General features: G+C 44.8%; 3 protein-coding genes across 5 annotated transcripts; 2 read left to right on the top strand and 1 right to left on the bottom strand.

Annotated features, from left to right (window-relative positions):
• Positions 1–12,448: 12,448 nt before the first annotated feature.
• LOC132388044 (zinc finger protein 271-like) lies at positions 12,449–26,155 on the top strand. Of its 3 annotated transcripts, none has more exons than XM_059960393.1 (2): positions 12,449–12,513; positions 23,566–26,155. In XM_059960393.1, the coding sequence occupies exon 2, from the start codon at positions 23,971–23,973 to the stop codon at positions 25,276–25,278; it is 1,308 nt and encodes a 435-aa protein (XP_059816376.1). In that variant the 5' UTR covers positions 12,449–12,513; positions 23,566–23,970; the 3' UTR covers positions 25,279–26,155. The 3 variants fall into 3 exon arrangements, 2 of the variants coding, with proteins under 2 accessions (XP_059816376.1, XP_059816377.1); XR_009510123.1 differs by lacking the exon at positions 23,566–26,155 and adding an exon at positions 14,187–16,471 and having other exon boundaries at positions 12,451–12,513; XM_059960394.1 differs by lacking the exon at positions 12,449–12,513 and adding an exon at positions 14,043–14,149.
• A 10,797-nt stretch (positions 26,156–36,952) lies between these two features.
• Positions 36,953–42,828, top strand: LOC132388045 (zinc finger protein 229-like). Its single transcript, XM_059960395.1, has 2 exons — positions 36,953–36,977; positions 39,313–42,828. Exon 2 carries the CDS (start codon positions 39,694–39,696, stop codon positions 40,951–40,953), a length of 1,260 nt encoding a protein of 419 aa, XP_059816378.1. The 5' UTR covers positions 36,953–36,977; positions 39,313–39,693; the 3' UTR covers positions 40,954–42,828.
• A 10,192-nt stretch (positions 42,829–53,020) lies between these two features.
• LOC132388042 (zinc finger protein 721-like) lies at positions 53,021–71,508 on the bottom strand. Its single transcript, XM_059960390.1, has 3 exons — positions 70,077–71,508; positions 68,796–68,946; positions 53,021–58,156 (listed from the first exon to the last, which is right to left on the bottom strand). The coding sequence occupies exon 3, from the start codon at positions 57,748–57,750 to the stop codon at positions 53,758–53,760; it is 3,993 nt and encodes a 1,330-aa protein (XP_059816373.1). The 5' UTR covers positions 57,751–58,156; positions 68,796–68,946; positions 70,077–71,508; the 3' UTR covers positions 53,021–53,757.
• Positions 71,509–72,089: the final 581 nt, after the last annotated feature.

The raw sequence follows: 72,089 nt of genomic DNA, 5'->3' as shown, positions 1-72,089 counted from the left end.
CTGGGGAGAAGCTGTTCACCTGCTCAGACTGTGGAAAGGGATTCACACTGTCATCCCGCCTACTGGTACATCAGCAAATTCACACTGGGGAGAAGCCGTTCACCTGCTCAGTCTGTGAGAAGAGATTTACTCAGTTATCCAACCTACAGAGTCACCAGCGAGTTCACACTGGGGAGAAGCCTTTCACCTGCTCAGTCTGTGGGAAAGGATTCACTCTGTCATCCACCCTACTGGTACATCAGCGAATTCACACTGGGGAGAAGCTGTTCACCTGCTCAGACTGTGGAAAGGGATTCACACTGTCATCCCGCCTACTGGTACATCAGCAAATTCACACTGGGGAGAAGCCGTTCACCTGCTCAGTCTGTGGGAAAGGATTCACTCTGTCATCCACCCTACAGAGACACCAGCGAGTTCACACTGAGGTGAAGCCATTCACCTGCTCAGTCTGTGGGAAAGGATTCACTCTGTCATCCATCCTACTGGTACATCAGCGAATTCACACTGGGGAGAAGCCATTCACCTGCTCAGTCTGTGGGAAGAGATTCACTGACTCTTCCACCCTACGGAGACACCAGCGAGTTCACACTGGGGAGAAGCCATTCACCTGCTCAGAATGTGGGAAGCGATTCACTCTGTCATCCACCCTACGGCGTCACCAGCGAGTTCACAGTGGGGAGATGCCGTTCACCTGCTCAGTGTGTGGGAAAGGATTCACTGACTCTTCCACCCTGCAGAGACACCAACGACTTCACACTGGGGAGAAGCCGTTCACCTGCTTATTCTGTCGGAAGAGATTCACTCAGTCATCCACCCTACAGAGTCATCAGCGAGTTCACACTAGAGAGAGGCTCAGAATGTGGGAAAGGATTCACTCAGTCATCCCACCTCTTGGCACACCAGTCAGTTCACAGTAAGGAGAGGCCATTGTTATGAATCCTTTGGTTTTGATTGCTGTAGACTGTCATTTTAAGAGAGAGAGAGAGAGAAATTAAGAAGGTGAATCAGTCTGACTTGCAGCTTGTTTACATTGCTCGCAGCTTGTTTAGTTTTAACTGAGGACACAGACACTCAGAGTCAGACGGAGACAAAGGAGGAAAAATGGAAGGATCAAAACCAGGGAACTAGTAGCCAAGGATCACTGTTTGGAACTTTCCTTCGCTCACAAGGGTGGGCTAATTATCGATTCACCGTACATCGAATGAGTGGTTGTCACCTCATTTGTTCCACAGGAGTGGATCTGATTTGGGATATCCTGTGGAGACAACTTATGTGTTAACCCTTGCCTGGCTGTGGCGTGGTCATTCATTTGATGATACCCCTTATGACAATTCACTTTAGGTGATAATTCGTATGTACATTTGTAAAGATGATGGATAAAATCTAGAGCGACTGTTCTCTCTTTTTACCACCATGGAACCTGTGGAATACAACATAATTGCCTTCTCTCAACATTTACCCTGGATTACAAAAATATCTCTCTCACATCACCTATTCTGTGAATGAATTGAACTTTAATACTTTAACATCTCCAGACTCCAAGCCTTGTTTCCCCTGAGCTCAGAAGTTTGGGAGTTATATTTACACACATACATACACATAACACTCACGAGGAAATCTGCAGATTCTGGAAATACAAACACAAGAGATTTGAAAGTAATGGGGGGAGGGTGAAATGCAAATGATAGGAGAAGACCTGAGGGGGTGGGGGTGAAGCTGAGAGCCGGAAAGGTGATTGGCGAAAGTGATGCAGAGCTGGTGAAGGGAAAGGATCATGGGACGGGAGGCCTTGGGAGAAAGAAAAGCGTGGGGGTGGAAGTACCAGAGGGAGGGGGAGAACAGGTAAACAACTAAATATGTCAGGGATGTGGTAAGAAGGGGAGGAGGGGCATTAACAGAAGTTAGAGAAGTCAGTGTTCATGCCATCATGTTGGAGGCTACTCGGCCGGTATATAAGGTGTTGTTCCTCCAACCTGAGTTTGGATTCATTTTGACAGTAGAGGAGGCCATGGATAGACATATCAGCATGGGAATGGGATGTGGAATTAAAATGTGTGGCCACTGGGAGTAGTCTTTTGCTGTTGGTTCATTTCTAAACCATTATGGTTTGTAACAAAATGGGGCTGTGTCTGGGATATGACAAATTTAAGGATTGATTAATTATCAATTTCATTGGGGAAATCCCTTTTGATTTACTTGTGTGTGGAAAACCAGCAGCAATGGATGTTGATAGATATCTGGAAGTGTGAACCTCTCAGGCATTAGAGGACACCAGAAGGATTGAGTTGTTGAGTATTGCTAGAACGTTAATACTTGCTAAGGTGAAATTGACAATGAGGAGGGCACAGATGCAGAAGATAATAGCTGAGCATTATGTATCTGAGGATGTGTTTAAAGTGAAGTTGGAGGTGTTTCCTGAAAGTAAACCTCGTGAGCTTGAGCTCCAGTAGAAGTTAGAAATATTAAAGATGGAGGCTCCAGAAAGGCAGAGGCAGTTTCAGGCTAAAGAGGCAGAAAAGCAGACAGAAAATTCTCTTACAAAGTGTAATTAAGGGGAAGGCTTAGCAAGCCTATTCTGCTTTGACAGTTGCTGAAGCAGCTTATTATTTACTTATTTATGCTGCCCCAATCATCGCCACTGGGCTATAAATGTGCAGGAGCTGTGTGTGGTTCAGTGTTTTGCTCAAGGACACACAAGCTGCCTCGGCTGAGGCTCGAACTCATGACCTTCAGATCGCTAGTTCAACACCTTAACCACATGGCCACGCATTATGACCACACATTATGACCTAGTGAAACAGGCTGTGCTCAAAGCTTACGGGTTGGTCCCAGAAGCAGACAGGCAAAAGTTTAGAAATTTGAAGAAATCTGTGAACCAGACATACGGAATTTGCTTATGAGAAATTTGTGTCTATTGACTACTGATGCACATCTGAACATGTAAATGATGATTTTAACAGCTTGAGAGAGTTGGTTTCAATTGAAGAATTCTGAAGGTGCGTCCCTGATGACATAAAGACGTATTTAGATGGAAATGATGCTGCCACTCGGCAGGAATCTGCTGGATTAGCAGATCAGTTTGCTTTAACTCATAAAGTTATGTTTACCCTGAATAAGAGTTTCCAAAAGGCACTTGTCAAGTTGTGGGTAAACCTAATGAGCTCACCCCAGTGGCCTGAACCTGCATTCGGTGAACCCTTTTCCAAAGTTATAGTGGATTGTGTTGGCCCATTGCCAAAGACTAAAGCTGGCCATCAGTATCTGCTAACTATTATGTGTACTACATCCAGATTCCCAGAGGCAATGCCTCTCAGAAATATTAAAGCTAAAACTGTGGTGAAGGCTCTTACCAAGATTTTCACTTTATTCGATTTGTCTAAAGAAATACAGTCTGATCAAGGATGTATTTGTTTATCTGCATTATTCAAGCAGGTAGTTTATGAATTGGGAGCAAAACAGATTGCATCATTTGCATACCATCCGGAACCAGAAGGGGCTTTAGAAAGATTTCATTCTACCCTCAAAACAATGATTAAGACATTGTGTTGAAAATGGAAAAGACTGGGATGAAGGAACATATTTGCTTTCATCCACAGAAATAGAGTCAGTGCAGGAATCACTGGGCTTTGGTCCATTTGAGCTTGTATTTGGTTGCAGAGCGAGGTGCCCTTTGACCTTGTTAAAGGTACAGTGGATTGATGGGGATGTACATGTTAACTTGTTAGACTGTGTTTTGAAGTCCAAAAATAAACTACACCAAGCCTGTAGTCTAGCGAGACAAATCTTAAAGATTTCTCAAAACAAAATGTTGGTTTGATAACAGCGCTCGCGAAAGAAAATACCTGGTGGGGGATAAGGTGCTTGCCTTATGTTGACGAATCCACTCCAGGCGAAATTCAATAGACCGTATGAGATAGTCTCTCAAATTAATAATGTGAATTCTGTTATTAAAACACCCGACTGACGTAAACTAACACAGGTGGTGCACATAAATATGATAAAGCCTTTTTTGACAAGCAGGCACCATCTGTGAGTATTGTTGTCAAAACAAATGAATCTGGTAACCCTGAGAATGAAACAATAGACTCGTCTGAGACTTTTCACAAGCCAAACATGGTCCCAGTTAGGCTAATGAACTCGGTTGTTCTAGAAAACATTGATAACAAGTTGGCTCATCTGCAGCCAAAGCAACAACAACAGCTGAAGGAATTAATTCTGAAGTACAAAGATTTATTTCCCGATGTTCCCAAGCAAACCACGGGCGCAGTACATGATGTAGATGTTGGTCAAGCCAAACCGATTAAACAACACCCACTTCGCATGAACGTAGACAAGTGTAAATTGGCTGACCAGGGAATTGTGTATATGCTGGAGAATGGTATTATTAGGCCTTCAAAATGAGATTGGAGTCACTCTGCATTATTATGCCCAAACATGATGGTAGTGTTAGATTTTGCACTGATTGTAGAAAGGTAAATGCAGTAACAAAAACTGATGCCTATCCTATCCCTAGGGTGGATGATTGCATCGATAAGGTTGGAATAGCTAATATCTTACAAAGATTGATCTGTTGAAAGGGTATTGGTGTGTTCCATTGACGGACAGAGGTAGAGACATTTCTGTGTTTGTGACACCATCTGGGTTGTATGAATACAATGTTTTGCCTTTTGGAAGGAAAAATGCTCCAGGAACATCCCAGAGAATGATTGATTTTGTAATTCGAGGGTTAGAACACACAGATACCTATATTGATGACTTAGTTACAGGGAGTGGCACTTGGGAAGAGCATATCTCTGCAGTAGAAAAGCTATTTGACAGGCTTTCTTAGGACAACCTTACAGTTAACTAGGCTAAGAGTGAATTTGGCAATGCCAGTGTGACCTGTCTTGGCTATGTTGTACGTCAAAGCAAGTTGGCTCCTGTTCAGGCAAAAGTCCAGGCAATTTCTCAAGTTCCTATTCGGAGTGCTAAGAAGGCTCTTAGAAGGTTTCTGGGAATGGATGGATATTATCGTAAGAACTTTGCTGCTATCACTCTTCCTCTGACCAATCTCCTGAAGAAGGGTGAAAAGTTTGTTTGGACCGAGCCTTGTCAGAAGGCATTTGATTGATTGTTATCAGTATTTCAGATTAGGCCAATCAATGTAGTGCTGACAGCAAATTTAAATAGCAGATTGGAGCTGTGGGTGGCAACACAAGTCATGGGTGCACAGAGAGTAAAGGAGGGCGCCAAAGAGACAACCCTGTGGGGTATGTGTGCTGAGGGTCAGAGAGACAGAGGAGATGGAGCCCACTCTTACCACCTGCCAGCGATCTGACAGGAAGTCCAGGATCCAGCTACACAAGGCAGGGTGACGGCCAAGGTCTCTGAGCTCCTTGTCGATACTTCATGCCTTTGTATGGCTACTGCTCTGCCCATGACTGCAAGGAACTGCAGAGAACTTTGGAGAGCAGTGAACATCAGAGAAACAAGCCTCCCCTCCATGGACTCTTCCTACACTTCCCCTGCCTCGGAAAAGCAGGCCATGTACTCAAATAACCTCATAATCTGGACATTTTTGCTGCAAACCCGCTCCCACATTGGCAGAGAGATACAAAAGCCTTAAAGTGCGTAGCACCAGGCTGAAGGACGGCTTCCTGTCTGTGGTTATAAGCCAAATGAATGATAAAATGGACTCAACCTCACAATGTAACTGGACGTGACCCTGCACCTTATGTCTATCGGCACCGCACTTTCTCTGCAGCCATAATGCTTTGTTACAGTGATTATTTTGTTGTATATCAGCTCAATGTACTGTTGGAATGTATCAATCTGTGTGGATGGTACATCAGGCAAGATTTTCACTGTAGCTCAGTACATGATGATAATAAACAAATTTCCCCATTTTAATTGTGTGGAAATATTAGACAGACTGAGCTTCTGCTCTGGAACCACAGAAGGAAACTGAACTGTTGTCATTTCTGTGGAAAGCAAATATATGGAAAATACCTCAATCTCACATTACGATCTGCAGTAACTGGGATCAGGTGACCGGTGGTGGGTCTCCCATATCAATATCAGAATCAGGTTTAATAGCACCGGCATGTGTCATGTTGTCCATGCGGTAGCAGCAGAACCTAATTCATAATAGTTTTGAAAAATTGTGATTTAAAATAAGAATATACATATATATAGTACAAAAATAGAGAAAAAAGTAATAAGCTATTTTACTTGTGTGGAGCAATTTGACTGACTGGGTGTTGCTTTGGAAATTCTGAAGTGAAGCTGAACTAAACTTTACACATTTATGAGAAGCTCAGATAAATACAAATGGCTAAATTCTCACATAAACGGGTCAGACACCCAGAAACATTGGCAGCACTTCAGCACCTCAAAACAGTGGAATGAAACATGCAGAAACTATTACAGAGATAAAAGCACTGTCCACCCACAACGAGAGGACGTGACAGAGCCGGATCTCACTGACTTGTCTGAACGGGTGAAAGGTGAAGCTACACGTACACATAGAACAGTGACCCGCAGATGCTGCAGATCTGCAGAAAAACGTGAACAGGAACCGGGATCAGGTGACGGGTGGAGGGACTCCCTCCTGAACTGGTGACTCTGCTCCTCGCCCCTCACATGCTGCCCGACCCATCCACCGCATTCCCCACATTATTCCATATTTACCCCAGAGACATGATTATTTTTCCACACCATATCTTCCCCGATCCTTTTCCCTCCACGTCCAGGTCACAGAGTCACCGGCTCAATTCCCATCCAGGTCCAAAACATAATTCAGACGCAAAAAGGAAATGTTCACGTTTCATTTAAATCAGTTTTGTGTTTCTAAACACTAACTTCTATTCACATTCCTCCAGAGCCTTGCTGGACAGGAACACTGAAACATCAAGTGAGAAACAGCAGGAGGCAATTCAGCCCCTCTAACCATCAGCAAGATGGCGGCTGCTCACCCATCTCAGCCACGTGTTTCTGCCCGATCCTCATTTCCTCGATCCCTCCGTTCTCCACACCTGCCGGCCTCTGTTTTACGTGCGGACGATCACTGAGTCTTCACCGCACTCTGTGGTGGGGATTTATAAACATTCACCACCCTCGGAATGGAGACATTTCCCCTCATTTCAGTCCCGCACAGTCTATCCCTGTTTCAGAGACTGAGATCCCTGGTTCAACCGGTAATGATGTTGTGCATTTCAGTGTTCACCTCTCAGTCCTCGATTCTCTAAATGAAAGGGTTATCACATTTGATCTTTCTTCATATGATGACCCCACCACTCCAGGGATCAGTCTGGTGAATCTTCATTGCACTCTCTATAATAAATACTCTCTAACCACTTTGTTAATCCTCTATAGAATTAATTTCCATCTTCTGCAGCCCCGTGTTGCCCCGATCACTCACCTCCCACCCCTGTCACTATTTCCACCTTCCCACCTCCCCCTCACCTGGATCCACCTCTCACTCCCCAGCTCTTACCCCATCCCCACCCCTCACCTATTCTCTCTGACTATTTCCCGTCCACTCTTAGTCCAGAGGGAGGGTCTCGGCCCGAAATGTTGACGGTCCATTTCCCTCCACAGATGCTGCCCGACCCACTGAGTTCCTCCGGCAGTTTGTTCTTTGGCCTGTATAACCCGTGTTAGTATGGGGAGCGGGATTTTACACCATATTCCAGGTACAATCTCAACAAAGCACAAATAATTGTCACTCTGCCCGGACCATTGGTCCCGCTTGCAGGGCAACAGTCTGCCGGTGTTTGCCCCCAATGTGGTGAATCCCTCTGCTCGACACCACCATGGGCTCAGACATTTCCACAGATGAGCCCCTCCTGTCCCCAACGGGACAAACATCCTGTCCGCCCGCTCTCTCACCATCTTCATCCTTTCAATAAAATCCCTCCCTCCCCGGGGAACCGGCATCGAACCGACGGGCCGAGCGGTCTCCTCCTGCCTCTCAGCGATACATCAGACTCCGGCCGCAGGAGACGCTTCACAAACGCCCCGACTTCCCTCGGAGGGAAATGGAAATAAATCAGAAAGCGGACATTTACTTTGAGGTTTTCTCCGCTCTGAGGAGGCGGTCGGCGCTCGAGCGGGAGACGAACTCGGCGGGGTAACGCCCACTCGGCTTGTCCGCCTTCGCGACTGGTTGTAAACAGTGATTGACATCGCTTAGCACCAATAGAAATAGCGTAGCTCCTGAATCCTCTGTTGACAGCTGTGGGGGGAGGGGCTGGTCACGTGATTATTAGCCCAGCCGTTAAACCGATAAAGCTCGAGCACAGCAGCGCGTGGGTGACGTAAGACACCGCGCACGTGAGGGCAGATCCCGGTATGGGGAGTCCATGTGTGACGTCAGGCGAGTGGGGGTGTCTGACGTCACCGTATTTAAACGAACCAAAATGGGCGTTTCTTATTATTTCGGTGGGACAACAACATTAATCACGGGTTTCATCACTGAATCCAGTGTTGTGGGATGTAAAGTCCCCTGTTATGTGTCCGGCTGTGCCGTGTTGTTGGTGGAGTGGGCAGCGTGGTGTTTGTCTCGATTCGGGTCACAACACCAGAATTGCCAGCGGGGTCCACACACAGTGTATTAGTCAACAGAATACACTGTGTGTATTCTCAAGTGAGGAGTCTGTGTGGAGATGCAGCTTCCCTGGAGGTGGACGAAAGAGGACACACCAACAGGTGGAACCAGCTGCGGGAAGACATGATTTTTCAGGTCTGATGACGAGCTGAATGTACCATAACCTTCAGACTGAATCAGAAAACCATTATGAGGGTATTTGAAATGTCAGAAGCAGAGGAGATGTGATCCCATGTCTCCATCAGACCCTCAGTGAGATGGTTCCAGTTATAACGTGCAGGGATGAAAGCACAGTGTTTGGGGTCTGATTTAATCACTGATTCTGACACAGTGAGAGGGTTAGTTTTGCTGCAAGGAAGCAACATTAATGCAAGAAGACACAGGAACTTCATCAGTTGCCAGTTGTTTAGCAGAAGTGACCAATCTCTATGCTACTTTGACAGAAACAGATATTCCCAGACGTAAGAAAGGGGTGCAGTCTGGTTTATTTCAGGTTGGAGAGGGGTGTTGAGTTTTGAAATCAATGCCTCGCGGTACCACCATCGTTAATTTAGCATGTGCGGAGTGGCGGATCACACAGCACGGAAACAGGCGTTTGGCCGGCCATACCTGTTCTGACCATCCACTCACTGTCTACACTGGTCCCATTTATCAGCACTTGGTTCACAGCCGACTGTATCTCGGCAGTTTCAATGCTCATCCTGTTCGTAAATGTTGTGAAGGGACCTGCCTCCACCGCCACCTCGGGCAGTGAGTTCCAGATTTCAGCTACCCTGGTGACACCGGCTCCTCCGCTGTTGTGCGGGGTAGGGTTGTTTCCTTTGGCGGGGGGGGGGTGGGGGGTGCTCAAAGGCCTGTTTCCGTGCTGTGTGATCCACCAATCCGGACATGCTAAATTAACGATGGTGGCACCACAAGGAATTGATTTCAAAACTCCACACCCCTCTCCAACCTGAAATAACCCTTTTGTCCAGAGGGGTGGGGTTTGTAGATTGATGATCGGGATGCCGTTCTTTTTTTAAGCTGGGGTTGGGGTGGGAGTTTGATTTTTCTCTCTGAACGACTTTCATGCTGGGACTCACAAACACAACAGCTCGTTAGTTCCGCTGTATCTGTCAGTTCACCAGCGCTTGAATGTCGCCGATCGTTGAATGTGGAGGCGGAGATGTTGGAGAAGACAGCGCCCCACTCGCGACTAGGAGAGCCCGATCACGTGTCCATGTCCGTGATCTGATTGGATACATCGCCATGACGTTATAGCACTGTGACGTCATTCACTGGCTCTCATTTTGGAAGGGATTCAGTCGGCCATCGCAGATTCACCAACAGCTTCGCTCTGGGAAGCGGCCGTTCACCTGCTCCGTGTGTGTGAAGAGACTCATTCAGTTAACCCACCTTGTGACGCTCCGGTGAGTTCACAATAAATAGAGGCCACTTTTCTGTCCGGAGTGAGCAAAGAGTTTTACTCAATCATCCCAGCTGCTGCAACACCAGCAACTTCACATCAGGGAGGAAGTTCAAATCAGCTCCGTGTTAAATGTTTAACCATCACGGTGACTGAAGGCAGCTGCAGGTTCATGAGGGACTGTTACTGTCAGATTCTGCAGTTCTTGCGGCTGCTCATCGCACCCAGGACTGAACCCTGGTCACTGAGCATTGGAGGAGTCTGTTCTGCTGATGTTAGCCTTAAACTAGACTGGTGTTTAATATTGTGGAGCTGTGAAAGATAAATCAGCTCTGTATCAAATCCCGTGTCTTAGGTTCTTATCGTCTCTAACACACTCACAATGTACACTAGAGTGGCCACTCTGTCCATCTGGTCCCTGCCCATGTTTCTGTTCCATATCAGTATATTAAAATCTACCCCTGCCATTCCCCTCTCACTCTCCCTGTGATGACAGGTTACAACTAGTCACCGCTCCGTGGGATAAGAGATTTCTCTTGAATTTCAGAGAATCATAGAAATCTACAACACATTACAGACGCTTTGGCCCACAATGTTGCGCCGACCATGTAACTTACACTAGAAACTGCTTTAAAATTACCCTACCGCATAGCCACCTATTTTCCTAAGCTCCGTGTACCTATCTAAGAGACTCTTAAAATACTCTATTGTATTCGCTTCTGCCACCATCGCTGGCAATGCATTCCACACAAACACCACTCTTTGTTTTAAAACCTTAGCTCTGACATCTCCTCTGTACCTACTTCCAAGCAGCTTAAACCTATTCCCCCTCGTGTTAGCCGTTTCTGCCCTGGGAAAAAGCCTCTGGCTATCCACACGACCAATGCCTCTCATCATCTTATACACCTGCATGAATTTCCTGCATGATTTTCTCCGGGCTGAACAAGACGATGAGCTCACTGTGGTTGTGACGTTGTTCAGGGCTCTGGACGAAGTTGGTTAAACTCCTTCTCCGCTCTTTTCAATGTTTTGTGTCATTTTCACCTATTTTAAAGGACTGTGCCTCAGACAGCTGGGTTGTTGCAATTTTTACGTACCAGCAGCAATAGATCACTAACGGAGTCAGGTTTCGATGTTAAAACCACCCTCTTCATTAGTATCTACTCCAAATCTAAAAGATTGAACGAAATAAACAGCAATTAACGGTGTTGTACGTATTCCAAACTATCAAACTTGGGAAACAATGCTTAAAGTCTTAAGATGGTAAAGTGGAAAAGTTCAGTAATCTACGGAACAAGTGAGTGAGAGGAGAGATTTGTAAATCCACACGAAGATGTAGAGAGAAGGCAACTACGAAGAATTCCACACACATTCCACGCTGGGTGAACGGAATAACAGTCGCCGAAGATCTTATCCGTCGATTAGTTCCGAAATACACTTAGAAATATCACCAGGTGACAGTCACAAGAATATCGTCTTCGGGTGGTTACCACAAAACACCCCGATTCCGGGTAAGGGAAATCCACACATATGGATTATACGAAGTGACAGTCACACATCCGTTGTGCACTGCGTGCCGATGATCAACCCAATCTTTTGGGCATAGCAGTGACAAGCTGAAGTCTCTCTCACTCTTCCTCTCTTCCTCTCCCTCTATCTCTCTCTCTCCCCTCCCTCTCCTCCCCCCTCTGTCTCTCTGTCTCTGCTGCAGCGCCTGTGTGACGTCACAGACCCGCCTCACTCAGGCACTTAAAGCGACACTCACAGTAAACGAATCTGCGGTCTCGTAACACAATGCACCTCTAAAGTCTGACAGCAGACTAGCGAGTGAATCTTCGATGGAGCAGAGTCAGAAACCAAAGAGTTGCCAGCCTGAGCCAGGGCTTTGCGGCTCCAGACAGAGATGGGGTCTGGAGTTTACGAGGAGGAGGAGGAATCAGACCAGCAGGATATGGCTACAAAGGGAAGATCAGAAAAATTTGGAAACTGGTTGACCGAAAAAAAAGATGGTTAGTTTCTGCAAAATACTAGTGGGAATCAAAAGATCAGGCAGCAATTGTGGAAAGGGATAAATAAACAACTTTTAGACCGAGCCTCTTCAGCATGCCTAGACTGTGGACTCCGCTGCTTAGTTGCTACCTGAACTGCAGAGCTCCTCCAGCATTTTGTGTGTGTGCGCGTCTCTGTATGTCCAGCCACTGCAGAATCTCTTGTGTTTTATATCCACATTTTACTTTGGCATTAAATACACGTTGATATTGAGTATATTGTTCATGTGAGCCGCTTCCTGAGTTAAAAAAGCTGCAGACTTTTTCTATATACCCGAAAAAAAATGAGATATGGACATTGAACCGGTACTTCAAGAACTGTTTAATGGCACCGGTATTACCCAAAAGGCCCTGCGCGAATAAATCTTAGCAGGCGCTGAAGCACTGATGAACTGCGCAGGCGTCAGGCTGACGACGTCCCCGAGTATCACGCATGCGCGCAGCACACGAGGCCTTGAAAATGTCGGTTGCAGGTAAGAGTGATTTTCCGTGTTTTTATCTTAAACACCGACTTCGGGATAATTCCTCTGAATTTCGGAGACCGTGGGCAGCAATCCCGGGACAGTCCTGCCCTCTTCCCTCTCTCTCAGCCCCACGATCCGTACACGGACCCCGGGGAGCTCCCGGCTGATGAGGGAATGGGAACCGATGGATCTCTCAGACAGAGCTGAGCTCCAGCTATCTAAATGCAAGGATTAGGAACTCGGAGAAAGGGAACAAAATCTTTTACATCACCCATCTGTGGACACTCTCTGGAGGTCCAAGATCCGTAAGCTCCACGACCGCTGGACTAAGTGTGTAAATGTAGGAGTGGACTATGTTGAAAAATAGATGTGCTAGATTTTCTAAAATTGACCTTCTACCTTAGGCCACAAACTTATCTGTCATTCCTTATTTATTTATTTATTTATCTATCTATCTATTTATTTATATATATATATATATATATATATGGAAAAGCAGTATAACATTAGATGATCATCACCATAAGATGAAAGTTGAAACCTTAGCCTTTGTTTTAAATTAGTACTTAGTCTTTCCTGTGATTAGAAAATCGGAATCTTGGTTAAATTACTGGACATAAAGTATGGTGAGGTACATTGCTAGCATTGTAGATTAGCAAAGATTCTACTTTGGATTGGACTTCCAGAGCACAGTTACTGGATATCCACAGGACAGTACTGTCAAAGACTAAGATGGTACTTTCAAATAGCATTGGAAAGGAAATGAGCGGGAATTTTTGCAGTGATACAGGGCAAGAGAAGGATTGGAATTGAGAGGATAGTTCTGATTGATGATCTCCATTCATGCCAACAATAATTTTATAATAATTATTCTGTGATTCTGTGTGAAGCTTTCCCTGGTCATTTGCCACCTCTTCTTGTGATTCTGCTCCTAAATGTGAAAACTTGGAGAAGTGAGTTTAAAATTATGCCATTGAACTGGTTGTAAGAATGGATCACACCTATTGGTCCTCATTTGCTTTATTCAGAGCCTTGTCAATAGCATAAATAACTGAATAAACATTTCATTAGAACGGGGTGGATTAAACTGAATATATAGGATCTTTAAATTATACCCCTTCCCACTTATTATTTTCACTGGAAAAGAGATGTTGAAATTCTAAGTAATCATGACTAAAGTGTAATATGGTTTTAGAAAAAAAGCTCAAGGTCAAATAAGCGTGAAACATCTGTCGAGCATTTTATAGGAAGGGACATTAAAGACATTCATCATTCATGCTGATTTTTCCTCCCAGCACTGCCGCAAATACACAAACCACCCCACTTCCCTTCAGATCTACTCCATGCTGTGCCTCATGAAACAGCCAAGATTAGCAGTTCACCATCTGTGGGAAAAATTGAGTACAAATACCTAATAAGATTGGGATGTGTACATTTTTCTATACACACGAAAAGAATGAGGTATGGACATTGAACCGGTGCTTGCACAAATGTTTAATGGCACCGTGATTACCCATAGGGCCATTCATTAAGAATTTCGCCGGCGCTGAAGCGCCGATGAAATGCGCAGGCGTCAGGCTGAGGAAGTCCCTGAGTTTCAGGCATGCGCGCAGTACACAGAAGGATTTGAAAATGTCGGATGCAGGTAAGAGTGATTCTCCGTGTTTTTATCTGAAACACAGACTTCGGGATAATTCCTTTGAATTTCGGACACCGTGGCCAGCAATCCCGGCACAGTCCTGCTCTCTTCCCTCTCTCTCAGCCCCACGATCCGTACACGGGCCCCGGGGAGCTCCCGGCTGATGAGGGAATGGGAACCGATGGATCTCTCAGACAGAGCTGAGCTCCAGCTATCTAAATGCAAGGATTAGGAACTCGGAGAAAGGGAACAAAATCTTTTACATCACCCATCTGTGGACACTTTCTGGAGGTCCAAGATCCGTATGTTACACGACCGCTGGACTAAGTGTGTAAATGTAGGAGTGGACTATGTTGAAAAATAGATGTGCTGGGTTTTCTAAAATTGTCTCCTTCTACCTTAGGCCACAAACTTATCTATCACCCCTTTTATTTATATATAGCAGTATAACATTAGATGATCATCACCATAAGATGAAAGTTTAAATCTTAGCCTTTGTTTTAAATTAGTACTTAGTCTTTCCTGTGATTAGAAAATAGGGATAAAGTATGGTGAGGTACATTGCTAGCATTGTAGATTAGCAAAGATTCTACTTTGGATTGGACTTCCAGAGCACAGTTACTGGATATCCACAGGACAGTACTGTCGAAGACTAAGACAGTACTTTCAAATAGAATTGGAAAGGAAATGAGAGTGAATTTTTGCAGTGATGCAGGGCAAGAGAAAAGGATTGTTGTTGAAAGGATAGTTCTGGTTGATGATCTCCTTTCATGCCAACAATAATTTTATAATAATTATTCTGTGATTCTGTGTGAAGCTTTCCCTGGTCATTTGCCAGCTCTTCTTGTGATTCTGCTCCTAAATGTGAAAACTTGGGGAAGTGAGTTTAAAATTATGCCATTGAACTGGTTGTAAGAATGGACCACACCTATTGGTCCTCATTTGCTTTATTCAGAGCCTTGTCAATAGCATAAATAACTGAATAAACATTTCATTAGAACGGGGTGGATTAAACTGAATATATAGGATCTTTAAATTATACCCCTTCCCACTTATTATTTTCACTGGAAGAGAGATGTTGAAATTCTAAGTAATCCTGACTAAAGTGTAATATGGTTTTAAAAAAAAGCTCAAGGTCAAATAAGTGTGAACCATCTGTCGAGCATTTTATAGGAAGGGACATTAAAGACATTCATCATTCATGCTGATTTTTCCTCCCAGCACTGCTGCAAATACACAAACCACTCCAGCTCCCTTCAGATCTACTCCATGCTGTGCCTCATGAACCAGCCAAGATTAGCAGTTCACCATCTGTGGGAAAAATTGAGTACAAATACCTAATAAGGTTGGGATGTGTACATTTGTCTCCCAATTTATGATGTAGGAGCATTGATATTATGCTGCTTTGTGCGTAAAATATACAATCCTCTTTGTTCAATTCTTTATTAGCTAGTGAACTTACAAGTTTGCTTCATGGAGTTAAGCAATTTAATTTTAAACAACAGCATGAATTGATAAATGTTACCAATTTTAAATAGCAAAAAGTTTATAGTATTTTTTTCCTGGGAAAAAATAGAAGGGGGAAAAAGAAGACTTTTGGTCTGAAGTTTGAATAGTGTTATGATGTGACTGCATTTTTCGAAAGAAAAGAACAAAAATTGTAGTTATCCAAATGCAGAAAGGTTAATCCTACATTAAATGTGAATTACGATTAAGAGATCCAAGATAATGTTAATTTAATAAAATAATTTAAATCCAATTATTGCTTTAAATCTACACTATACGTTCAAGAATGCATTTTAGGTGGCTCAACACCTCAAGCAGGTCAGTCAGGTATCTCTGCTCCCTTTAAACTTGCACGTTTCTGTTTCCGAGATGCCTTTGAAACTTACTTTGACCTTATTTTCTGAGCTTCTTTTAAACTTGCAGGTTATGTGGAACATATCATTCTATAATGTGATGTCTAAAAACAGTGATTTGGAAGTGAGGTATGATGTTTAATATGAGAACATCTAATAATACAGAAAATCTGCTGGTCCGACACCCAAGACCCAACCATGGCAGGTTCACTAAGTTTTACTGTGGTTCGTCACATGTTTGGAGGGCTGTCGCCTGAAAGTAATGATCATTAATCACCACCAATGTTACATAGTTCACACTAAAAATAAAAGCACAAGGGAGAAATCGGCCTCTGCCGCACCTTTTTTTCAGAGTGCTCAGTGGTTCATTTGAAATCAGGTCCAGAATTTTCCTGCACTTCTGATGGGAAATCTGTTGGATGTGTTTCTGACAAACATAAACCCAAAAAATGTAATGAGTCAATGCACCAAGTGGATTGATCGCCAGCACTTTTGAACAGTGTGTTTCAGCCTATTCTGTTTCAATCTTTATGAAATGTGAAATAATATGAAAGGTCTAGAACAAAGGTGGGCAAACTTTTTGACTTGTGGGCCACAAAGGGTTCTAAAATTTGACAGGGGGGCCAGACCAGGAGCAGATGGACGGAGTGTTTTGGTAATACACCTCATAAGAGAAAATAAAATATCATGGGATATGTAGAAAACATGTGCTTTAATTTCAATTGAAAATGAACAAATGCATTACAACAAAATATCTGTCTTTGAAGTCCCATGGTATTTGGTTATTTATTGAAATGACTTTTAAAACACTGAAAATTAAATGAATAAAATACAGCTTTTTAAAATAGTAACAGTTATTATTTTAAAGCTCTGAAAATTCTGTATCCTTCAAGGTATTATCATCATCACTCTCCTCCTGACTGTCTTTATTTCAAAACCGGTAGGAGATGCAGGTCTACTTGTCCTACTCCTTCTTATTCAATTGTCCACTGTGCCAAAACTCAACAACGACCAGCACAAAGACAGAACAATGCCAGCATGCCAGTATGCGGAGCGCGTTATTGATCTGGAGTGCATTTTTTATTTTGAGAACGTACGTGCACCTGCGTACTACTCGTGTCCATCACTTAACAGGAATGACATGTAACATGTAAGGCTTATTGAAAAAAATATTTTCAAATGCATTTTTTACATAACACAACGAAGAAACTTATTTTTAATTTCAGTGGGAACAGTGTTGTTGGTCTCCCTTTTTAGTTAGCGCATCAAAGTCTGGATTTAGTTTTGTTGTGGCGATTCTCAGGATGGATCTGAGGTGTTGGTCAGTTAACTTGGATCTGTGGCTGGCTTTGTTGATGTTCATGACGCTGAACGCCTGTTCACACAAATAGGTCGAGCCGAACAAAGAGTAAAGCGCAAATGTGGAGTAATACGCTGCACCTCAACAAAGGTCAATGTATATAGAGTGCGTCATCTATTGGGAAAACACCAGAATTGCGGGGAAAAGACATTAACAAGGTTTATTAATATAATTTCGTCAAGTTCTGCGGGCCGGATTAAAAAGCTTAACGGGCCGCATATGGCCCGCGGGCCGTAGTTTGCCCATGCCTGGTCTAGAACTTGATAGAGGGCTAAAAGATTACGAGAGGCATAGACAGGGTGGATAGTCAGTACCCGTTTCCCAGGGCACCAACAGCAAACACCAGAGGGCATATGTATAAAATTAAGGGAGGGAAGTTTAGGGGAGACATCAGGGGTAAGTTTTTTTTTCACAGAGGGTTGTGAGTGACTGGAATGACTTGCCAGGGATGGTGGTGGAGGCTAAAACATTAGGGGTATTTAACATCCTCTTGGACAGGCACATGGATGAAAGAAAAATGGAGGGTTACGGGGTAGTGTGGGTTTAGTTCTTTTTTTTAAGGTTTATATGGGTTGGCACAACATGGAGGGCTGAAGGGCTTGTACTGTGCTGTAGTGTTCTATTCTATGGCTCTAAAATCTTTTACTTCACCAGTTGAGAAAATCATCTTTGTTCTACCTCCAATCACAAAGAGGAAATCTGCAGATGCTGCAAATCCAAGCTACACACACAAATTGCTGGAGGAATTCAGCATTAGTACTCTTTTCCATAGATACTGCCTGGCCTGCTGAGTTCCTCCAGCATTTTGTGTGTGTTGCTTGTTCTACCTCCTCTCGGTCTGCAATTTTCTACCAGTGAGAACATGCTTCCACCAATTCTGTCTGGCTACATAATGATATCAAACACCTTTGCCCTGGCCAACGAGTAGCTTTCACATCACAAATGTGCCAGACTCCAGGGAGACAGACTACTGCCTTCCTTTGCATTACCATCACTGAGTTCACCTCTGTCAATCACCTGGGTGAGACTTCAGGGGAAATATTTATGTACAATACTGTGTGTATTGTGGTGATGCAAGAGTTGCTGGAGAATTTTCAAGTGGGAAGAAGTGGAGTGATATTTGGAAATCTGAAACTGAAAGCATCATTTAGCAAGAAAATCACAAATAGGTGGTTTGCAAAAGCAGCGGCGAGTAAATCCTTCATTAACCTGTTACTTAGGTTGTGTGAGAGTGCAGATGAACTCAATCAAGACTCAACCAGAGGAGATTAAAGTTCTTACTGACAGTGACTTGCTCGCTGTTGAAATGAATACCTCTCTATATAAAATTCAGTTTGCACATGTTGTTGTCACTGGGTAAAAATTGTACAGTACAAGGTTTTGCACACACTGGTCATTACAAATTAGAGGGGATATTGGTGGGAAGGCGGGGAGACCTCCAGTGTCCCTGACGCCCTCACGTATATCCAGCTGCACTTTAAGGAGTTAGAGCTGGAACTGGATGAATTCCGCATCATCCAAGCGTCAGAGGGTGTGATAGGTATGACGTGCAGAGAGGTGAGTTGTACCCAGGGTGCAGGACACAGGAAACTGGGTGAGAGTCAGGAAGGGGAATGAGGTTAAATAGCCATCGCCGAGAACTCTTGTTGCTATCCCACACAACAACAGGTGGACACTTTAGAAACTGTTGGGGGGAATTACCTGGCAGAGGAAAGTCAAAGGGGTGATAGGGGATTTGTTAGTTAGTGGAACAGAACTAGAAAGGGATGAGTATCCTAGTGGCAAGGCTTGCTGGTGCTCCCCTGTGGGGTGGGTGGTTAAACTAAAGTTGCAGGGAGGATTGGAGTCAGAATGACAGAACAGATAGTGGAGAGGTTGAATTGAATCGAATTGACTTTATTACTTACATTCTTCATACATGAGTTGTAGAAATCTTTATGTTATGTCTCTGTCTAAATGTGCAATGTTAAATTTTTTAATAGTTTATAATAAATAGTATGTACAACAGGACAGTCAGGATAAATAAAAGTACAAATGTATCAGCATGAATTAATCAATCAGAGGGCCTGGTGGAAGAAGCTGTCCCTAGGCCTGTTGGTCCGGGCTTTCTGGCTGTGGTACCGTTGCCCAGATGGTAGCAGCTGGAACAGTTTGTGGTTGGGGTGACTCTGGTCCCCAATGATCCTTTTTACACAGTGGCCCTTTTTACACACCTGTTTTTGTCAATGTCCTAAATAGTGAGAAGTTCACATCTACATATGCGCTGGGCTGTCTGCACCACTCTCTGCAGAGTCCTGCAACTGAGTGAAGTACAGCACCCATACCAGGCAGTGATGCAGCCAGTCAGGATGCTCTCAATTGTGTCCCTGTGGAAAGTTGTTAGTATTTGGGGCCCCGTCCCACACTTCCTGAACCGCCTGCGGTGAAAGTGGTGCTGTTGTGCCTTTTTCACCACACAGCCAGTATGTACAGACCAGGTGAGATCCTCGGTGTTGTGTGTGCCAGGGAACTTAAAGCTGTTCACCCTCTCAACCCCAGATCCTGGGTCAGCCTGTCTCCATTTCTCCTGTAGTCTACAGCCAGCTCCTTTGTTTCAGTGACATTGAGGGCCAGGTTCTTTTTTTGACACCAAACAGATGTCATTCAGACCTCAGGACATGAAATTATGATATTGTAGCCATTACTTGGACTTGCTTGCGCCCAACAGTCTGAGGGATTTCAAGGAACAAATCTGTAGAGAGATTGCGGACTATGCCAAGAAACAAAGGTTGATAAAGTGAGTGATTTTAACTTTCCATTTATTGACTGGAATCCTAGGCTGTAAAAAGACTAGATCGGGTCGAGCTTATCAAATCTACCTTAATCAGTATGTAAAATTCCCGATGTAGAAGTGTGCAATAAGCTATTGGGAAGTGATCTAGGGCGAGTGACAGAAATTAGTGTATGGGAACACTTTGTATCTACTGATTATGAGATTCCAAGTAAATACAGAAAAGCAGAGGCCTGGACCTCTCTTGAGATTCTAAATTGGAGAAAGGCCAATTTTTATGATATTTGCAAGGATTTAACAAGTGTGGATTGGGACAGGATGTTTTTTAGCAAAGGAGAACTTGGTAAGTGGGAGTTCTTCAGAAGTGAAATTTTAAGGGTGTAGAGTTTGTATGTGTCTGACAAAATAAAAGTTGAATGGTAACTAGTGCAGGGAATCTTGGTTTTCAAGAGATATTGAGGCCCTGGATATCTCATTCCTCTAAATGCCGCGGACTGTTGGGTGCAACCAAAACTCATTAATGACAACCATTTCATAATTCCACTCCTGAACTCATCTGACTTTCCTTTAGTTGTCTTCTGTTGGATTCTAAAAGCTTCCTAATGGTCTTTTGCTCTTTTGTTTGCTCTCTCCTCTGCTTTTATGTTGGTTTTGGATTCTCATTTAACCCACGTTGTGCCCTGCTGCCATTCCAATGCTTCCACGTCTTTGGGATGTATCGATTACTCAGCTCTCGAATTGCTCCCAGAAACTCCAGCCATTGCTGCTCCATTGTCACTCCAACCTTTTCTCTTCCAAACAAGTTTGGCCAGCTTCTCTGTCGCAGAAACATGGAGAAGTTCAGTGGAGAAACAGGCTATTTGGCCCATTTAGTCAATGCCACAAAAACATTTAAGCTACCTGCAACTACCTGCACTGGGATCATCACCCTCCATACCCCTACCATCCAGGTACCTGTCAAACTTCTCTTAATGGTGAAATCGAGCTCATATTCACCACTAGTGCTGACATCTCATTCTGCACTCTCACGACCATTTCAGCAAAGAACTTTTCCAAATGTTCCCATTAAATTTTCACCTTCCCCACTTACCCATGACCTCTGGTTGTCGTCCCACCCAACCTCAGTGGAAAAAGCTGCTTGCATTTACCCTATCTATACCCTCATAATTTTGCTTACTTCTAACAAATCCTCAGAGCAATGTATAATTTCCTTGCTAATGTCTAGAGCCTTTTTTAGGTGTATAAGATGATGAGGGGCATTGAGTGTGTGGATAGCCAGAGGATTTTTCCCCAGCATTAAGATGGCTAACAGGAGGGGGCATAGTTTTAAGGTGCTTGGAAATATATGCGGAGGGGATGTCAGGGGTAGGTTTTTTACACAGAGAGTGTTGGATGTGTCAAATGCACTGCCAGCAGTGGTTGTCGAGGCGGATACAACAGGGACTTTTAACACTCTCTTAGATAGTTACATGGAGCTCAGAAAAATAGAGTACTATGTGCTAGGGAAACTCCCGGCAGCTTCTAGAGTAAGTTACATAGTCGGCACAGCACTGTGGGCCAAAGGATCTGTAATGTGCTATAGATTTCTATGATTCTATGAAATTCAAGGGAAATCTCCAAACCCACGGTGTGGTGACTAGTAGTGAATAGTGGGAAAGTTACTGGAACGTATGTGCAAGAACCGGAAATATAAGTATTTGGATAGATGTGGACTGATTAAGGATAGACAGCATGGCTTTGTGCATGGTAGGTCATGTCTAACCAGTCTTACAGAGTCTCTTGAGGAAGTTATCAGGAAAGTGGTTGAAAACAAGGCAGTGGATGTTGTCTACATGGACGTTAGCAAGGCACTTGACACAGTCTCATATGGGAGGTTGGTCAAGAAGGTTCAGTCACTCAGCATTCTAGATGAGACAGTAAATTGGATGAGACACTGTCTTTGGCAGAAGCCAGAGTGTGATAGCAGATGGTTGCCTCTCTGACTGGAGGCCTGTGACTAGTGGTTGCCACAGGGATCAGTGCTAGATCTGTTGTGGTTTGTCATCTATATCAGTAATCTGGATGATAGTGTGGTTAACTGGATTAGCAGATTTATGACCACCAAGACTGGTGGTGTAGTGGACAGCGAGGAAGACTATCATGGCTTGCAGTGCAATCTGGACCCCCTGGGAAAATGGTTTGAGAAATGGAAAATGGAATTTAATTCAGACCAGTGTGAGCTGTTGCACTTTGGTTTGACCTACCAAGGGAGGTCTTTCACAGTGACTGGTCGGGCACGGAGGAGTGTTGTAGAAGAAAGGGACCTGGGAATACAAGTCCTTAATTCACTGAAAGTGGTATCACAGTTAGATAGTGACGGAAAGAAAGATTTTAGCCCATTGGCTTTCGTGAACCAAATCCTGACAATAGATGGATATTATGTTGACTTGTAAAAGAGGCCTAATTTGGAGTATTGTGTGATGTTTTGGTCACCTACTGACAGGAAAGATTTAAAAGAGATTCAAAGATTTCAGAGAAAATTCACAAGGCTGTTGTCAAGTTTGGAGGACTTGGGTTATAAGGAAAGATTGAACAGGTCAGGACTTTATTCTTTGGAATGTAGAAGATTGAGGTGAAATTTGATTGTGGTAGAGGGGCATAGATAGTGTAAATGCAAGCTGGCTTTCTCCACTGAGATTGGGTAGGACTTCAACCAGTGGCCAGGGGTTAAGGGTGAAAGGTGAAATGTTAAGGGGAACATGAGGGGAAACTTCTGCAGACAGATGGTCATCTAGGTTTGGAATGAGCAGCCAGCACAAGTGGTGCACGCGAGCTCGATTTCAACATTTAGGAAGTTCGTGTAGGTACCTGGATTGTAGGAGTGTGGGAGGGGCAATTTAAATAGTTCAGCACAAGACTAGATGGCCCAAAGGACCTGTTTCTGTGTTGTACTTTTCTACAAGAACTTGAAATATTACAAAAATTCACTCTAACCCCTTTTACCAGCTGTGCGGACCAACCAGTCATCTCAGCAGGAATTTTTTTATATGGTGTTAAAGCTGTAGCACTTTAAGTTAATAATACATAAAAGAATTCCCAGATGCACATCCACAAAGACAATTTACGTGAGACTGTTTCAGTTACTGTGGGGCCAGGCACCCATGCAGCTCAGCAGGAACAGGGAATAATACCAATGGAGAGAGTCAAACTGAGCCAGGTCACAGATTGGAGACGGCAGAAATGTCCCATTCTTATAGAGACAGGAAGAGCTTCAGGGAATTGATGGTCATTCCAGATACCAGCACTCTGCCCAGTCAGAAGATGATTTCTCTGTCCAACTTGGGTTGAACCTCACTGTAACCGTGTGATACCAAGTCAAACCATGGCATCTCAAGTAATCTCATCTGAAATGTTGTCCTAAACCCATTGATGGATTTTGTAAATCTTTTCATAGGTTAAAAACGAGAAGGAATTTGTCGCCGGGGATCTCAAACAGAAAACGCCAGTTTTGCTGTCTCTGTCTGGATATTTAAGAAGTGGAGCGAGGGATTCAATCGACTATCCTTCCTGCTCAGACTGTGGAGAGGGATTCAATTGATCATTTGACCAAATAGCAAGCCAGTCATCTTACACAGGAGAAAGGCTGTTCACCCGCTCAGACAGTGGGAATAGATTCACTCAGTTATCACAATTGAAGGTACATCAGCAAGTTCACACTGGGCAAGGCCATTCATCTGTTCTGTGTGTGAGAAAGGATTCAGTTGGACCTGTGGACACACCAGTCAGTTCACACCACACCTGGTAGAGGCTGGTGATCTGCTGAATTTCTGGGAAAGGATTCACTCAGTCATTTGACCTTATGGCTCACCAGCGAGTTCACACTGGGGAGAAGCCATTCACCTGTTCAGTCTGTGGGAAGGGATTCACTCAGTCATCCAACCTACGGAGTCCCCAGCGAGTTCACACTGGGGAGAGGCCGTTCACCTGTTCAGAATGTGAGAAGAGATTCACTCAGTCATCCAACCTACGGAGTCCCCAGCGAGTTCACACTGGAGAGAGGCACTTCACCTGCTCAGTCTGTGGGAAGAGATTCACTCGGTCATCCAACCTACTGGTACATCAGCGAGTTCACACTGGGGAGAAGCCATTCACCTGCTCAGAATGTGGGAAAGGATTCAGTGATTTATCCAACCTACTGGTACATCAGCGAGTTCACACTGGGGAGAAGCCATTCACCTGCTCAGAATGTGGGAAAGGATTCAGTGCTTTATCCAGCCAACTGAGACATCAGCGAGTTCACACTGGGGAGAAGCCATTCACATGCTCAGAATGTGGGAAAGGATTCAGTGAGTTATCCACCCTACAGAGACATCAGCGAATTCACACTGGGGTGAAGCCGTTCACCTGTTCAGAATGTGGGAAGGGATTCACTCAGTCATCCAACCTACGGAGTCATCAGCGAGTTCACACTGGAGAGAGGCCATTCACCTGCTCAGAATGTGGGAAGAGATTCACTGAGTTATCCACCCTACAGAGTCACCAGCGAGCTCACACTGGGGAGAAGCCGTTCATCTGCTCAGAATGCGGGAAGGGATTCACTCAATCATCCCAACTACAGAGACACCAGCGAGCTCACACTGGGGAGAAGCCATTCACCTGCTCAGAATGTGGGAAGGGATTCACTCAGTCATCCTACCTACTGAGACATGAGAGAGCTCACACCGGTGAAAAGCCGTTCAATTGCACAGAATGTGGGAAACGGTTCACTCTGTCATCCAACCTTCTGAAACACCAGCGAGTTCACACTGGGGAGAAGCCGTTCCTCTGCTCAAAATGTGGGAAGAGATTCACTCGCTCATCCGACCTGCAGAATCATCAGCGAGTTCACACTGGAGAGAAGCCATTCCCCTGCTCAGAATGTGGGAAGAGATTCAGTCACTCATCCACCCTACTGGTACATCAGCGAGTTCACACTGGGGAGAAGCCGTTCATCTGCTTAGTCTGTGGGAAGAGATTCACTGAGTCATCCAGATTGCTGGAACATCAGCGAGCTCACACTGGAGAGAGGCCATTCACCTGCTCAAAATGTGGGAAGAGATTCACTCGCTCTTCCACACTACAGAGACATCAGCGAGTTCACACTGGAGAGGAGCCATTTACCTGCTGAGAATGTGGGATAGGATTCACTCAGTCATCCCAACTACTGGCACACCAGTCAGTTGTTATGAATCCCTAGGTTTTGTTTGCTGTGGACTGTCATTTTAAGAGAGAGAGATTAGGAAGGTGAATCAGTTTGACTTGCAGCTTGTTTACATCACTCACAGCTTGTTTAGTTTTAACTGAGGACACAGACACTCAGAGTCAGACGGAGATGAAGGAGGAAAAATGGAAAGATCGATACAAGGGAAATAGGTGCCAAGGGTCACTGTTTGGAATTTTCCTATGCCCACAAGTGTGGGTTAATTATCGATTCATCATACATCGAATGTGTGGTTGTCACCTCGTTTGATCCATAGGAGTGGATCTGATTTGGGGTATCCTGTGAAGACCACTGATGTGTTACCCCTTGCCTGGGTGTGGTGTGGTAATTCACTTGAAGACAATATGCCTTGTGACAAGTCACTTTGGGTGATAATTAGTATGTGGATTTGGAAGGATGACAGATAAAATCTACAGTGACTGTTCTCTTGTTTTACCACCATGGAACCTGCGGAATTCGACATAATTGCCTTCTATCGACATTTACCCTGGATTACAAATATCTCTCTCATCAGTTATTCCGTGGTTGAACTGAACTTTCATAATTTACCATCTGAAGACTCCAAGCCTTGTTTCCCCCTAGCTCAATAGTTTTGGATTTATATTTACACACATATATACACATAACACTGTTAACTTTTGTTTATCTTGCTTAAGTTACTATATTATAAGTAGATTCTAATAAAGATAGTTTTAAGATCAAAAACAGACTCCTGGTGTAGTCTCCACGAGGAAATCTGCAGATGCTGGAAATTCAAACACATACAAAATGCTGGTGGAACACAGCAGGCCAGGCAGCATCTATAAGGAGAAGCACAGTCGACGTTTCAGGCCGCGAACCTTCGTCAGGCAGTCTCAGGCAGTCCTGATGAATGGTCTCGGCCTGAAACGTCGACTGTGCTTCTCCTTATAGATGCTGCCTGGCCTGCTGTGTTCCACCAGTATTTTATGTGTGTTGTTCCAGGTGTAGTCTATTGGTGCTGATTCGTTTCTAAAGCTTTACGATTCATAACAAAATTGGGGCCTGCATCTGGGATATGAACAGCTATGAGGGCGTAGTCATTAATTATCGATTTCATTGGGGAAGTCCCTTCTGATTTATTTGTGTGTGGAAAATCAGCAGCGGATGCTGATTATTGTTTGGAAGCGGGAACCTCTGAGGCATTAGAGGATGCCAGACGGATTGAGTTGTTGAGTCTTGCTAGAAGGTTAAAACTTGCTATGTTGAAATTGACAATGAGGAGGGCACAGATGCAGAGGGTGACAGCTGAACATTATGTATCTGAGGGTGTGTTTAAAGTGGAGGACTTGGAGGTGTTTCCTGAAAGTAAACCTCGTGAACTTGAGCTCCAGTACGAGTCAGAAAAATTAAAGATGGAGGCTGCAGAAAGGCAGAGGCAGTTTGAGGCTATAGAGGCAGAAAAACAGAGAGGAGGCAGAAAAACAGGGAGGAAGCAGAAAGACAGAGGCTATTCGAGCTGGAAAAGATACAGTGGTTTCAGCAAAGGGGTCTAGCGTTAGACTCTGGTGATAAGTTTGAGGCTAGTCAGGAAATTAAATTGGTACCTCCATTTGATGAGAAAGAGGTTGATAAATACTTACAGCATTTTGAGAAGGTTGCTTAGAATTTAAAGTGGCCAAAAGAGGGTTGGTTCTCTTACAAAGGGGGAGGCTTAGCAAGCCTATTCTGCTTTGACAGTTGATGAAGCAGCTGATTGTGACATAGTGAAACAGGCTGTGCTCAAAGCTTACGAGTTGGTCCCAGAATCATACAGGCAAAAGTTTTGAAATTTGTGGAAATCTGTGAACCGGACATATGTAATTTGCTTATGAGAAGTCTGTGTGTTTTGATCGCTGGTGCACATATATGATGATGATGATAAGTATATGATGATTTTAATAGCTTGAAAGAGTTAGTTTTAATTGAAGAATTCAAAAGGTGTGCTCCTGACGACATAAAGACCTCTTTAGATGAAAAGGATACTGCCAATTTGCAGGAGTCTGATAGAATAGCAGATGAGTTTGCTTTTACTCATAAGGTTAAGATTATCCCAAATAAGAGCTTCCAAAAGAGTGCCAGAGATCACCAGGGTAAACCAGAGATTACAGCTGGGACTAGTGACAAGAGTAAGGATGAAGGGAAGCAGTTGAAAGAGAAATATTCTGGTCTTGCTCGTTACTATTGTAAGAAAGCTGGTCATGTGATGGCTAATTGTTCTATCCTGAATAAGAAAAATGAAAAGAAGCCAGTCCCAAATGCCGGTGTTCAGTTTGTTGACGCACCTATAAACCCACAGGGTTCTGAACATTCTGTTGAGGCTCAGTTATGGACTGAGAACTCTGACTGAATTAAGAAGGCTTTTGATCATTTTATGTCAAATGGGTTTGTATTAGTAAAGGAAGGGTCAACCCAACTACCAAAAATTCTTCGAGTTACTGGGGATTCTCAGTCACTTATATTAGACAGCGTTCTAAAGTTTGGTGATGAGACGAACACTGATGAAGTAAATCTTATTAAAGGCTTTGGGGGTAGCATGGTTTCTGTGCCATTGTACAAGGTAAATTTACTGTCAGGGTTGCTTTTGGGACCTGTTAAAATTGGATTATACTCCATTTTACCATTGGAAGATGTTAGTTTGCTGTTAGGGAATGACCTAAAATTGTTCCTGCAGCGCTGTTGACAACTAAGACAACCGCTGACGACCCACAGATGGATTTTAACATTTATCCTTCCTGCGCAGGAACTCAAAGTATGGCTAAAAGTATGCCGACGCAGACGAATCTGTGCAGCATGATTCTGATACCCATGATAGCCAAAATCGGGATTCAGGTTATGATGACTTGTCAGGGAATTTCTGCCTTCATTGTTTCAACAGGATTCAGTCGTAAGTCTGATGAGAAAGATTTATCCCTGTCTAGGAAGGAGTTTATAGCAGAACAGAACCGAGACCCTGAGATTGAAGCTTTAAAAGAAACAGCCCTCTCAGATGATGAGATTAAGAATGTGCCAGTAGGGTATTATCTCATGATGAATTGTCAATGAGGAAGTGGAGGCCACCTGCTATACCAGCGAGTGAGGAATAGGAAATGGTTCACCAAGTTGTAGTTCCTAAAGTTATATGGCTGAAATTTTAACTTTGGCCCACAGTATGCCATTAGGTCGACATTTTGGAGTGAATAAAACTGTAAACAGTTATGTAATAATTCTACTGGCCTAATTTGAGGAAAGATGTTGTGACCTTTTGCAGAAGCTGTCGCACTTGTCAAGTTGTGGGTAAACCGAATCAGGTCACCCCAGTGGCCCCACTCTGCCCTATAACTGCATTCGGTGAACCCTTTTTAAAATTTATAGTGAGGGGAACCTTGTCCTTGTTAAAGGAACAGTGGATTGATGGGGATGTACATGTTAACTTGTTAGACTCTGTTTAGAAGTTCAAGAATAAACTACACCAAGTCTGTAGTCTAGTGAGACAAAACTTAAAGATCTCTCAAAACAAAATGAAGTGTTGGTTTGATAAGTGGGCTTGAGAAAGAAAATATCAGGTGGGAGATAAGGTGCTTGAAATAGTCTCTCAAATTAATGATCTGAATAATGCTATTAAAACACCCGACCAACGTAAACTAACACAGGTGGTACACATAAATATAATGAAGCCGTATTTTGACAAGCAGGCACCGTCTGTGAGTGTTGTTGTCAAAACATATTGAGAATGAAACAATCGACTCGTCTGAGAATTTTCACAAGCCAAACATGGTCCCAGTTAGGCTAATAAACTCGGTTGTTCCAGAAAACATTGCTAACGAGTTGGCTCATCTGCAGCCAAAGCAACAACAACAGCTGAAGGAAGTAATCCTGATGTTTAAAGATTTATTTCACGATGTTCCCAAGCAAACCACAGTCGCAGTACATGATGTAGATATTGGTCAAGCCAAACCGATTAAACAACACCCATATTGCATGAACGTCGAAAAGTGTAAATTGGCTGAGCAAGGAATTGAATATATGATGAAAATGGTATTATTAGTCCTTTGGCATCAGATTGGAGCTCACCCTGCGTTATTGTGCCTTAACCTGATGGTGGTGTTAGATTTTGCACTGATTATGGGAAGGTAAATGCAGTAACAAAAACAGAATCCTCTCCTATCCCTAGGGAGGATGATTGCATCAATAAGTCTGGAAAAGCTAAATTTCTTACAAAGATTGATCTGTTGAAAGGGTATTGGTGTGATCCATTGACGGACAGAGGTAGAGAAATTTCTGCATTTGTGACACCTTCTGGGTTGTATGAACACAATGTTTTCTCTTTTGGAAGGAAAAATGGTCCAGGATCATTCCAGAGAATGATTGATTCTGTAATTCCAGGGTTAGAACACACAGATGCCTATATTGATGACTTAGCCACAGGGAGTGACACTTGGGAAAAGCATATCTCTGCAGTCGAGAAGCCGTTTAACAGGCTTTCTCAGGACGACCTTACAGTTAGCTAAGAGTGAATTTGGCCATGCCACTGTGACCTGTCTTGGTTATGTTGTTGGTCAAAGCAAGTTGGCTCCTGTTCGGTCAAAAGTCCAGGCAATTTCTCAAGTTCCTATTCTGACTGATAAGAAGGCTCTTAGAAGGTTTCTGGGAATGGATGGATATTATCGTAAGTTCTGTAAGAACTTTGCTGCTATCGCTCTTTCTCTGACCAATCTCCTGAAGAAGCGTGAAAAGTATGTTTGGACCGAACCTTGTCGGGAGGCATTTGATCGATTGAAAGTTATTAATTGAGATTAGGCCAATCAATGTAGTGTTGTCAGCCAATTTCATTAGCAGGTTGGAGCTGTGGGTGGCAACACAGTGTTATGGGTGCACAGAGAGTAAAGGAGAGGGCCAAAGAGACAACACTGTGGGGTATGTGTGCTGAGGGTCAGAGAGACAGGAGATGGAGCCCACTCTTACCACCTGCCGGTGACCTGACAGGAAGTCCAGGATCCAGCTACACAAGGCAGGGTGAAGGCCGATGTCTCTGAGCTTCTTGTCGATACTTCACGCCTTTGTATGGCTACTGCTCTGCCCATGACTGCAAGGAACTGCAGAGAACTTTGGAGAGCAGAGAACATCAGAGAAACAAGCCTCCACTCCATGGACTCTCCGTACACTTCCCCTCCCTCGGAAAAGCAGGGCATGTACACAAAGAACCTCATAACCTGGACATTCTTCCTGCAAACCCGCTCCCCCATCGGGGAAGAGATACAGAAGCCTTAAAGCGAACCACCCGGCTCAAGGACGGCTTCCTGTCTGCAGTTATAAGCCAAATGAATGATAAAATGGACTCGACCTCACAATGTAACTCGACGTGACCCTGCACCATATGTCTATCTGCACTGCACTTTCTCTGCAGCCATAATGTTTGTTACAGTTATTGTTTTATCGTATATCAGCTCGATGTACCGTTGTAATGTATCGATCTGTGTGGATGGTATGTCAGGGAAGATTTTCACTGTCGTTCAGTACATGATGATAATAAACAAATTCCCCATTTTAATTGTGTGCAAATATTAGACAGACTGAGCTTTTGCTCTGGAACCACAGAAGGAAACTGAACTGTTGTCTTTTTGAGGAACGCAAATAAATAGAAAAGGCTTTAATCTCTCATTACGATCTGCGGTAACTGGGATCAGGTGACTGGTGGTGGGTCTCCCATATCAATATCAGAATCAAGTTTAATAGCACCGGCATATGTCATGAAATTCGTTCAGAAGTAGAACCTAATTTTTGACCATAGATTTTAACAATTGTGATTTAATATAAGAATATAACTATCACATTGTTAAATTATATAAATAGTACAAAATGAAAAAAAGATGTAATAAACTATTTTAATTGTGTGGAACTTTTTGACTGACTGGGTTGTTGCTTTGGAAGTAGTGGAGTGAAGCTTGACTGAACTGTACACATTTATGAGAAGCTCAGATAATTATAAAAAGCTAAATTCTCACATAAGTGGGTCAGACACCCAGAAACATCGGCAGCACTTCAGCAGGTAAAAACAGTGGAATGAAACATGCTGAAAATATTGCCGAAAAAAAACCATATTGTCCACCACAACGAGAGGACGTGACAGATCCGGATCTCACTGCCTTGTCTGAACGGGGAAAGATGAAGCTACACGTCCACGTAGATCAGTGACCCGCAGATGCTGCAGATCTGCAGAGAAACGTGAACAGGAAACGGGATCACATGGCCCCTTTGGTCTCTCACCCCCAGACAGATGTCCGTTTACCCACTACTCTGTGGAAAGACGCAAACGCCGCTCACATCTCCACTCACCTTAACTGGATTAGACATTTCAACCCCCAGGGAAAATATATCGTCTGTCCACTCTATCTATTCCTCTCGTAATCTTATAAACGTCCATCCAGTCTCACCCCAGCCTGCGCCGCTCTGGAGAAAACAACACAAGTTTGTCCAGCCTCTCGTTATAGCTCCTGCCCTCTAATCCAGGCAGTGTCCCGGTAAACCTCTTCTGCACCCTGTCCAAAGCCCCGACATCCTTCCGAGAATGGGGGCGACCAGAACTGTATGAAACACTCCAGATGTGGTCTAACTAGTTTTATAAAAATGTGTTCCAAACTGTGGCGTTTTAGAAACGAACCAGCAGCAATAGGGTTCACACTGGAGTCTGGTTTTGATGTTAACACCATTATCTTTAGTAGTATCGACTTATAATATAGTAACTTAACGAAATGAAGGGAAGTTAACAGTGTTATGTATATATGTGTGTAAATATATCTCCCAGACTATCGAGACTGAGGGAACAAAGCTCAGAGTCTTGAGATGGTAAATTAGGAAAGTTCAGTAATCCACGGAATAAATGATAGGAGAGAGATATTTGTAATCCAGGGTGAAACGTAGAGAAACGGCCGTTACTTCAACCAACCGCCGTCGAAGTTCTTATCCGCTGAATCCGTCCACAGACGAGTTATCAGCGAAGTGACCTGTCACAGGAATACCGTCTTCCAGGGGTTACCACACAACATACCCAGGCAAGGGTTAACACAAGATATTCCAAAATCCACTCCTATGGATTATACGAAGTGACAGCCACACACATTCGTTGTACCGATGATCAACCCACTCTTGTGGGCATAGGAGAGTTCCAAGCCTCGGCTGCGACTAACTGAAGCGATCAGCTTTTCCAGTCTCTCTCTCTCTCCCCCTCTCCCCCTCTTCCCCTCTCTCCCTCTATCTCCTGGCCGACTGCCTGTCTGCAGATCGCTCTCTCTCTCTGATGGTTCAGTCCACAGTCAGCGCTGTCAGCCTGTGACTGACGTCATAGTCCCGCCTCCTCACGCCGGCGCTCTTAAAGAAACAGTCACAGTACGACCGCAGGCTCGTAACAGCCGCAACACAACTTCCCGACTTTTGAACTCACTGCTTCAACTAATAAAGACAACCATGTCATTTGCCCTCTTAACCACCGGATCAATCTGTGCAGTCTCTTTCAGGGAGCGATGAACTTGGAGTCTAAGATCCCTCTGATCATCGACAATGCTCAGGGTTTTGCATTTAACAGTGTACTGTCGCATACATTCGACCTACCGAGTTGCCAAGATGATCATCACTAATCAAATCTCACTGAGATTTCTCAGGTCCTGTTGAATTTATTGCCAAGTGCTCAAGTACGGGAAGGTACAGGGACAGAGAAACACTGACTTGTGGCAGCATCACAGGCAAGTACATTCAGATAATACGCGGAACACAAATTATACGATTCTCTGTCAGTAACAATCTGTAAATATGTTTTATGTCATTAACGATATTTAAAATACATTGTGTCATGATCAATACTAAAATGTGCATTTGTGTCAATAACAGACTTGGAAATGTTGAATTTGTTCCCTGTCTCCATTCCTCCTGTAATCCACAACCAGCTCCTTTGTTTTCGTTACAATGAGGGAGAGGTTGTTTTCTTGACATGACTATGTCGGGGTGATGACTTCTTCTCTGTCGGCTGCCTCGTTATTATTTGGGATCCGGCGGATCAATGTACTGTGGTCAGCAAATCTAATTAGCAGATTGGAACCCGCCACTGCAGCCCCACGTTGCACTATGTACTGATTGCAAAGCTACGAAATTGCATGTGAATAGCCTCCCCTCCCCCAACTCCACACTTTCTGCGTCACCAGCAGATTGGGACATCTCACATCTCGCTGCCTCCGCCAGGACATTAAACTGTGAACAACTGTGGTCACGGACTGATCTCTGGGGAACTCCAAACGCTACCTCCTTCCAGTCTGAAAACGACCCACTCATCCAGACACACACTACCGGCAGTTTATCGATCTCCAACGAAAAAGCCTAATCACCGTCTCCCGATGTTCAATACCATTGCTGACTCTGAGTTTACCACCGTCGAATGCCGGGAGGGACATAATAATCAGGAAGTCTCTAGTCACAGCCGTGTGAATAAAATGTGATCTCAGTGGGTGTGTGGCGCATGCTCAGAATGCGAAGGAGACAGACAAACTGAGCCAAGTCACAGACTGATGAAGGGGAGGAATGATCCATTTTGATACAGAGAGGGAAGCGGAGAGTTTGATGTTCTGCCTGATGCCGGAACTGTGGCCAGTTGGAAGATGAAGTCTTGTTCCTCCAACTTGTTTTGAACTGTGAAAATGTTTTATTTATCAGAAGGCACCATGGAGACTAAAGTTATTTGAGTTGAAATGTTGTCCTTCACCCACCGACGTGCTTTGTAAACTTTTAACATTGCAGAAAAGGCAAAGGACTTGTCTATGGGACTCACAAACAGAACAGCTCGTTAGTTCCGCTATATCTGTCAGTTCACCAGCGCTTGAATGCCGCCGATCCTTGAATGTGGAGGCGGAGATGCTGGAGAAGACAGCGCCCCACTCGCGACAAGGAGAGCCCGAACACGTGTCCATGTACGTGATGTGATTGGATACATCGCCATGACGTTCAGAGCACTGTGACGTCATTCACCGGCTTTCATTTTGGAAGGGATTCAGTCGGCCATCGCAGATTCACCAACAGCTTCGCTCTGGGAAGCGGCCGTTCACCTGCTCCGTGTGTGTGAAGAGACTCATTCAGTTAGCCCACCTTGTGATGCTCCGGTGAGTTCACAATAAATAGTGGCCACATTTCTGTCCGGAGTGAGCATAGAGTTTTACTCAGTCATCCCAGCTGCTGTAACACCAGCAACTTCACAAATCAGCTCCGTGTTAAATGTTTCACCATCACGGTGACTGAAGGTTCATGAGGGACTGTTACTGTCAAATTCTGCAGTTCTTGCGGCTGCTCATGTACCCAGGACTGAACCCTGGTCCCTGAGCATTGGAGGAGTCTGTTCTGCTGATGTTAGTCTTAATCTAGACTGGCTTTTAATATTGTGGATCTGTGAAAGATAAATCAGTTCTGTATCAAATCCCCTGTCTCAGGTACTTACTATCTGTACCACTCTCACACTGTACACTAAGAGAGGCCACTCAGCCCATCTGGTCCCTGCCCAAGTTTCTGTTTCATATCAGTATATGCCGTTCCCCTCTCACTCTCCCTGAGATTACAGGTTGCAACTAGTTACCACTCTGTGGGATAGGAGATTTCCCTTGAATTTCATAAAATCACAGAAATCTATAACATATAACCGATGCTTTGGCCCAGAATGTTGTGCCGACCATGTAACTTACTCTAGAAAATGCTTAGAATTACCCTACTGCATAGCCACCCATTTTCCTAAGCTCCATGTACCTATCTGAGAGTCTCTTAAAAGACCCTATTGTATCCGCCTCTACCACCGTCGCTGGCAGTGCATTCCACACAGACATCAGTCTGCTTAAAAAGAAATTAGCTCTGACATCTCCTCCGTACCTACTTCCAGGCAGCTTAAACCGATTCCCCCTCGTGTTAGCCGTTTCAGCCCTGGGAAAAAGCCTCTGACTATCCACACGACCAATGCCTCTCATCATCTTATACACCTGCATGAATTCCCTGCATGATTTTCTCCGGGCTGAACAAGACGATGAGCTCACTGTGGTTGTGACGTTGTTCAGGGCTCCGGACGAAGTTGGTTAAACTCCTTCTTCTCCGCTCTTTTCAACGTTTTGGGCCATTTTCACCAATTTTAAAGGACTGTGCCTCAGACAGCTGGGTTGTTGCAATTGTTACGTACCAGCAGCAATAGATCACTAACGGAGTCTGGTTTCGATGTGAAAACCACTATGTTTATTAGTTTCCACTCCAAATATAAAAGATTAAAGGAAATAAACAGAAGTTAACAGTGTTATGCGTATATATAGCTCCCACAATATCAAGCTTGGGAAACAATGCTTAAAGTCTTCAGATGGGAAAGTGGAAAAGTTCAGTAATCCACGGAAAATGTGAGTGAGAGGAGAGACTTGTAAATCCACACGAAAATGTAGAGAGAAGGCAATTTGCGAAGAATTTCACACACATTCCACGCTGGGTAAACGAAATAACAGTCGCCGAAGATCTTATCCGTCGATTAGTTCCGAAATCCACTTAGAAATATCACCAGGTGACAGTCACAGGAATATCGTCTTCAAGTGGTTACCACAGAACACCCCGATTCCAGGTAAGGGCCAACAAAAGTGATACCCCAGGATACTCCAGCAAAACCACACATATGGATGATGCGAAGTGACAGTCACACATCCGTTGTGCACTGCGTGCCGATGATCAGATTAACCCAACCTTTTGGGCATGGAACAGTTGTAGCCTATAGCAGTCACACGCTGAAGTTCGTTCGTTCGTTCTCTCTCTCTCTCTCTCTCTCTCTCTCTCTCTCTCTCTCTCTCTCGTTGCCGCAGTGTGTGACTGACGTCACAGTCCCGCCTCACTCAGGCAGTTAAAACGACATTCACAGTGAACGAAACTGCGGTCGCGCAACACAATGCCCCTCTAAATTGTGACAGCAGACTCGCGGGTGAAACTTCGATGGAGCAGAATCAGAAACCAAATTGTTGCCGGCCTGAGTCAGGGGCTCCAGAGAGAGATGGGGTCTCGAGTTTACGAGGAGGAGGAGGAATCAGACCAGCTGGATATGGTTACAAAAGTAACATTTGGAAACTAGTTGACCGGAAAAATTGGTGGTTAATTTCTGGAAAATACTGCCGGAAATCAACAAATCAGGCAGCAAGTGTAGAGAGGAAATAAATAGACAACCTTTAGACCGAGCCTCTTCAGCATGCCTACACTGTGGACTCCGCTGCTTAGTTGCTGCCTGAACTGCAGAGTTCCTCCAGAATTTTGTGTGTGTGCGTCTCTGTATTTCCAGCAACTGCAGAATATCCTGTGTTTTATACCTGCGTTTTACTTTGGCATTAGCTACAAGTTGAAATTGAGTATATTGTTTCTGGAAGCCGCTTTCTGCATTAAAACAGCTGCAGATTTCTCTATACACACACGAAAAAAACTGAGGTATGGACATTGATCCGCTGCTTGCAGAAATCTTTAATGGCACCCACATTACCCAAAAGGTCCTGCGTTTATCAATTTTGACCAGCTTTGAAACACCGATGAAATGCGCAGGCGTCAGGGCTGTGACGTCTCCGAATGCGCACAGTACACAGAAGGCCCTGCGGGTAAGAGCGATTGTCAGTCTTTCTATCTTAAACACCAATTTCAGGGCAATTCCTGTGAACTTCGAAAACCGTGACCCGCAATCGCAGGACAGCCCTGCCCTCTTCCCTCTCTTTCAGCCCCACGATCCGTACACGGGCCCCGGGGAGCTTCCAGCTGATGAGGGAATGGGAACCGATGGATCTCTCAGACAGAGCTAAGCTCCAGCTATCTAAATGCAAGGATTAGGAACTTCGAGAAAGGGAACAAAATCTTTTACATCACCAGTTGAGAAAATCACCTTTGTTCTACCTCCAATCACTAACAAGAGAAAATCTGCAGATGCTGGAAATCCAAGCAACACATACACAATACCGGCGGAATTCAGCATTAGTACTCTTTTCCATAGATGCTGCCTGTCCTGCTGATTTCCTCCAGCATTTTGTGTGTGTTGCTTGTTCCTCCTCCTTTTGTTCAGGACTTTTCTACCCGTGACGACATGTTTTGTCCCATTCTCTCTGGTTACATAATTATATCAAACACCCTTGCCCTGGGAAACAAGCAACTTTCACATCACAAATGTGCCAGGCTCCAATGAGACAGACTACTGCCCTTCCCTTCATATTCATTGGCATTGCCATCACCGAGTTCACCACCGTCAGTCACCTGGGGGAGAGTTCAGGGGAAATATTTATGTAGAATGCAGAAACTGGTGACACCTGTGTGCATGTGGTGGTGCTAAAGTTGCTGGAGAATTTACAAGTGGGAAGCAGTGGACTGATATTTTGGAAATCTGTCTTTTTAAAGTGTAATTTAGCTAACAAACCACATATGGACACTGCAAAAGCTTTGGTGAGAAAATCCTTCATTAGCCGTTACAGGCCTGCTACATAGGTTGTGTGAGAGTGCAGATGAACTGGATGGAACCCAGAGATCAAAGTTCCTATTGACAGTGAAAATGAATACATCTGAATCTGATTAAAATACACTGTGCATATGTCACTGGCTAAAAAGGCACAATACAAGCTTTACATGCACACTGGTCATTACAAATTAGAGGGGACATTGGCGGGAAGGGGGGGAGACCTCCAGTGTCCCTGATGCCCTCACCTACATGATGTGCTTCCAGCTGCAGCTTATAGCCCTGAACTTTGGATCTTGAAATGGATGAATTCCGGATCATCCAGGAGTTGGAGGAGGTGATAGATATGACATGAAGAGAGATGAGTTACACCCAAGGTGCAAGACACAGGAAACTGGATGAGAGTCAGGAAGGGGAGTGAGGTTAAATAGCCATCGCCGAGTACTCTTGTTGCTATCCCACACAACAACAGGTGGACCACTTTAGAAACTGTTGGGGGGAATTACCTGGCAGAGGAAAGTCAAAGGGGTGCTAGGGGATTGGTTAGTTAGGGGAACAGGACAAGAGGGGACTAATATCCTAGTAGTAAAGCTTGCTAATGTTGGGGGGGTGTGATGTGGTTAAAATAAGTTGTAGGGGGAATGGGAGCCAGAATGACAGAACAGATACTGGAGAGGGTGAATTGAATTGACTTTATTGAATACATACTTCATAAACATGAGGAGTAGAAAACTTTACGGTACGTCTCCATCTAAATGTGCAAAATGTAATTTATAGTAATTTATAATAGATAGTGTGTACAGAGGACAGTCAATATAACATCGAAATGCAATTGTATCAGCATGAACTAATCAGTCTGATGGCCTAGTGGAAGATGATGTCCCAGAGCCTGTTGCTCCTTTTGCTGTGGTACCATTTCCTGGATGGTGGCAGCAGGAACAGTTTGTGGTTGTGGTGAATTTGGTCCCCGATATCCTTTGGGCTCTTTTTACACACCTGTCTGTGTAAGTGTACTGAATAGTGGGAAGTTCACATCTACTGATGAGCTGGGCTGTCCGCACCACTCTCTGCAGTTTCCTGCGATTAAGGGAAGTACAGTTCCCATACCAGGCAGTGATGCAGCCAGTCACAATGCTCTCAATTGTGTCCCTGTAGAAATTCCTCAGTGGCCCCATCTCTAAGTTCTAAATACTGTCTGAGGTGAAAGCTGTGCTGCTGTGCTCTTTTCACAACACAGCCGGTACGTACACACCATGTGAGATGCTTGGTGATGTTTACAGATGGCAGAAATGCCCTATTATTATAGAGACAGGAAGAGCATCAGAGAATTTAATGGTCATTCCAGATACCAGCACTGTGCCAAGGTACAAGATTATTTCTCTCTCCAACTTGAGTTAAACTTTACTGTGATGTCAGATCTCACCTTGACAACTCAAGTGATTTCATCTGAAATGTTGTCCTTCACCCATTGATGGATTTTGTAAATCTTTTCACAGGTTAAAAATGACAAGGAATTTGTCTACGGGAATCTCAAACACAACATGCCAGTTTTGCTGTCTCTGTCCAGATATTTAAGAGAGGAGCAAGGGATTCACTCAATCATCCTTCCTGCTCAGACTGTGGGGAAGGATTCACTCAATCATCTGACCGACTGGTGTGCCCGTCATTTGCTGGGACACTGGGAATTGATTTAGTCAGTCATTTCAACTGAAGGTACATCAGCAAGTTCACACAGGGCAAGGCCATTCATCTGTTCTGTGGTTGAGAAGGCATTCATTTGGTCATACCACCTGTGGACACACTGGTCACTTCTCTCTAGGCAGAGGCTTGTCATCTGCTGAATTTTTGGGGAAGGATTCACTCGGTCATCTGACCTAATGGCTCACCAGCGAGTTCACACTAGGGAGGGGCCGTTCACCTGCTCAGTCTGTGGGAAGGGATTCACTAAATCATCTCACCTGCTGAGACACCAGTCAGTTCACACTGGAGAGAGGCCGTTCACCTGCTCAGACTGTGGTAAGGGGTACATTTGCTCATCCCAACTGAAGGTACATCAGCGAGTTCACACCGGGGAGAGGCCGTTCACCTGCTCAGACTGTGGGAAGGGATTCACTCAGTCATCCGACCTACTGGCACACCGGTCAGTTCATACTGGAGAGAGGCCATTCACCTGCTCAGAGTGTGGGAAGGGATTCACTTGCTCATCTCACCTATTGAGACACCAGTCAGTTCACACTGGAGAGAGGCCATTCACTTGCTCAGACTGTGGGAAGGGATTCACTTGCTCATCTCATCTACTGAGACACCAGTCAGTTCACACTGGAGAGCGCCCGTTCACCTGCTCAGACTGTGGGAAGGGGTTCACTTGCTCATCCGAGCTGAAGGTACATCAGCGAGTTCACACTGGGGAGAGGCCATTCACCTGTTCAAACTGCGGGAAGGCATTCAATCAGTCATCTGAACTGAAGGTACATCAGCGAATTCACACTGGTGAGAGGCCATTCACCTGCTCAGACTGTGGGAAGGGATTCACTTCGTCATCTCAACTGAAGGTACATGAGCGAGTTCACACTGGGGAGAGGCCGTTCACCTGCTCTGATTGTGGGAAGGGATTCACTTTCTCATACAAACTGAAGGTACATCAGCGAGGTCACACTGGGGAGCAGCCATTCATCTGCTCAGACTGTGGGAAGGGATTCACTTGCTCATCCCAACTGAAGGTACATCAGCGAATTCACACTGGGGAGCGGCCGTTCACCTGCTCAGAGTGTGGGAAGGGATTCACTCAGTCATCTGAACTGAAGGTACATCAGCGAGTTCACACTGGGGAGAGGCCATTCACCTGCTCAGTGTGTGGGAAGGGATTCACTCAATCATTTAAACTGAAGGTACATCAGAGAGTTCACACTGGAGAAAGGCCATTCACTTGCTCAGACTGTGGGAAGGGATTCACTCAGTCATCCATCCTAATGGCTCACCAGCAAATTCACAGTGGGGAGCAGCCGTTCACCTGCTCAGACTGTGGAAAGGGATTCACTCGGTCATCCCAACTGAAGGTACATCAGAGCGTTCACACTAGAGAGATGCGGTTCACCTGTCCAACTATGGGAAGGGATGCACTCAGTCATCCATCCTAATGGCACGCCAATGAGTTCACAGTGGGGAACGGCCGTTCACCTGCTAAAACTGCAGGAAGGGATTCAATCAGTCATCTGAACTGAAGGTCATCAGCAAGTTCACACTGATGAGAGTCCGTTCACCTGCTCAGCCTGTGGGAAAGGATTTGCTTGCTCATCCCAACTGAAGGTACATCAGCGAATTCACACTGGGGAGTGGCCATTCACCTGCTCAGACTGTGGGAAGGGATTCACTCAATCATCTGAACTGAAGGTACATCAGCGAGTTCACACTGGGGAGTGGCCATTCACCTGCTCAGACTGTGGGAAGGGATTCACTCAGTCATCCATCTTAATGGCTCACCATTGAGTTCACAGTGGGGTGAGGCCGTTCACCTGCTGCGAATGTGGGAATGTATTCACTCAGTCATCTAAGCTCATGTAACTCTCGCTTCAGCTAGCAGCTTAATATACGGGGTGATAGCCCCCACCTCAGCCCGGTCAAACTTAAGAAATCTCGTTTGGGTGGATGCTGCTTGAGGTGTCCCCGTTACAAATTAGTATGCTGAAATAACAAACAGTAAACAATATGTGATTAAATGATTGAGCTTTATAATTCTTACTTTGACCATTGCATTAGTAAGGAAAATTTTAAAAAAAGAAAAAGTGCTCACTCTCTCCATTTGCATCTTTTCATGTCTCCCTGGCAAAAGACCATGAAAATCTCTCTCCCAGACTCACAAGAACGAACATTTCTGTCATTGTATAGTCCCGCACTCCAAAACCCTGTTATCTCGAGTCGTAACCTAAACATTGCTGTTACAGAGAAACCACTACCTCAGCAGTGAAACATTACAGAAAGGCCATTACATCAGCAGTGAAACCTTAGAGCATGTTATACTTGTGACACACTACGGGGTTCACACTGGGGAGAAAGTTTCAATAAGCTGAATGCTGGATATTTGTCCATCACCATTGCTGAATGCAATTTCGAGACTGTCTGTCGGTGCTGAACTCTGCAATTATTGCTGCTGCTCACCACACCCAGTTCTGTACCCTGGTCACTGGGCATGGGGGGAGTTTTTTCTGCTGCACATTCACCTTTAATGGAACTGGAATTTAATATTCTGGGTCTAAGACAAATAATTCAGTTCTATTTTGAATTCTGTCTTCAGTATTTAGGTTTCACACAACTAGTGTACAGTAGAGAGTCAACTCAAGCCAGCTGGACCCTACCAGTGATTCAGTTCCATGACATTCCTTTTTAATCCTCCCCTGTTATTCATATCTCACTCTCCCTGGGTGGTGAGATCCACCACTGGATCCATTGTCCAGTGGTGATGGATTTCGATCAAAAACCTCTCTGTGGTGAAGAGGATTCCTTTGAGTTTTCTGCAGAGTGAAGATGTCGAGGAGAAGGGAATCAGCAGCAGGGCATGGCAACGAATGACAGAGTAGTTACATTCAGAAGCTGATTGACACGAGAAAATCTTTTGTTTGTCTGACTGAAGACAAACTATACCCATGGTGAGCTGCTCCACTGGTCGAGGAACCTGTGTGCATTGGGAAATGCTTTATCTATTGAGGGAGTTGTTTCTGCTTGTTTATCCTGTAATATTATATCCGGATGGTTATTACGGACTGTCCTATCTGAAATAATGTATTGATTAACGTATAGTTTTGTCACCATCTCGTCTTCTTAGATTGTTGGGATGTCTCCCATGGAGGGTCATACTCATTCCACTGGTTAATGTTTTCTTCCAGAGTGATAATTCATTTTTCTGAGTTGGTCTCTCATTTAAGTATTCTGTTCTGTATTTCTCATCACGATTGCATATACACACATGGAGTGCTGAATCCAGTTCATTTTTGATTAAAACATATACTTAGAAGTTTTATCTGACTGTTGTGTGATTTTTTTTTTAATTTCATGTGTGTTATTTCTCTTCCTCCTTCTGTCCAAGGTAGTGTTAATCTAAGTGAGTTTGAGTGTAAATTGTCTTTTCTAATATTTTCTTAAGTTCTTTATCTTTCTAAATTTTACTGTTTGAAATAGGACCAAGATATTTTTATTTTAAAAAAGTCAACGTCGGTATTGATGAAAGTGTTTATTGCCTGTGTTGTATTTGTTAATTATTGAGCTCTGTTTGGTTGTTTTTTTTTAAAGCCTTGAACTAAATTTTGTCAAAGGTTTTCCCTATTTTACACAATTTTCTATTTTCTTAGCTTGTTGATATTCCAGATACGTGGGTGTCAAGAGTCCCGGTGAAGGGTCTTGGCCTGAAATGAAATCCATAGATGCTGCCTGACATGCTGAGCTCCTCCAGCACTTTGTGTGTAGATTTCTAGCATCTGCTGGTCCTCTTGTTCCCCAGATACTTACGTTTCTTGAAAGAACAAGCCAAGAACACGCTGGTTGTGGGGTTGTGTGGCTCTGTTGGTAAAATATTAAATAGAATCATTAGAAAAAGGTGGCATCAGGTTGGAACGTGTAGAACCTCTGTGGGTAGAATTAAGGAGCAGCAAGTGTAAAAAAAAATCCCTGATGGGAATTGTATAGAGACCTGCAAACAGTAGTAAGTATGTGGTCCACAAATTACAATGGAAGATGGAAAATGCGTGCCAAAAGGGCAATGTTACAATAGTCATGGGGGATTGTCATGCAGGTGATTAGGAAAATCAGGATGGTGTTGGTCTCAGGAGGAGGAATTCCTCGAATGCCTACAAGATGCTCTTTTAGAGCAGCTCGTGGTTGAGCCCGCTTGGGGATCAGCTATTCTGGATTGGGTGTTGTAATGAACCGGAATTAATTAGGTCACTTAAGTTCAAAGAACCCTGAGGGGCAAGTGATCTTAATGTGATCAAATTCACCCGGACATTAGAGAAGGAGAAGCTAAAGTCAGATATGGAATAAAGAGTATTAGAGAGGTATGAGAGGAAAGTTGCTGAAAATTGATTTGAAAAGAACACGGGCAGGGATGAAAACAAAAGAGCAATGGCTGGAATTTCTGGAAACAATTCGGAAGGCACAGGATATACACATTGCAAAGAGGAAGTAGTATTCTAAAGGTAAGGTGATAAAACCGTGGCTGATAAGAGAAACCGAAGACAACATAAAAACCAAAGAGAGGGCACAGAACAAAAATTACTCGGAAGTTAGAGGATTGGGAAGCTTTTAAAAACTGACTGAATGCAACTATAAGAAGGAAAAGATGGATTACACAGATGAGCTAGCCAGTAATATTAAAGAAGATACCATTTTTTTCTTCAGGTACATATAGTGTAAAGAGAAGCAGATGTGGATATCGGACCACTGAAAAATGATGCTGGACAGTTAGTAATGGCGTGGGGGTGCAAGGTGGTGACAAATGAACTGAATAAGTCTTGTACATCACTCTTATCTCTCGAAGACACTGGCAGGAATATGGAAGTCCCAGATGTCAGTGGTCAGAAAGTGTAAAGATACCTTACACAGGAGAAGGTTCTTGGGAAACAGAGATGGTCTGAAGGTAAATAGGTCACCTGGACCAGATGGTATACACCCCAGAGATCTGAAAGAGGCCGAAGAGATGTGGAGGCATTAGCAATGATCTTTCGAGAATTGTTAAGGAAATAAAATCCAAAGAAGATTTTTCCTTCACTGCTCCCCCTCTCCCAGTTCCACCCATCACCTACTACTACTTCCACCCCTTCACCCCCACACTGCTTCCTCTGACGTCTCATCTTTTTAGTTCGCAGTCCTGATGAAGGGTCCTGGCCCGAAACGTCGACTCTTTACTATTTCCCATATGTGCTGCCTGGCCTCCTCGGTTCCTCCAGCATTTTGTGTATGTGTTGCTTGGATTTCCAGCATCCACACATTTTCTCCTGTTTTTCATAAGTACAAAAGCGGGGTTATATAATATAGTAAGAAAACAGTGGGAAGTTAGAGGATTGGAAAGCTTTTACATAACCAGTAGGAGACAAATAAATTAAAACACAGGAGAGACATGATGAAAAATTAAGGTAAGTGAGCCAATAATATCAAGTATCAAAAGTTGTTCAGATATATAAAAAGTAAAAGAGAGGCAAGAGTTGATATTGTACCGCTGGAAGATGATGGTGGCGAGTTTGTATCAGAGCAAAGAAATCGCGGCCAAATGTAATAAGTATTTCGTGTCAATCTTCACTGTGTAAGACACTCGCAGTATAAGACTATCAGACATAGGAGCAGAATTAGGCCACTCAGCCCTATCGAGTCTGCTCCGCCGTTCTATCATGGCTGATCCCGGTTCTCACTCAACCCCATACACCTGTCTCCTCGGCATATCCTGTAATGCCCTGACTGATCTGTAAACTATTAGCTTTTGCCTGAAATGTACTCACGGACTTGGCCGCCACCGCCACCTGTGTCACAGAATTCCGCAGATTCACTGCTCTCTGACTAAACAAAATCCTCCTCAACTGCTCTAAAAGGTTGCTCCTCAGTTTTCAGGCTGTGCCCTCTGTTATGGCTACACCCACCATAGGAAAAGTCCTCTCCTCATCCACCCTTTCTGGACCTTTCCACATTCGGTGGGTTTCAGTGAGATTCAAGATTCAGGATGAGGTTTATTATCACCGGCATTTGGCGTGAAATTTGTTGACAGCAGCAGCAGTTCAATGCAATGCATATTCTGGCATAGATAATAATAAACTAATTAAAACAATAATCAACAAGTAAATCAATTATGTGTGATGAATAGATTATTAAAATGTGTAAATACAGAAATACTGTATATTGAAGCGTGCCCAAAGCTTTCAAAATCCATTCAGGAATCAGATGGCAGAGGGGAAGAAGCTTTTCCTGAATCACTGAGTGTGCGCCTTCAGGCTTCTGTATCTCCTACCTGATGGTAACAGTGAGGAAAGGTCCTGTCCTGGGTGCTGAAGGTCCTTTATAATGGACGCTGCCTTTCTGTGATACCGCTTCCTGAAGATGTCCTGGATACTTTGTAGTCTCGTACCCAAGATGGAGGTGACGAGATTTACAGCCTTCTGCAGCTTCTGAACACCCTCCACCCACATTTACTAAACATAAGTCAGTGCAGGAGTACAGGCCCAAAGCTGGGAAACGCTTCTCGTGCTTAACCCCTTCATTCCCGGAATCATCTTCTTGAAGATCCTCTGGACTCTCTCCAATGACAACGCACATTTTCTAAGATAGAAGTCCCACATGCTCTAACTAACGGAATGTTAGCCTTCATTGGTAGAGGGATTGAATTCAAGAGCAGGGAGGTAATGCTGCCCCTATACAGGGTACAGGTGAGGCCGCACCTGGAGTACTGTGTGCAGCTCTGGTCTCCATACTCGAGGAAGGATAGACAGTACTGGCTTTGGAGGCAATGCAGAGAAGGTGAACCAGTTTGATTCCAGGGATGAGGGGGTTAACCTATGAGGAGGGATTGAGTCGCCTGGGACTTTTCTCTCTGGGGTTCAGAATAATGAGAGGGAATCATAGAAATACCCAGAATTTTGAAAGGGATAGATAAGATAGAAGTAGGAAAGTTGTTTCCATTGGTAGATGAGACTAGAACTCGGGGACATTGCCTCAAGATTCAGGAGAGAAGAGTTAGGACGGAGATGAGGAGAAACTGTTCTTCCTAGAGAGTGGTGAATCTGTGGAATTCTCTGTCCAGGGATGCAGTTGAGGCTTCCTCACGAAGTATATTTAAGATAGAATTAGAGAGGTTTTTGCAGAGTAAGGGAATTAAGGGCTATAGGGAAAAGGCAGGGAGATGGAGCTGAGTTCAGCCATGATTTTATTGAATGGCGCGGCAGGCTCAATAGGCCAATGGCCGACTCCTGCTCCCATTTCTTATGTTCTGACGTGCGGCCTGAGTAGTGTCTTATAAAGTAACAGCATTATCTCCTTGCTAATATATTCTACTTCACTTTAAATAAAGCCAGCATTGCAGTTGCCTTCGTTACCACAGACTCAACCCGTAAATTAATCTTCTGGGAGTTTTGCCCAAGGTCCTGGTGGCGTAGTGACGTCAGCGCCGGACTTCGGTAATGGAGGTCCCCGGGTTCGAATACAGTCGGGCCTCTCCCTTGTATGCTTTCCATCCGTGCCGGATTGAGTGTTGAGCTCGCAATTCGACCTCACAAAATAAAGATACTGCGAAATGTCTGTGTGAGTAGTAGCGCCCCACACAACCTTCCGATCCGCGCCTTGTAAGGCATGGAAATGCCCGACGCTGCCCTGAGTCAGTCCTGAGTCGACGACGTCATCATCATCATCATCATTATCATCATCACATTTCCTTCTGTACTTCTGTGGCTTGAACCTTCACCCCAATCAGATAACAGTTCACTATTGTTCCTTTTGCCGAAATGCACTATCGTACTTTTCCCAATATTGTATTCCATCTGCCACTTTCTTCAAACTTGTGTCCTGCTGCAATCGCATTACTTCCTCAGCACTACCATCGCCTCCACCTATCTTTGTATCATCCGCAAACCTTGTCACATAGCCATTAGTTCCATTATCCAAGTCATTGACAAACAATGTGAAAAGTAGCGGTCCGAATACTGACCCCTGAAGACCACTAATCACTGCTGGCCAACCAGAAAAGGCCCCTTTTATTCCCACTCGCTGCCTCTTGGCTGTCAGCCATTCCTCTATCCATGCCAGTATTGCTTCTGACTTTTATCCTGTTAAGCAGTTTCATGTGTGACACCTTATCGGAAGCTTTCTGAAAATCCAAGTAAATGATATCCACTGCCTCTCGTTTGTCCATCCTGCTTATGACTTCCTCGAAGATCTGTAACAGACTTGTCAGGCAAGATTTCCCTGTACAGAACTTATGCTGGCTTTGACATTATATCATTAGTCTCCTAGTACACCAAAACCTCAACTGTTATCATGACTCCACACTTTCCCAGCCACTGAGGTTAGGCTAACTGGACTATAATTTGCTTTACTTTGCCTTCCTCCCTTCTCAAAGAGTGGATTGGCATTTGCAATCTTCCTGTCCTCCGGGACCATGCCAGAATCAAGTGATTCTTGACGTGTCATGACCAATGCATCTGTTATCTCTCCAGCAACCTCTCTCAGGTCTCTGGGATGTAGTCCATCTGGTCCAGGTGACTTATCCACCTCAAGAAACTGTGTTTGCCTCAAACGTTTTCCTTTATAATAGCAATGGCACTCACTCCTGTTCCCTGACACTCATGGATCTCTGGCACACTGGTGGTATCTTCCACAGACAAGACGGATGCAAAGTACCTATCAAGTTAGTCTACCATCTCTTCCCCATTTGTACCCCATGAACATCATTTTCCAGTGGTCCAATATCAACTCTCGCCTCCCTTTCGTATATTTTATAACTGGTTTATATTATTGTATAGTTTGCTGTCATATTTCACCTTATAGCTTTTGTTTTAAATTTTCCTGTTGTTGGATATTAAAAGCTACCCAATATCCAACCTACTATTCACTTTTAATACCTTATATGCTTTTATACAGTCCTTAACTTCCTTTGTCAGCCACGATAGCCTAGCCCCGCTGTTTGAGAACTACGTCTGTGGGACATATCTATCCTGTACATTATGAACTATTCCCAGAAACGTCAGCCATTTCTGCTCTGACGTCATCTCCACCAGCATCCTCCGATCCACCTGGGGAATCACCTCTCTCACGCCTCTGTAATTCACTTTCATTCCATTACGATACTACACATGTGACCTGTGCTTCTCCCTCACAAATTGCAGCAGGAATTCAATCATATTATGATCACTGCCTTCTAATGGTTCCTTTACATTAACCTGCCTAATAAGATCTGGGTTATTACACAACACCCAATGTAAGATAGCAGTTCCCCGAGTAGGCTCAACCATCAGCTGCTCTAAAAAGCCATTTCGTTTGCATTCAATACATCCCCTCTTTTGCGATCTCACGCCAATCTGACTTTCCCAATCCTCCTGCAGAGTGAAGTCACCCACTACAGTTGTGTCATTAAATTTATTACATAAATACCAAACATTCAGCAGTACCTGGGGCAGAAGTGAGGATACATGCTTTTACCAAGGAGAGGAGGTGTTTTTGAAGCTGAAAGGCCTGAAGGTAGATAAGACACCGCAGAGTTCAGAAAGAGGTAGCTGAAGAGATTGTGAAGGCATTGGAGTCATAAAACACTAAAACACAGGAAAATGCCATTCGGCCAGTCCAGTCCATGCTAAAGCATTAATCTCCCGAGCTCCAACAACTTCCACCTGGACCATCGCCCTCCATATGCTTCTCATCCGGTGACCTAAGCAAACTTCTCTTAAAGATTTCAATCGTCCCTGCCACTTGCTCTGGCAGCTCGGGGCACACTCTCCCCGCCTCTGAATGAAGAAGTTCCCCCGTAGATTCCTCTTCAAGTGATGAGTAATGATCTATCACAAATCACTAGATTTTAGAACGGTTCTGGTAGATCAGAAATTTGCAAATGTCACTCCACTCTTTAAGAAGAGAGGGGGCACAAGAAAGAAAATTATTGGACAGTTAGTGGTCAGGAAGATGTTAGAGTGTACTAAGAGTGTGTTTTTTGGGTACTGTAATTGGGGAAACATGATGAAGTAGGCCAAAGTCAGCCGGATTTCTTCAAGGAAATCTTGACTGACAAATCTCTTGGAATACTTTGCGGAAATAACAGGCAGGATAGATAAAGCAGAGGCAGTGTGTGTTTGCTTGGATTTTCAGATGATCTTCAACAAGGTACCCATGCAAGGCTGATTGAAAAAGTAAGGAAGCATGGGATCCAAGGACACATTGCTTTGTGCATCCAGAGCTGCCTTGCTCACAGAAGACAAAGAGTGGTTTTAGACTGGTCATATTCTGCATGGAGGTCGGTGACCAGTGGTCTGCCTCAGGGATCGGTTCTGGGACCCCTACCCTTCGTGACTTTTATAAATGACCTGGATAAGGATGTGGAGGTACGGGTTAGTAAATTTGCTGATGACACAAAGGTTGGGTTAGGTTGCAGGGGGATATTGATAGTCTGCAAACCTGGGCTGAGAAGTGGCAAACGGAGTTCAACCCAAAGAAGTGTGATGTGGTTCATTTTCTTCTGTCAAATATTATAGAATATAGTATTAATGGTAAGCCTCTTGGCAGTGTGGAGGAACAGAGGGATCTTGGGGACGGAGTCCATAGGACACTCAAAGCTGCTATGTAGGTTGACTCTGTGGTTAAGAAGCCATACTGTGCATTGGCCTTAATCAACCTCAGGCTTGAGTTTAAAAGCCGAGATGTAATGTTGCAGCTATATAGGACTTTGGTCAGACCCCACTTGGAGTACTGTGCTCAGTTCTGGTCGCCAAACTACAGGAAGGATGTGGAAGCCATAGAAAGGGTGCTGAGGAGATTTACGAGGATGGTGTCTGGATAGGAGAGCATGTCTTTTGAGAATAGGTTGAGTGAACTCAGTCTTTTCTCCTTGGAGTGATGGAGGATGAGCGGTGACCTGATAGAGTTGTTCAAGAAAATGAGAGACATTGATCGTATGGATAGTTAGAGGCTTTTTCCCAGGGCTGAAATTGCGAGCACGAGGGCATAGTTTGAAGATGCTTGGAAGTAGGTACAGAGGAGATGTCAGGGGTAAGTTTTTTACACAGAGAGTGGTAAGTGTTTGGAATGGGCTGCCGGCAATCGTGGTAGAGGCGGACACGATAGGGTCTTTTTAGAAGCTCCTGGATAGGTACACGGAGCTTAGAAAAACAGAGAACTGTAGGTAACCCTTGGCATTTCTAGAGCAAGGACATGTTCGGCATCGCTTTGTGAGCCAAAGGGCCTGTAACGTGCCGCAGGTTTTCTATGTTTCTAAGGTGCTGCACGTGAGGCTGCTTAACAGGATCACAGCTCATGGAATTACAGGGAAGAAACTTGTACTGACAAGGGAGAAAGAGTCAGAATAATGTGGGCAATTCTGATTTGCTGTCGGTAACTAATGATGTTCTGTAGGGGTCAGTATTGAGACCGCATCATTTCATGTTAAATGTGAATGAGATGGATGACGGAATTGATACCTTGGTGACGAACATTGCAGTTGATACAAAGATAGGTACGGGACAGGTAGTTTAGAGCAAAGCGGGAGTCTGCAGAAGGACCTCGATAGGTCTGGAGAATGCCAGCAAAGTAGCAGTTGAAATACAGTGTATGGAACTCATGTACATTTGGTATAAGTAATTGGCGTAGCAAAAAAAAATGGGAGAAACTTGAAAAAAATTAGATGTGCATAAGTGCTTGTGAGTCCTTGAGCAAGAGGCCCTAAAGATTTGCTTGTAGATTGAGTTGATTAAGGATGACAACTGCAATGTTAACTATATAAGAGCAAGGATGCGATACAATAGCTTTATAACGCATTGGGCAGATCACTGTTGGTGCATTATGAGCAGATTCCGAACTGTACTTACGTCTTATTATCTGAGCAAAAGATGTGCTCGTATTTGAGTGGGTCCGGAGAAGTTTCAAAGAATGATTCCAGGAAGACCAAGATTGGATGACCAGGATGAGGAAGTACGTGGGAAGGGATTCACTGTCATCCAACCTACAGAAATTTATCAATATCCACTGCTGCTGATTTCCACACACAAATAAATCTAAAGGGATATGCCCAATCAAATAGCTAATTAATCGATCAATAGCCCCCAAAACAACACGGCCCAGCTGGACACATAAAAGTTGACTTTACATCTCACAACAGTGGATTCAGTAATGAAACCCGTGATTAATGTTGTTGTCCCTCTGAAATCATAAGAAACGCACAATAAGGTGCATTTAAATATGAGCGCATCCCCACAGGTGACGTCGCACAGACCCCCCCTCGCGCCTGACGTCACGCATGGGCTTCCCACACCGGGATCTGCCCTTACGTGCACAGCGGCTTACGTCATCCATGCGCTGGTGAGCTCGGGCTTTATCAGTTTAATAGCTGGGCTAATAGTCACGTGACCAGCCCTCCCCCACCGCTGTCAACAAAGGATTCAGGGGCTGCACTATTCCCATTGGTGCAAAGCGATGTCAATCACCTGTTACCACCAGTCGCAGAGGTGGACAAGTCCAGAGGGTGTTAACCCGCTGAGTTCGCCTCCCGCTCCGGCCTCAAACTCCACATCACAGCGGAGTAAATGTCCGTTTTTTGATTTATTTCCATTTCCCTCCAAGGGAAGTTGGGGCGTTTGTGAAGCGTCTCCTGCAGCCGGAGTCTGATATGTCGCCGAGAGGTGGAGACCGCTCGGCCCGTCGGTTTGATGCCAGTTCCCTGGGGAGGGAGAGGAGGGATTTTATTGAAAGGAAAAAGATGGTGTGAGAGGGAGCGGACAAGATGTTTGTCCCGGTGGAAATCTGTGGAAATGTCTGAGCCCACGGTGGTGGCGAGCAAAGGGATTCACATAGGGGAGGAAACACCGACAGACGGGTGACCTGCAAGTGGGGCCAATGACGGGGGTAGGAGGTGAGTCATTGGGGCAACACGGGGCTGCGGAAGATGGACATTTTTTGCACAGAGGATTAAAAAAGTGATTGGAGAGTATTTGTATTAGAGAGTGCAATGAAGTTTCAACAGACTGATCCCTGAAATGGTTGGGTCATCAAATAAAGAAAGATCAAATGTGATAACCCTTTCATTTAGAGAATCGAGGACTGAGAGGTGAACACATTGCAATGCAAATTATTACCGGTTGAAACAGGGATCCCAGTCTCTGAAAAAGGGGGTGGATGCCTATATTTTATAATAAAACCCCTATTGGTTTACCTGTACCTCCTCTCTCAGTTTTATGCTTGCCCTGGTACTTCACACCCCCTTACCTGCTTAAGATTCAGCCCATTAGCAACAGTCAGCAATTCATTCTTTTTGGCTTTTCCTAATGCCTTAGGGGTTGGCGCTTCCAGAAATTTATAATTGTCCATTGCTGCTGATTTCCACACACAAATAAATCAAAAGGGATTTCCTCAATCAAATCGATAATTCATCGATCAATAGCCCCCAAATTTGTTCATATCCCAGACGCAGGCCCCAAATTTGTTATGAACCATAATGCTTTAGAAACAAGCCAGCAGCAATAGACTACACCTGGAGTCTGGTTTTGATGTTAAATCTGTCTTTATTAGAATCTTCTTGTAAAATTGCAACTTAAACAAGATAAACAGAAGTTAACAGTGTTACGTTTATAAATGTGTGTAAATATAACTCCCGAACTATTGAGCTCGGGGGAAACAAGGCTTACAGTCTTGAGATGGTAAGTATTAAAGTTCAGTTCAACTACAGAATAGGCGATGAGAGAGAGAGACTTATAATCCAGGGTAAATGGCGAGAGAAGTCAAATATGTAGAATTGCACAGGTTCCATGGTGGTAAAACGAGAGAACAGTTGCTGGAGATTTTATCCGTCATCGTTCCAAATCCACATACAAATTATCATCGAAAGTGACTTGTCACAAGCGGTATCGTCTTCGTGAACTACCACACCACAGCCAGGCAAGGGTTAACACATAAGTGGTCTCCACAGGATGCGCCAAATCCGATCCACTCTTAAGGATCAAATGAGGTGACAACCACACATTCGATGTACGGTGAATCAATAATTAACCCATCCTTATGGGCATAGGAAAGTTCCAAACAGTGACCCTTGGCCACTAGTTCCCTGGTTTCGATCCTTCCATTTTTCCTCCTTTGTCTCCATCTGACTCTGAGTGTCTGTGTCCTCGGTTAAAATTAAACAAGCTGCGAGCAATGAAAACAAGCTGCAAGTCAGACTGAATCGGCATCCTAATCTCTCTCTCTCTTAAAATAACAGTCCACAGCAAACGAAACCCAGGGATTCATAACAACGGCCAGTCGCCACTGTGAACTGACTGGTGTGCCAGTAGTTGTGATGACTGAGTGAATCCTATCCCACAGTCTGAGCAGGTGAACGGCTTCTCCCCAGTGTGAAATCGCTGATGACTCTGTAGGTTGGATAACTGTGTGAATCCCTTCCCACAGACTGAGCAGGTGAAAGGCTTCTCCCCAGTGTGAACTCGCTGATGACTCTGTAGGGTGGATGAACGAGTGAATCCCTTCCCACATACTGTGCAGGTGAATGGCTTCTCCCCAGTGTGAACTCGCTGGTGACTCAGTAGGGTGGATGACTGAGTGAATCCCTTCCCGCATTCTGAGCAGATGAATGGCTTCTCCCCAGTGTGAACTCGCTGATGATTCTGTAGGTGGGATGACCGAGTGAATCCCTTTCCACAGACTGAGCAGGTGAATGGCTTCTCCCCAGTGTGAATTCGCTGATGATTCTGTAGATTGGATGACTGAGTGAATCCCTTCCCACAGTCTGAGCAGGTGAATGGCTTCTCCCCAGTATGAACTCGCTGATGACTCAGTAATCTGGATGACTCAGAGAATCCCTTCCCACAGACTGAGCAGGTGTATGGCTTCTCCCCAGTATGAACTGACTGGTGTGCCAGTAGTTGGGATGACCGAGTGAAACTCTTCCCACAGTCTGAGCAGGTGAATGGCTTCTCCCCAGTGTGAACTCGCTGATGACTCTGTAGGCTGGATAACTGAGTGAATCCCTTCATACAGACTGAGCAGGTGAACGGCTTCTCCCCAGTGTGAACTCGCTGATGACTCTGTAGGATGGATGACCGAGTGAATCCCTTCCCACAGACTGAGCAGGTGAATGGCTTCTCCCCAGTGTGAAATCGCTGATGACTCTGCAGGCTGGATAACTGAGTGAATCCCTTCCCACAGACTGAGCAGGTAAATGGCTTCTCCCCAGTGTGAACTCGCTGATGACTCCGTAGGATGGATGACTGAGTGAATCCCTTCCCACAGACTGAGCAGGTGAATGGTCTCTCCCCACTGTGAACTCGCTGGTGTCTCTGTAGGGTGGATGAGTGAGAGAATCCCTTCCCACAGACTGAGCAAGTGAATGGCCTCTCCCCAGTGTGAACACGCTGATGACTCAGTAGGGTGGATGACTGAGTGAATCTTTTCCCACATTCTGAGCAGGTGAACGGCCACTCCCCAGTGTGAACTCGCTGATGATTCTGTAGTTGGGATGACTGAGTGAATCCCTTCCCACAGACTGTGCAGGTGAATGCCTGCCCCCTGGTGTGAACACGCTGGTGTGCCATTAGGTCAGATGACTGAGTGAATCCCTTCCCACAGACTGAGCAGGTGAATGGTCTCTCCCCACTGTGAACTCGCTGGTGTCTCTGTAGGGTGGATGAGTGAGAGAATCCCTTCCCACAGACTGAGCAAGTGAATGGCCTCTCCCCAGTGTGAACACGCTGATGACTCAGTAGGGTGGATGACTGAGTGAATCCCTTCCCACAGACTGAGCAGGTGAATGGCTTCTCCCCAGTGTGAATTCGCTGATGATTCTGTAGATTGGATGACTGAGTGAATCCCTTCCCACAGTCTGAGCAGGTGAATGGCTTCTCCCCAGTATGAACTCGCTGATGACTCAGTAATCTGGATGACTCAGAGAATCCCTTCCCACAGACTGAGCAGGTGTATGGCTTCTCCCCAGTATGAACTGACTGGTGTGCCAGTAGTTGGGATGACCGAGTGAAACTCTTCCCACAGTCTGAGCAGGTGAACGGCTTCTCCCCAGTGTGAACTCGCTGATGACTCTGTAGGCTGGATAACTGAGTGAATCCCTTCATACAGACTGAGCAGGTGAACGGCTTCTCCCCAGTGTGAACTCGCTGATGACTCTGTAGGGTGGATGAACGAGTGAATCCCTTCCCACATACTGTGCAGGTGAATGGCTTCTCCCCAGTGTGAACTCGCTGGTGACTCAGTAGGGTGGATGACTGAGTGAATCCCTTCCCGCATTCTGAGCAGATGAATGGCTTCTCCCCAGTGTGAACTCGCTGATGATTCTGTAGGTGGGATGACCGAGTGAATCCCTTTCCACAGACTGAGCAGGTGAATGGCTTCTCCCCAGTGTGAATTCGCTGATGATTCTGTAGATTGGATGACTGAGTGAATCCCTTCCCACAGTCTGAGCAGGTGAATGGCTTCTCCCCAGTATGAACTCGCTGATGACTCAGTAATCTGGATGACTCAGAGAATCCCTTCCCACAGACTGAGCAGGTGTATGGCTTCTCCCCAGTATGAACTGACTGGTGTGCCAGTAGTTGGGATGACCGAGTGAAACTCTTCCCACAGTCTGAGCAGGTGAATGGCTTCTCCCCAGTGTGAACTCGCTGATGACTCTGTAGGCTGGATAACTGAGTGAATCCCTTCATACAGACTGAGCAGGTGAACGGCTTCTCCCCAGTGTGAACTCGCTGATGACTCTGTAGGATGGATGACCGAGTGAATCCCTTCCCACAGACTGAGCAGGTGAATGGCTTCTCCCCAGTGTGAAATCGCTGATGACTCTGCAGGCTGGATAACTGAGTGAATCCCTTCCCACAGACTGAGCAGGTAAATGGCTTCTCCCCAGTGTGAACTCGCTGATGACTCCGTAGGATGGATGACTGAGTGAATCCCTTCCCACAGACTGAGCAGGTGAATGGTCTCTCCCCACTGTGAACTCGCTGGTGTCTCTGTAGGGTGGATGAGTGAGAGAATCCCTTCCCACAGACTGAGCAAGTGAATGGCCTCTCCCCAGTGTGAACACGCTGATGACTCAGTAGGGTGGATGACTGAGTGAATCTTTTCCCACATTCTGAGCAGGTGAACGGCCACTCCCCAGTGTGAACTCGCTGATGATTCTGTAGTTGGGATGACTGAGTGAATCCCTTCCCACAGACTGTGCAGGTGAATGCCTGCCCCCTGGTGTGAACACGCTGGTGTGCCATTAGGTCAGATGACTGAGTGAATCCCTTCCCACAGACTGAGCAGGTGAATGGTCTCTCCCCACTGTGAACTCGCTGGTGTCTCTGTAGGGTGGATGAGTGAGAGAATCCCTTCCCACAGACTGAGCAAGTGAATGGCCTCTCCCCAGTGTGAACACGCTGATGACTCAGTAGGGTGGATGACTGAGTGAATCCCTTCCCACAGACTGAGCAGGTGAATGGCTTCTCCCCAGTGTGAATTCGCTGATGATTCTGTAGATTGGATGACTGAGTGAATCCCTTCCCACAGTCTGAGCAGGTGAATGGCTTCTCCCCAGTATGAACTCGCTGATGACTCAGTAATCTGGATGACTCAGAGAATCCCTTCCCACAGACTGAGCAGGTGTATGGCTTCTCCCCAGTATGAACTGACTGGTGTGCCAGTAGTTGGGATGACCGAGTGAAACTCTTCCCACAGTCTGAGCAGGTGAATGGCTTCTCCCCAGTGTGAACTCGCTGATGACTCTGTAGGCTGGATAACTGAGTGAATCCCTTCATACAGACTGAGCAGGTGAACGGCTTCTCCCCAGTGTGAACTCGCTGATGACTCTGTAGGTTGGATGACTGAGTGAATCCCTTCCCACAGACTGAGCAGGTGAATGGCCACTCACCATTATGAACTGACTGATGTGCCAGTAGTTGGGATGACTGAGTGAATCCTATCCCACATTCTGAACAGGTGAACGGCTTCTCCCCAGTGTGAACTCGCTGATGATTCTGTAGGTTGGATGACTGAGAGAATCCCTTCCCACAGACTGAGCAGGTGAACGGCTTCTCCCCAGTGTGAACTCGCTGATGACTCTGTAGGTGGGATGACTGAGTGAATCCCTTCCCACAGACTGAGCAGGTGAATGGCTTCTCCCCAGTGTGAACACGCTGATGTCTCTGTAGGTTGGATGATGCAGTGAATCCTTTCCCACAGACTGTGCAGGTGAATGCCTGCCCCCTGGTGTGAACACGCTGGTGTGCCATTAGGTCAGATGACTGAAAGAATCCCTTCCCCGAAATTCAGCAGATGACCAGCTCTGCCCAGTGTCATCTGACTGGTCTGTCCGCAGGTGGGATGCCCGATAGAATCCTTTCTCACACACAGAATAGATGAATGGCCTTGCCCAGTGTGAACTTGCTGATGTACCTTCAGTTGAAATGACCAAGTGAATCGATTCCCACTGTCTGTGCGGGTGAACGGCCTCTCTCCTGTGTAAAATGCCCGGCTTGCTAGTTGGTCAGATGACCAAGAGAATCCCTCCCCACAGTCTGAGCAGGAAGGATGGCCGATTGAATCCCTTGCTCCACTTCTTAAATATCCAGACAGAGACAAGAAAATTGTTGTGCCGTGTTTGAGGTTCCTGGAGACATATTCCTTCCAGTTTTTAACCTGTAAAAGATTTACAAAATCCATCAATGAGTGTAGGACAACATTTCAGATGCGATTACTTGAATTGCCAAGATTTGATTTGGTATCACACTGTTACAGTGAGGTTAAACCCAAGTTGGAAGATAAATCATCTCCTGACTGGGCAGAGTGCTGGTATCTGGAATGACCATCAATTCCCATATGCGTTTCAAGTTCCAACTCCTTAAAGTGCAGGGTTACAAGCTGCAGCTGGATGCATTTCTTGTAAGTGAGGGCATCAGGGACACTACAGGTCTCCCCATCTTCCCTCTAATTTGTAATAACAAGTGTGTACATAAATCTTGCACTGTGCATTTTTTTTTACCCAGTGAAAAGATGTGCACGGTGAGTTTTATGTAGAGAGGTATTCATTTTCACAGCTAGAAAATCACAGTCAATAGGAACTTTGATCTCCTCTGGGTTCAATCCACACTCTCACACAACCTATGTAGTAGGCCTGTAATGGGTAATGAAGGATTTTCTCACCAAAGTTTTTGCATATTGTCCATATTTTGTTTGCTTGCTAAGTTATGCTTTAACAAGTCAGATTTCCAAATATCATTCCACTTCTTCCCACTTGCAAATTCTCCAGCAACTTTTGCAACACCAGAATACACACAAGTATCACCAGTTTCTGTATTCTACATAAATATTTCCCCTGAACCCTCCCCACCCCAATGAATGACAGTGGTGAACTCAGTTTCTATATTCCCCTGAAGCCTTCCCCAATTCTCCAGCAATGTTTGCATTGCCACAATACACACATCAGACAAAGACTGACAGTGGTGAAACTCAGTGATTGCAATGCCAATGAATACGAAGGGAAGGGCAGTAGTCTTTTTGTCTCACTGGAGTCTGGCACATTTGTGATGTGAAAGCTACTTGCTGCCCAGGGCAAAGGTGCTTGATATCATTCAGTACCCAGAGAGAATGGGACAATACATGCTCTCACCGGTAGAAAAGTCCAGAACCAGAGGAGGTAGAACAAGCAATAGACACAAAATGCTGGAGGAACTCAGCAGGGCAGGCAGCAGCTATGGAAAAGAGTACTAATGCTGAATTCCTCTAGCATTTTGTGCATGTTGCTTGGATTTCCAGCATCTTCAGATTTTCTCTTATTAGTGATTGGAGGTAGAACAAAGGAGATTTTCTCAACTGGTGATGTAAAAGATTTTGTTCCCTTTCTCTGAGTTCCTAATCCTTGCCTTTATTATAGCTGGAGCTCAGCTCTGTCTGAAAGATCGATCGGTTTCCATTCACTCAGCAGCCGGAAGCTCCCCGGGGCCCGTGTACGGATTGTGGTGCTGAGAGACAGGGACAAGAGCAGGATTGTTGGCCACGGTGTCCAGATTTCACAGGAATTGTCACGAAGTTGGTGTTTAAGATAAAAACACGGAGAATCGCTATTACCTGCACCTGACATTTTCAAACCCTTCTGTGTACTGCGCATTTCATCAGCGCTTCAGCATCGGCGAAATTCTTAACGCATGGCCCTATGGGTAATCACGGTGCCATTAAACATTTCTGCAAGCACCGGTTCAATGTCCATGCCTCTTTTTTTTTTATAGAGTGTATAGAAAAATCTGCAGCTGTTTTAACGCAGAAAGTGGCTCCCATAAACAATATACTCAATATCAACGTGTATATAACGCCAAAGTAAAATGCAGATATAAAACACAGGAGATTCTGCAGTTGCTGGAAATACAGAGACGCACACACACAAAAAGCTGGAGGAACTCTGCAATTCAGAGAGCAACAAAGCAGCGGAGTACATAGTCTAGGCATGCGGAAGGGGCTCTTACTAAACATTGTCTTTTTAATTCCTCTCCACATTTGCTGCCCAAAATTATCCACCTTTTTTTCCGGTCAACCAGTTTCCAAATGTTTCTGACCTTTCTTTTGTAGCCATATCCTGCTGGTCTAATTCCTCCTCCTCCTCCTGGTAAACTCTAGAACCCATCGCTCTCTGGAGCCCCAAAGCGCTGACTCAGGCTGGCAACTTTTTGGTTTTTGACTCTGCACCATCGAAGATTCACTTGCTAGTCTGCTGTCAGACTTTAGAGGTGCATTGTGTTACGAGACCGCAGGTTCGCTTACTGTGAGTGTCACTTTAGGTGCCTGAGTGAGGCGGGACTGTGACATTAGACACAAGGAGAGAGAGAGAGAGAGAGAGAGAGAGAGAGAGAGAGAGAGAGAGAACGTCAAAACCACAGTGAGCTCATCGTCTTATTCAACCTGGAGAAAATCATGCAAGTGTATAAGATGATGAGAGCCATTGGTCGTGTGGATAGCCAGAGGCTTTTTCCCCAGGGCTGAAACAGCTAACACGAGGGGGAATAGGTTTAAGCTGAAAAACTTAAAACATGTTGTAGTTCATCCATGCAATCTTTAAATGCTTGCCATTGCATATGAATGTTGTGGAACCAACTAGAGAGCAGGCCATTCTACATTGGGTATTGAGCAAAAAGGAAGAGTTAGTTAGCAATCTTGTCGTGCGAGGCCCCTTGGGTAAGAGTGACCATTATATGGTGAAATTCTTCATTAAGATGGAGAGTGACATAGTTAATTCAGAAACAAAGGTTCTGAACTTAAAGAAAGGTAACTTTGAAGGTATAAGATGTGAATTAGCTAAGATAGACTGGCAAATGATACTTAAAGGGTTGACGGTGAATATGCAATGGCAAGCATTTAAAGATTGCATGGATGAACTACAACAATTCTTCATCCCAGTTTGGCAAAAGAATAAGCCAGGGAAGGTAGTGCACCTGTGGCTGACAAGGGAAATTAAGGATAGTATCAAGTCCAAAGAAGAAACAGATAAATTAGCAAAAAAAAAGCGGCACACCTGAGGACTGGGAGAAATTCAGAGACCAGTAGAGGAGGACAAAGGGCTTAATTAGGAAAGGGAAAAAATATTATGAGAGAAAGCCGGCAGGGAACATAAAAACTGACTGTAACAGCTTTTACAGATATGTGAAAAGAAAAAGATTGGTCAAGACAAATGTAAGGACCTTTACAATCAGAAACAGGTGAATTGATCATAGGGAACAAAGACATGGCACACCAATTGAATAACTACTTTGGTTCTGTCTTCACTAAGGAGGACATAAATAATCTTCCGGAAATTATAGGGGACCGAGGTTCTAGTGAGATGGAGGAACTGAGGGAAATACATGTTAGTAGGGCAGTGGTGTTAGGTAAATTGAAGGGATTAAAGGCAGATAAATCCCCAGGGCCAGATGGTCTGCATCCCAGAGTAGCCCAAGAAATAGTGGATGCATTAGTGATAATTTTTCAAAACTCCTTAGATTCTGGATTAGTTCCTGAGGATTGGAGGGTGGCTAATGTAACCCCACTTTTTAAAAAAGGAGGGAGAGAAAAACCGGGGAATTATAGACCGGTTAGTCTGATGTCGGTGGTGGGGAGAATGCTAGAGTTGGTTATCAAAGATGTGATAACAGCACATTTGGAAAAAGGTGAAATCATCGGACAAATTCAGCATGGATTTGTGAAAGGAAAGTCATGTCTGACGAACCTTATAGAATTTTTTGAAGATGTAACTAATAAGAGTCGATAGGGGAGAGCCAGTAGATGTGGTATATTTAGATTTTCAAAAGGCTTTTTACAAGGTCTCACACAGGAGATTAGTGTGTACACTTAAAGCACACGGTATTGGGGGTATGGTATTGATGTGGATAGAGAATTGTCTGGCTGACAGGAAGAAAAGAGTGGGAGTAAACTGGACCTTTTCAGAATGGCAGGCAGTGACTAGTGGGGTACCGCAAGGCTCAGTGCTGGGACTCCAGTTGTTTACAATATATATATTAATTATGTAGATGAGGGAATTAAATGCAGCATCTCCAAGTTTGCGGATGACACGAAGCTGGGCAGCGGTGTTAGCTGTGAGGAGGATGCTAAGAGGATGCAGGGTGACTTTAATAAGTTAGGTGAGTGGGCAAATTCTTGGCAGATGCAATTTAATGTGGATAAATATGAGGTAATCTATTTTGGTTGCAAGAACAGGAAAACAGATTATTATCTGAACGGTGGCCGTTTAGGAAAAGGGGAGGTGCAACGAGACCTGGGTGTCATTGTACACCAGTCATTGAAGGGAGGCATGCAGGTACAGCAGGCGGTGAAAAAGGCGAAAGGTATGCTGGCATTCATAGCAAAAGGATTTGAGTACAGGAGCAGGGAGGTTCTACTGCAGTTGTACAAGGCCTTGGTGAGACCGCACCTAGAGTATTGTGTGCAGTTTTAGTCCCCTAATCAAAAGGTTCACCAGATTGATTCCTGGGATGACAGGACTTTCATATGAAGGAAGACTGGTTGGACTAGGCTTATACTCACTGGAATTTAGAAGATTGATGGGGAATCTTATTGAAACATATAAAATTCTAAAGGGATTGGACAGGCTAGATGCAGGAAGATTGTTTCCGATGTTGGGGGAGTCCAGAACGAAGGGTCACAGTTTAAGGATAAAGGGGAAGACTTTTAGGACCCAGAAGAGGAAAAACGTCTTCACACAAAGAGTGGAGAATCTGTGGAATTCTCTGCCACAGGAAACAGTTGAGGCCAGTTCATTGGCTATATTTAAGAGGGAGTTAGATATGGCTAAAGGGATCGAGGTTATGGAGAGAAAGCAGGTACAGGGTTCTGAGTTGGATGATCAGCCATGATCATACTGAATGGCGGTGCAGGCACGAACAGCCGAATGGCCTACTCCTGCACCTATTTTCTATGTTTCTATCCACTGTCAACCCTTTAAATATCATTTGCCAGTCTGTCTTAGCTACTTCAAGTCTCACATCTTCAAAGTTGCCCGTTGTTAATTTCAGAACATTTGGTTCTGAATTAACTATGTCACTCTCCATCTTAATGAAGAATTCCACCATATTATGGTCACTCTTACACAAGGAGCATCGCATGACAAGATTGCTAATTAACCCTTCCTCATTGCTCAATACCCAGTCTAGAATGACCTGCTCTCTAGTTGGTTCCTCGACGTGTTGGTTCAGAAAACCATCCAGCACACATTCTAAGAAATCCTCTTCCTCAGCACCCTTACCAATTTGGTTCACCCAATCTATATGTAGATTGAAGTCACCCATTATAACTGCTGTTCCTTTTTTGCACGCATTTCTAATTTCCTGTTTAATGCCATCCCCAACTTCACTACTACTGTTAGGTGGCCTGTACACAAATCCCACCAGCGTTTTATGCCCCTTAGTGTTACGCAGCTCTACCCATATCGATTCCACATCCTCCAGGCTAATTTCCTTCTTTTCTATTGTGTTAATCTCTTCTCTAACCAGCAACGCTACCCCACCTCCTTTTCTTTCCTGTCTATCCCTCCTGAATATTGAATATCCCTGGATGTTGAGCTCCTATCCTCGGTCTCCCTGGAGCCATGTCTCTGTGATTCCAACTATATCATATTCATTAATAACTATCTGCACATTCAATTCCTTCACCTTATTACAAATGCTCCTTGCATTGACACACAAAGCGTTCAGGCTTGTTTCTACCACACTCTTAGCCCTTATACAATTATGTTGAGAAGTGGCCCTTTTTGATTTTTGCCCTGGATTTGACTGCCTGCCATGTTTACTTTTCACCTTACTACTTTTTGCTTCTACTGTCGTTCTTCACCCCTCTGTCTCTCTGCACTGCCATCCCATCCCCCTGCCACATTAGTTTAAATCCTCCTGAACAGCAGTAGCAAACGCTCCCCCTCGGAATAGGAAGACGGACAGCCCTCTGTGATTCCTGTGTATGCTCCCTGGAAGCCTCAAGAAATGATAATGATCATGAATCAGGCCACAGATAGAAAAGAAAAAAACAGCGCAGTTTGCTCAGTGTGTCCACGGTACCATACAAATGTTTAATGCGACTCCTCAAGATTTAACTGCTGCATGATTCTCTCAGCTGATGAGAGGCAAAAAGGGAAGGCAGAATTGAGATACAGGAGTTACAGCTATCAGGAGTTCCAGGTGAAAACCATAATGAGAATGAACAGACTGACCAGATTATTCAAGCCTTGGAAAGGGCTCTCCAACAACCTGTAAACATCACTAAAGTACTTGAATGCAATCCTAAGCCTGGGGAATCGGGACCAGACTATTGGGAGTGACTTGTGTCCTGCTACGGCACCTTTGCAGGAGACCAAGCCTTTAATGATGGGAATCTTTCCCCCGAGTTCAATGCCCTACTGCTCCAATGCCTACCAACTGAGTTAGCCAACATGATTAAAACAAATAATATGGATTGGCCTGACAATGACCAAAATCGAATGCCATGAGCTTTGACATATCATTAGGACCCAAATTTCGAATCCCGATCAACCCCGAAGGGAACTAATATTAAAGGTGAATATGCTCAGCGGGAAGGACGCGAGCGGGCTATATCTGAGGAACAGAAATGGGAACAAAAACCTACCAAGTGACAGGTGGGGACAACAACCCTTTTAGAAGTTGACAAGAAGATCCTTCCAACCATGACTGCCAACCCTCAGGAAGAGCCCAATGTAATATTGCAAGTTGCTGGAAATCCAGTTCCATTTATGATTGATATGAGGGCAACCACAACCACTCTCGATCAGGAAATAGTATCGGAAAAGGGATTCCAGCTATCAGACGCTACAATCACTCTGTCAGTGTTCGAAGGCACAGAACGTATTTATTCACGTACCCAGCCACTGCAGGTGGAATTCCAGGGGAACCAGTGTGAGGTTTCATTTACTGTCACCACCAGACGGGGGTGTAATCTCGTAGGGAGAGACTTGCTCTGTCCGTTGGAAGTTGAGATTCTATGCATGGACAAGGATATCATGCTGGAACTGCTAACAACTGATAGCTTCCTCTGACCACCCAGTGGTGGGCACTTTATCTGGACTCCAGTACATTTGAACCCCTTCTTCCAGTGGCCGACTCTCATGTGACTCTGTGCTATGACCCTACGTGGTGCTCAACTGAGGAAAGCCAATATTATGCACCCCGAGGGACAGAAATTCCCAGTCACGGTGATTGGAGAGGTTAAAGGAAGAGACTGCATTGCATTTCTGGCCGAGGTTCCAGATTTCTTTTGGTGACAGACAGGACTGGAGGTTCCCAATACCACCTTCAGGGTCTGACCTGGGTTCAAGCCAATGAGCCGAGTGCTCCTGGCCTACACCATGACGAAACAGGCCTCCAGCACCAAGGGAGACTGGCAAGACTTGGCCGTGGGCCAACTCCGATACTAGAAGGAGTCTGAGGTGAAGACTGGACATCTGGTAAGACATTCTTTTAATAGTGACTGAACCCAAGATGTTGTACCCCATCTCTGGGCAATTTCAGTCCATGAAGTCCGCCCTCCTGTCTGGATCACAGTGAAAGAAGGACAGACTCTCCCAACCATTCTGCAATACCCCCTCTAGCCCGTCCGGATCACTGGGAAAGAAGGACAGACTCTCCCATCCATTCTACAATACCCCCTCTAGCCCGTCTGGATCACTGGGAAAGAAGGACAGACTCTCCCATCCATTCTGCAATACCCCCTCTAGCCCGTCCGGATCACTGGGAAAGAAGGACAGACTCTCCCATCCTTTCTGCAATGCCCCCTCTAGCCCGTCCGGATCACTGGGAAAGAAGGACAGACTCTCCCATCCATTCTGCAATACCCCCTCTAGCCTGAGGCAACGTTTTATGAGGATGGAAGCTCTTTTGTGGATCCAGCAGGGAAACGATGCGATAGTGACGGACAGTGAAGTAACTGAACAGGCCTCTTTTGAAGCAGCTGTCTCCGCCCAGAAGGCTGAGCTGTTTGCTCTGACTCGTGCCTGTATCCCAGCAACAGACAGAAGTGGGAACGTTCACACAGACTCCCATTATGCATTTGGAATTGCACATGACTACGGGGCTCTCTAGGAACATGGGGATTCTTGACTTCCTCTGGCCACCCCATTAGTAATGACAACTTACTCACTGTTCTGCAGCTACCTCGAGTTTTGTTCTTCTCAGGGGGACGCCTCTGAGGAGGAGTGAAAACTGTGGTCCCATATGGGGTGCAAGAAAGTCCCCGGCCTAAGTTTTTGGATCACCTAGTGGGACAGGTTTGTGTTCCAACACAATTTTTACCAATACAATTTTTGACACACCTGGGAAAGGAGGGAATGGTTGGTAACCTGTACCCTGCACATCGGGTACGACTCCCTTGACAGGTGGATCTTTTTCATGTCTACAAGTTGATTTTATTGAATTGCCTAGAGTACATTGCTATAGATACTGCTTAGTTATTATAGATGTGTTTAATAGATGGATTGAAGCTATTCCAACTACCATTAATACTGCTGTGACTGTTGTGAAGGTATTATTATGGGAAATAATTCCCAGGTACAAGCCAGAGATGCTGAGTTCAACAATGGCCCACACTTTATGGTGAAAGTAAATGAAGGAGTATGTAACAAACTAGCTATCAAGCAACAATTCCACTGTGTACACCACCCACGGGCCGCTGGCAGTGTGGAAAGAGCCAATGGCACTCTGAAGAGTAAACTGGCCAGACTAACAGTGGAGACTGGACTCACTTGGTTGAAGGTCCGACCATTAGCCCGATTCCACATGAGGGTTACCCCACAGAGGAAAACAGGGTTGTCACCAGCTGAAATCATTTCTGGACGGCCCATGAGTACACCCTGGGAACAAAGTCTCAGGATTAAAGCCAAAGTGTATAAGAATAAAGAACCTTGGTTCTCGATGGATATTGGAACTCTGATAAAGAAGAGAGAGATGTATGACATGTGTAAGAATCAGGGAGCAAAGAAGGTACTTGAGGGGTATAAAAAGTGCAAAAAAATACTTAAGGAAGAAATCAGGAGGACTGAAAGAAGACATGAGGTGGCGTTGGCAGTCAAGGTGAAGGATAGTAAGAGCTTCCACAGATATATTAATAGCAAAAGGATAGTTAAGGGATAAAATTGGTCATCTTGAAGATCAGAGTGGTTGGCTATGCATGGAACCAAAAGAAATTGGGGAGTTGTTAAATGTTTTTTTTGTGTCTGAATTTACTAAGGAAACTGGCATGGAGTCAATGGAATAAGGCAAACAAGTATTGAGGTCATGGAACCTATACAGATAGAAGAGGAGGAGGTGCTTGCTACCTTGAGGTGAGTAGATAAATCTCCAGGACCTGACAGGGTATTCCCTCGGACCTTGAAGGAGACTAGTGTTGAAATTGCAGAGGCCCTGGCAGATATATTTAAATGTCGTTATCTACGGGTGAGGTGCCAGAGATTTGGAGGATAGCTCATGTTGTTCCGTTGTTTAAAGCAGGCTCTAAAAGTAATCCAGGAAATCATAGGCTTGAAAGTTTGATGTAGGTCATGGGTAAGTTATTGGAAGGAGTACGAAGAGATAGGATCGACAATTATTTAGATAGACAGGGACTTATTAGGGAGAGTCAACACGGCTTTGTGCACGGTAGGTCATGTTTAACAAATATATTAGAGATTTTCGAGGCGGTTACAAGGAAAGTGGATGAAGGCAAGGCAGTGGATGTTGTCTGTATGGACTTCAGTAAGGCCTTTGACAAGGTCCCGCATGGGAGGTTAGTTAGGAACATTCAGTCACTAGGTATACATGGTGAGGTAGTAAATTTGAATGGGAATTGAGAAAGGGAGAAGTCAGAGAGTGGTCGTGGAGGATTGCTATTCTTGAGTGGAGGCCTGTGACAGGTGGTGTGCCACAGGGATCAGTGCTGGGTCCATTGTTATTTGTCATCTATATCAATGATCTGGATAATAATTTGGTAAATTGGATCAGCAAATTTGTTGATGATACAAAGATTGGAGCTGTAGTGCACCGTGAGGAAGATTTTCAAAGCTTGCAGAGGGATCTGGACCAGCTGGAAAAATGGCAGATGGAGTTTAATACAGACAAGTGTGAGGTATTGCACTTTGGAAGGTCAAACCAATATAGAACATACAAGGTAAAAGGTAGGGCACTGAGGAGTGCACTAGAACAGAGGGATCTAGGAATACTGATAGAAAATTCCCTAAAAGTGGCATCACATGTAGATAGGGCAGTAATGAGATGGTACATTGGCCTTTATAAATCAAAGTACTGAGTATAAGAGTTGGAATGTAATGGTGTGGTTGTATATTGCAATAGTGAGGGGGAATTTGGAGTATTGTGTGCAGTTTTGGTCAACGAATTACAGGAAGGATATTAATAAGGTTGAAAGAGTGCAGAGAAGGTTTACAAGGGTGTTGCCAGGACTTGAGAAACTGAGTTACAGAGAAAGGTTGAATAGGGTAGGACTTTATTCCCTGGAGTGTAGGAGAATGAGGGGTGATTTGATAGAGGTGTATAAAATTATGATGGGTACAGATAGAGTGAATGCAAGCAGTCTTTTTCCACTGAGGCTAAGGGAGAAAAAAAACCAGAGGACATGGGTTAAGGGAGAAGGGCGAAAAATTTAAAGGGAATATTGGAGGTGGGGGCTTCTTCACAACTGTGTCTGACTGGTACTGGCATAACTGGTTCTTCTGGGCACATTCTGTCTCACTCCCAACTATTTTGTACCTTCCTTTGTACAGGTATGTAATGCCTAAAGGACCAGTGTTTGAGTAAATGAGACTCACCAAACTTTCTCCTGACTGAATCACTGGAATCTCCGAGTCATATGGGTCCTCTCCAGTCAGTGCTCTCAATCCTCGGGCTGGTTCACATGTTGCTGTTCCCTCGTCTTCAGTCATGCGTTTTCTTCCAATAAATCTCTCACCGCAGTTTTAACTTTAACATGAAAGATAATGAAGCACGTTAACAATGAAAAGGAGGACCAAACATTTCTGCTTAATGTTACTAGGAAGAAAACTCACTGAAATTTAAACGTTGAAGGCAAATATAATGATCTCAGTGAACAATCTTTTATTGTCCCTCACATGACACAGACGATACGGGATAAGAAGGAGCCATCATTCAGTCACGGTAAGATATAAGACACAGGAACAGAATTAGGTGATTCAATCCATCTGGTCTGCCCACCATTCAACCACGACTGATTTTTATTCCAACACCATATTCCTGTCTTCCTCCTGTAACACTGAAGCTACTCAGCAATCATCAGTATATTAATCTTCACAAATATACCCAAATGGCAGCCTCAAACAAATTCTGCGGCAACAAATTCCAGATATCAGACATCTCTTGGCCAAAAAATTTTTCTCATCTCAGTTTTAAAGGGAAGCAAGTTTATTCTGAGACTGTGCTGTCAGATCACAGACTCCCTGTCTAATGGAAACATCCTCTTCATGTCCAGGCTATTCAGCATTTGGTAGGCTTATTTAACCATACATCCCTCCACCGTCCCTCTGAACTCCATCGAGCACAGGTCCAGAACCATCAAATGCTCCTCGCACATAAAGCCGATCATTCCTGAGATTATTCATGTGAACCTCATTAGCAACAACTGTACTGAACACATTTCCAGCAATAACAGACAAAATGGTACCAGATAATTGACAGGGAAAAGTTGTGCTTTCTTTACTGTTATACTATCACTCCATTTCCAGGTTAAAACTGGTCCATTTCAGGAAATTTGTATTACAGATCCTAGGATACAGATCTTGTCTTGCCTATACTGGAGTGACCGCCGTCGCTGGGCTATAAACGTGCAGGAGTAATGTGTGGCTAAGTGCCTTGCTCAGGAACACACCACGCTGCGTGGTGCTGAAGCTCGAACCATTCATCCCCTTGACATCCCAGTCCATCGCTAAAGCAGGCAGTGAAATCAAAGATCCCCACAACCTGGGACGTTCACCTTTCACACCCACCCCAGTCCGGGAGAAGACACAACAGCCAAAAAGCCCCACGACAAAAGCGAGGAGCCCCAGGAAGCGAGGCGAGATCAGGGAAGTTAATACCTGAACACAGTCAGTGGCCAAAATCAACCACGTGATCTGGCGTCACAAAGCGGAGGCGGGGCGAATCTGCGGCACAAGACACAAGTGACCTGTCTGCGAGTCTTCCATTTCAATTCTGCTGAAACAGACAGCCTGGGCTCCTGGTTTGGATCGTTCAATGCAGATTAAGTTAAGTCGACACATTTCTGACGAGCCCAGATAGCTGGAAAATAGATGATTAACTGGCCCTCAGTTCCGGGCTCACGGCCAACATCAGATCTCCCCGCTCGGGATCGGTCTCAATACCGAAGTATTGAAGTGATATCTTCGGCCCGCAGAGAGTGATCTCGAAGGAAGAGTCGAAAGTCTTTCCCGAACACACGGCCGACCCACTTCAGCTCTGAGCGGAGAGGATAACACCGTCCACCCGGAGACTGTGAACATGCGCGAAGAGATTGTTACATCATCGGGAGGCGGGGCCACGCAGATGCTGCGGTTAAATGGGAGGGGCAAATGGGATTACTCGTCAGGATTGGTGACACCTCCCCCCTCCCCCCAAGGCAGAGACTCCAGCTACTCATTAGTCAGTGGAAAGAAGCAAACTTGCCGCTCACATCTCCTCTCACCTTAAATGTATTAGACATTTCAACCCCCAGGAAAAATATATCGTCTGTCCACTCTATCTATTCCTCTCGTAATCTTATAAACGTCCATCCAGTCTCACCCCAGCCTGCGCCGCTCTGGAGAAAACAACACAAGTTTGTCCAGCCTCTCGTTATAGCTCCTGCTCTCTAATCCAGGCAGTGTCCTGGTAAACCTCTTCTGTGCCCTGTCCAAAGCCCCGACATCCTTTCGAGAATGGGGGCGACCAGAACTGTATGAAACACTCCAGATGTGGTCTAACTAGTTTTATAAAACTGTGTTACGAGCTGCAACGTTTTAGAAACGAACCAGCAGCAATAGAGTTCACACTGGAGTCTGGTTTTGATGTTAAAATCACTCTCTTTATTAGTATCTATTTATAATATAGTAACAACGAAATAAAGGAAAGTTAACAGTGTTAAGTGTATATGTGTGTAAATGTATTTCCCAGACTATCGAGTCTGAGGGAACAAAGCTTAGAGTCTTTAAATGGTAAAGTAGGAAAATTCAGTAATCTACGGAATAAATGATGGGAGAGAGATGCTTGTAATCCATGGTGAAACGTAAAGAAAAGGCCGTTACTTCAAAATAACCGTCGACGAAGTTCTTATCCGTTGAATCCGTCCACAGACGAGTTATCAGCGAAAGTGACCTGACAGAGGAATACCGTCTTCCCGGGGTTACCACACAACATACCCAGGCAAGGGTTAACACAAGATATTCCAAAACCCACTCCTATGGATTATACGAAGTGACAGCCACACACATTCGTTGTGCTTCCGTGTACCGTGTACCGTGGGCCGAGGAGACTCTCAACCCTCAGCTGCGAATAACTGAAGCGATCAGCTTTTGCAGTCTCTCTCTCTCTCTCTCTCTCTCTCTCTCTCTCTCTCTCTCTCTTTAGACTGGCCGACTGCCTGTCTGCAGTTCGCTCTCTCTCCCTCTCTTCTGGTTCAGTCCACACTCAGCGCTATCAGCCTGTGACTGACGTCATAGTCCCGCCTCCTCACGCCGGCGCTCTTAAAGAAACAGTCACAGTACGACCGCAGGCTCGTAACAGCCGCAACACAACCTCCCGACTTTTGAACTCAATGCTTCAACTAATAAAGACAACCACGCCATTTGCCTTCTTAACCACTGGATCAATCTGTTTCAGTCTCTTTCAGGGAGCAATGAACTTGGAGTCTACGATCCCTCTGATCATCGACACTGTTCAGGGTTTTGCATTTAACGGTGTACTGTCTCATACATTCGACCTACCGAGCTGGCAAGATGATCATCACTAATCAAATTTCACTGAGATTTCTCAGGTCCTGTTGAATTTATTGCCAAGTGCACAAGTACGGGAAGGTACAGGTACAGAGGAACACTGACTTGTGGCAGCATCACACG

Source organism: Hypanus sabinus, unplaced genomic scaffold, assembly GCF_030144855.1.
Source record: "Hypanus sabinus isolate sHypSab1 unplaced genomic scaffold, sHypSab1.hap1 scaffold_259, whole genome shotgun sequence".
NCBI classification, from domain to species: Eukaryota; Metazoa; Chordata; class Chondrichthyes; order Myliobatiformes; family Dasyatidae; genus Hypanus; species Hypanus sabinus.
This window is presented reverse-complemented; position numbering and strand designations above follow the sequence as displayed.

Excerpts from the sequence above, each read along its gene's own strand:
- LOC132388044 (XM_059960393.1), top strand. The coding sequence starts at position 23,971 with ATGGCTCACCAGCGAGTTCACACTGGGGAGAAGCCATTCACCTGTTCA.
- LOC132388045 (XM_059960395.1), top strand. The coding sequence starts at position 39,694 with ATGGCTCACCAGCGAGTTCACACTAGGGAGGGGCCGTTCACCTGCTCA.
- LOC132388042 (XM_059960390.1), bottom strand. The coding sequence starts at position 57,750 with ATGGCACACCAGCGTGTTCACACCAGGGGGCAGGCATTCACCTGCACA.